The 72089-nt window shown below is 46.3% G+C and overlaps 2 protein-coding genes across 2 annotated transcripts; one reads left to right on the forward strand and one right to left on the reverse strand.

Annotated features, from left to right (window-relative positions):
- Positions 1–6119: 6119 nt before the first annotated feature.
- LRRIQ3 (leucine rich repeats and IQ motif containing 3) lies at positions 6120–29949 on the reverse strand. Its single transcript, XM_075286738.1, has 8 exons — positions 29695–29949; positions 26636–26959; positions 23983–24116; positions 20704–20857; positions 18452–18541; positions 12551–12698; positions 11451–12150; positions 6120–6324 (listed from the first exon to the last, which is right to left on the reverse strand). Exons 1-8 carry the CDS (start codon positions 29947–29949, stop codon positions 6120–6122), a joined length of 2010 nt encoding a protein of 669 aa, XP_075142839.1.
- Positions 29950–54588: 24639 nt separating this feature from the next.
- FPGT (fucose-1-phosphate guanylyltransferase) lies at positions 54589–65569 on the forward strand. The gene is made up of 4 exons (XM_075287238.1): positions 54589–54675; positions 58092–58259; positions 62368–62460; positions 64084–65569. The coding sequence occupies exons 1-4, from the start codon at positions 54603–54605 to the stop codon at positions 65514–65516; spliced, it is 1767 nt and encodes a 588-aa protein (XP_075143339.1). The 5' UTR covers positions 54589–54602; the 3' UTR covers positions 65517–65569.
- Positions 65570–72089: the final 6520 nt, after the last annotated feature.

The raw sequence follows: 72089 nt of genomic DNA on the forward strand, positions 1-72089 counted from the left end.
ACTGTAAGGAAATAAGACACGGTTTTACCATAGATTACAGATGATTGCTGTGATCAACTTATTGAAAGGGATATTGTAGAATGTAAGAATATACACTTAGTATACATCATCGCACCAGAGAGCCAACCTGTTCTCTGCCACAAGATCCACTGCCTCCCCCCTTTGCCATACTCTACTACTGCAGTTCAGTTCCATTCAAATGAGATTAAGCTGCAATACCAAGCACAGCCACATTTTATGTATGGCACTGCGCCTGTGTAAACCATGTAGGGGGCGCATGGCCCCAAATTCTGCTGTTCATTTGGGGTCCCATGGGTCTGATTATACATTGAAGGAGTTGTCCAGTATTTTTGGGGCCTATCTTTGACCATAAATATCTGATCACGGGACAGCTGGCACCCGCACAGATTTTCTGTTCAGGGGTGTGTCCAGTCCCTGTAATATACAGTGCACAGAGCTAGAATCAGATTGATATATATATATATATATATATATATATACAGTATATATATATATATATATATATATATATATATATATATATATATATTAACTAAATAAATAAATAAAAATAAAGTAAAATATATTTCAAAATCCTGGCCATCCCCTGTGAGGAATCGCTCCGGTAGATGCTTGTAGCAGTGTAGGAAACAGGGACACAGACACTGGGTTGTACACAAGTTCAGGCTTTATTCACTTGCAGTGCACTAACTGCCTTTGCAAAGCTACAAACAAACAAAACAAAAGCCTTCTTGGCTGAGAACTAACTAAACATGAGAAAATTTTCCCCTGACTATACAGGAGCCTGGCTACCAGACTCCTGCCTTGGCAACAACAACAGTTGGCACAGTACCTGCTTTGTAGGTTTGGTCTGGACCACCAACTGATGTCCCTGGTGTGGGACTTACCATACACCCTTTAGCTGCCTGCCTGGAATATACCAGTCCACACCACACCCTTCACCCTCTCACACCCCTTTAAGGACATTTTTTAAGGGGATAGTCTACGAGAAACCACAGGAAAGGTAACAAGTGATCACTCAGGGTCTGACCATGGGACCATGAGATCATCCAAATGGGTGTGCAAGCCCTCCCGCCATCTTGCGATCAGTGGGGATCCTCGGGGGCGGACACCCAGCAATGACACATAGGACAAGTGATAAATATTTTTGAAGGCCATCTCCTTTAAGTTCACGAAAAACCTAAGAAAAATATTTATTTTTTCATTTTGCAACGTGTCGTAAAAAGTGAAATTATAAAAAACGTAATTAACATTATTAAACATTAAACAAAGTTCTATAAATGAAGTTACAATTAATCTACAAAGTCTCGTCTCTTTACTGTCGTATTTAATTAACAGAGTTATCCGTATTATATAAAGTGCGGGGTAAATGACTAGAAAAAAAAAAAAATCCCACCGCACGGGAAAATAAAAATAACTACAAACATATTAGCTTTGGAATCAATTATATTGTTACGGATTCAGAGCTGGTGAAAAAAAAAAAGGCGAAACTTCAAAGTATTTGCTTGAAATAATTGCATTCACTTTTACATCTATCTAGGACAAGACTTCCTGGTACGAGCCGCTCCCGAGCAGAAATTATGTAAAAAAGCGGTTTGTAAAAAGAAGCGAAAACAAAAAAATAACAGAAGTGGAAATTCTATGTAACTGATGTTTGGGGGATAATACAAAGTCGTGAATTATGCGACAGTAGGTCGTGGTCATGTGACTCAAACACGGCAAACGTGAAGGGTTGGGGGTATAGGGGGTGCGGAGGTCCTGAAACAACTGCATCGGGGCCCTCCTGGCCACATAAGAGGAATCCAATATAAAAATATAGACAAAATATTTAATTTTCAAATAATATAATTTTTGACACTTTTGTAATTCAGCAAAATCAAGTGATTTTTTTAAATTTTATTTTATTTTACGACTGGTGGTTTTATCTGTAATGTCATTCATTGGCTGAATTGTCAATTTATTAGAAGCCTCTTAAATGTCTACCCTCTTGAAGGTTATAGATATTATCGCAAACTGTGTTTTATTGCTACAATGTATCTATAATGAAAGAAAAATAAAGCAACATTGCAAATGTTGATTGTGTAGTTACGGGTTTATCCACTCCAGTTGCTTCCTTCCAACAAGCTTGAAGTTATCCAAAACTTCCAGACTGTAAAGAGTCTTGATTAGGGTTGAGCCGATCTTGACTTTTCAGGATTGATTTTGAAATCCGATTTCCGATCATTTTTCATTCCAGCCCGATCTCGATTCCAATTCCGATCCCAATGCAAGTCAATGGGAATTTTTTACTAATCGGAGATCGGATTTTAAAAACAATCCTATTCACTATACAGCATGGAATCTAACAACTGAACGCTTTAATTGATAGAATCCACGCTGTGTAGTGATTCACTAAGTAGCCAGAAGATTTTTTTTTAATCCTCTGGCTACTTAGTTCCCCCCCTGGTGTCCACTTACCCGCAGATATGGCTGGTCTGGTGCCCGGTGTTCTGGTTCTTCTTCACCTCGCTGCCCCCTGCCTCCCAGGTTAGAAGAGTGTGGGCGGGTACTGGGAGGGGAGACGTCACGTCCTAAGCCACAAGCCCCGCCTTCTTCCTAGCTCTTTAACACTAACCTGGGAGGCGGGGGCAGCGAGGCGAAGAAGAACAAGAACACTGGGCACCGGACAAGCCATCTCTGCAGGTAAGTAGCTACTAGAGATGTTAGCTAGTCTCCCATTAGAATGAATGGACGCAGCCGGCGCACAGGGGGTTAAGGCTGTGTGCCGGCTGCTTCCATTCATTCCTAAGGAACCGCAGCAGAGCCTTCACACTGAGTATACACTCTACTCAGAGTGAGCCGAACGTATACTCAGTGTGAAGGCTAACATTGTTAGCTTTTCAACACAATGTTTGGCCAGTAGCAAAGCATTGTGGGAAATAATCACCTATCTCGATCCCACGAAGTGGCATGTCCATCACAAATTGGGGTGGTTTGGGTAAAATTAAGCTCCAAGGTGAGTGGTTTGTGGGTGTTCCTGCTGGGAGGGGCTTGAGAATGGGTTAAAATTTCCCATAATTTTGTTGGCAACTATGTAAATAACACATTATAGTTGGGGGCCTGGTACAGATTTTGCATTGGTGCCCAGGAACTTTATTTTACACCCTCTGAAGTAACACATGACAGGAGTGATGGACATCTGCCTCCAATTCCCTTTTTCTGTTTTTCGTCCATGCGGCAGAATGGCGAGGAATCGGCGTAGTCAGAGGCGAATTTCAAGCTGCAGAATCCACAGCAAGATCGAGCAAGATGCTTATTTTTTTCAGCGTCCTGCTCCAATCTCTGCCTCCCATTGAAGACAGTAGAATCAGGACTAATTTTGGAGTGGACTCTGACCAGAGCCTTAGACTGCTCACAGAGATTGTTTGTAGTCTGTAACCATAAAGATACAGGTAGTCCTCAACTTACGACGTTCATCCGTTCCTATGCGGTGTTGCAAACCGGTTTTCGACGTAAGTCGGAAACATAAGTAACTGTACCATATACAGTACAGTACAGTACAGTCTTCCTCGGTTTCGAGTCACTGCACACTAAATCACGTACTGTACAGGGAGAGCTGGCAGCTTGCGTTTACAAGGGAGCTTACTTTTTCTCATAGGAATGCATTGACCAGCGTTGATTGGCCAGTGTACAGCATTCAACCAATCAACGCTGGGGGTCTGTGAGGAGGCGGAGTCTAAGATTGGACTACAATGGAGACTGCTGTGATCCGATCTTAGACTCCGAGCCTCCGGCAGGACCAGCGTTAATTGGCCGAATGCTGTACACTGGCCAATCAACGCTGGTCAATGCATTCCCATGAGAAAAAGTAAGCTCCCTCGTAACAGCAAGCTGCCAGCTCTCCTGACGAGCAAGGTCGATCCTGCTGCAGAAACAGCGTTGATTTGCCCAATGCTATACACTGAATAGCATTCAGCCAATCAACGCTGGTTCTGAATCGAATCTTTACTGCGAATAGTGATAGTATTCGAACGCGTACTCGATTGAATACTACTCACTCATGTCCAGTCGTAACCCGAGACCGTTGTAACCCAAGGACTACCTGTACATACGTTTGCACGGGAACTGTATACACAAAACGGTTGGATCAAGACTGGAAGTAAAGTTGCTTCATGTTCAATTCTAGATGTAATGGTGCAATAGATGGGGGTGCTAAAGCACACAAACCCTTTAAGACCTTCCTACTATTGTACAATTTAAGGGAATGGGACATCCGTCGCTATTGCTAATAGGTGAAATAATAACATGGTGGATCTCACCTGAAAACAAGACTCTAATAACACAATTATAGTAAAGAAAACCCTGGAAAGGCTTGCAATCTTCCTCTCCTCCCCACGCGTTTCACAGATGGTGGTGTATTTATATATAAAATACCCAATAAGAGAACATTGACGATGCCGCATTCACAAGTCGCCCTGTCAATACTCCGGCTTTCTTCATTAATTGGATTGCTTCACTACTGGAGCCGGGAGAACCTGAAATGAGATAATCTGCGGCCCTGTCAGCTGGATCTACAGCCCGCATTAGATGCTGCGACTCTGATTTATTACACAAACAAGCTGATTTGTTCTTGAAACATAGCCATCAGGATCGCAGCAAGAAGAGAAAGAAATCCTTCCATCCACCGCCCCGTGCAAAGCAAACCTGTGCACAATAACTGGATGCCCCTACTTAGACTAAGACCTCATTCACACAGCAGAGCTGTGCATGCAACCTGCACGATGCCACATGGATGACGTGTGTAACAGTTCCATAGAGTATACGCATACCTCCCAACTTTTGAAGAGCCGAAAGAGCGAGAAAATGCGCCGCGGCAAACTTAGCTCCGCCCACTTTTATGTTGACTCCGCCCATTTTCATTCATTTTTTCATGTGCCCCCACACATTATAATCTTCCTACAGTCACCTGTAAATTATATTCCCCCCCCCCTCCATCTCTCCCAGTTTCATATAACCCCTTTATCTGCCCCCAGTTTCATGTCCCCCCTCCATCTCTGTCAGGGGCCACTATGGGATGTAATATTAAGTGCAGGGGCCACTATGGGGCGTAATTGTATGTGCAGGGGCCACTATGGGGCGTAATTGTATGTGCAGGGGCCACTATGGGGTGTAATATTAAGTGCAGGGGCCACTATGGGGCGTAATTGTATGTGCAGGGGCCACTATGGGGCGTAATTGTATGTGCAGGGGCCACTATGGGGTGTAATATTAAGTGCAGGGGCCACTATGGGATGTAATATTAAGTGCAGGGGCCACTATAGGGCGTAATTGTATGTGCAGGGGCCACTATGGGATGTAATATTAAGTGCAGGGGCCACTATAGGGCGTAATTGTATGTGCAGGGGCCACTATGGGGCATAATAAAGCTCACAGGAATGCATGGAGGGACGGTCTGGGTCTTCGGTGTTGGTCTGGGGGAGGGGCCCTTATCAAAAGTTCCCCACAGGACCCCGCCATTCCGATTAACGCCGCTGTCATTAACCTCTGCCTAAATTAAAAGTTTACAACTAATAAACTTTATGTTTGATGTTTCCATTCCTCACCATTTCCAATAACTCTGCTTGCTGTCAGTGACTGAGACCCGTCTTGTTTCAGAGGCAGTAACCCTGTATATAGCTAGTCCTGCCCTCAGATGAATTGTATACAGACTAGACAATGCTCTGTAAGCTAAACCCACAAGCAGCTGCTGCACAATTCTTTGTTAGTTTGCTACAATGTATCAGTCTCAGAATGTCGTCTAGACTGGATACAATTGTATCCATTTCTCAGCAGAGAGGACTTGTTATATACAGGGTCATCGCCTCTAAATGGAAGCAACAATATCCTGTAAATGTACCAAACACCTCCATCCTTTAAGAAAGCGACCTTACAAAGGGGAAAGCGGACAAAGCCAGCACAGACCACTTGTATTTGGCTATTGGAGACCTGGAATTATTTCAATTGGTTTGAATAAAAAAAAAAAAAAATACAAAAAAAAATTCTCTGATTTTATTTAAATGGAGACTAAACATCTCTTCCACGGTGGCCATTGTCATGTCCGATCCCTGCCTACAATTACGTTAAGTGCAGCCATGTTTTAGTTGCGTCCCCTTGGAAACCGGCTGTTTCACGGGCACTTTACACATAGGCTCGGCCGTGACGCGCTGACCCTTCATGGCTGTGACATGAACCCGAGCTTCATGTAACCTGTCATTAGCTTTCTGCAGAACACGAGACCCGAGCGTAACCTTCTCCGAAGAGTTCTCAATCTGGAGCACCAGCTGCCTGTAAATAAAAAAGATGGAAAATAGAAAAAGCTTTGTCTGCGCGACCAATGACTAAAATGACTTTATATTTCTACATGAAGCCCCCGCACCAGGATATAGCTCATGGAATATTCTATATATTCTAGGATTTATTCAATTACATTCACTGTCAGGTCTCTGGAGAGAAGGCAGAGGTATACACAGGGATATATCATCTATCTACAGTCCTATGAAAAAGTTTGGGCACCCCTATTAATCTTAATCATTTTTAGTTCTAAATATTTTGGTGTTTGCAGCCGCCATGTCAGTCTGATATATCTAATAACTGATGGACACAGTAATATTTCAGGATTGAAATGAGGTTTATTGTACTAACAGAAAATGTGCAATATGCATTAAACCAAAATTTGACTGCTGCAAAAGTCTGGGCACCTCAACAGAAAAGTGACCTTAATATTTAGTAGCTCCTCCTTTTGCCTCTAGTCGCTTCCTGTAGCTTTTAATCAGTTCCTGGATCCTGGATGAAGGGATTTTGGACCATTTCTTTCTACAAAACAATTCAAGTTCAGTTAAGTTTGATGGTCACCGAGCATGGACAGCCCGCTCTCAAATGATCTGAAAACAAAGATTGTTCAACATAGTTGTTCAGGGGAAGGATAAAAAAAGTTGTCTCAGAGATTTAACCTGTCAGTTTCCACTGTGAGGAACATAGTAAGGAAATGGAAGACCACAGGGACAGTTCTTGTTAAGCCCAGAAGTGGCAGGCCAAGAAAAATATCAAAAAGGCAGAGAAGAAGAATGGTGAGAATAGTCAAGGACAATCCACAAACCACCTCCAAAGAGCTGCAGCATCATCTTGCTGCAGATGGTGTCACTGTGCATCAGTCAGCAATACAGCGCACTTTGCATAAGGAGAAGCTGTATGGGAGAGTGATGAGAAAGAAGCCGTTTCTGCACGTACGCCACAAACAGAGTCGCCTGAGGTATGAAAAAGCACATTTGGACAAGCCAGCTTCATTTTGGAAGAAGGTCCTGTGGACTGAGGAAACAAAGATTGAGTTGTTTGGTCATGCAAAAAGGCGTTATGCATGGCGTCCAAAAAAATAGCATTCCAAGAAAAACACATGCTACCCACTGTAAAATTTGGTGGAGGTTCCATCATGCTTTGGGGTTGTGTGGCCAATGCCGGCATCGGGAATCTTGTTAAAGTTGAGAGTCGCATGGATTCCACTCAGTATCAGCAGATTCTTGAGAATAATGTTCAAGAATCAGTGATAGAAGTTGAAGTTACGCCGGGGATGGATATTTCAGTAAGACAATTATCCAAATCACCGCTCCAAATCGACTCAGGCATTCATGCAGAGGAACAATTACAATGTTCTGGAATGGCCATCCCAGTCCCCAGACCTGAATATCATTGAACATCTGTGGGATGATTTGAAGCGGGCTGTCCATGCTCGGCCACCATCAAACTGAACTGAACTTGAATTGTTTGTCCAAAATACCTTCATCCAGGATCCAGGAACTGATTAAAAGCTACAGGAAGTGACTAGAGGCTGTTATCTTTGCAAAAGGAGGATCTACTAAATATTAATGTCACTTTTCTGTTGAGGTGCCCATACTTTTGCACCGGTCAAATTTTGGTTTAATGCATATTGCACATTTTCTGTTAGTACAATAAACCTCATTTCAATCCTGAAATATTACTGTGTCCATCAGTTATTAGATATATCAAACTGAAATGGCTGTTATAAACACCAAAATATTTAGAACTAAAAATGATTAAGATTAATAGGGGTGCCCAAACTTTTTCATACGACTCTATCTATCTATCTCCTATCTATCTATCTATTTATCTATCTATCTATCTATCTCATATCTATCTATCTATCTATCTATCTATCTATCTATCTATCTATCTACCTACAGTATGTATCTATCTATCTATCTATCTATCTATCTATCTATCTATCATCCATCTATCTATCTATCTATCTCCTATCTATCTATCTATCTATCTATCTATCTATCTATCTATCTATCATCTATCTATCTATCTATCTCCTATATCTATCTATCTATCTATCTATCTACTATCTATCTATCTATCTATCTATCTATCTATCTATCTATCTATCTATGGTATCTATCTCCTATCTATCTATCTATCTATCTATCTATCTATCTATCTATCTATCTATCTCCTATCTATCTATCGCCTATCTATCTATCTATCTATCTATCTATCTATCTATCTATCTATCGTATCTCATATCTTTCTACCTATCTATCTATATAGTTATCATAAGCTGACTTTGTGTCCGGGTTTCCAGGCAGAGAGGTCGCATACAGACATCAGCAGTTTGCTTTAAAAACAAATTGAAATGAATGGGTTTTAAAACTGACCGCCAGCAACCCGTCCCCTATGCGTTTTCTCCTGGGATTAGGACAGATACATGGCGGGCAGAAAGGGGTGCAAGCGTGAACACCCCCATACTGAACTGGCATACTGGTCTGACTGGTATACAGGACTTGCAAACTATACAGGCTGGTATACTGGATTGGCGTACTGGTCATGCAGGTATACTGGTCTGATTGGTATACTGGACCGGCAGTTATACTAGACTGACTGGTATTAGACAGGAATACTGGTCTGACTGGTATACTGGACCGGTCAGTATACTTGATCAGCATATTCGTCTCGTTGGTATACTGGACTGGAAGCTATACTGGACTGACTGGTATTAGACTATTATACTGGACTAGCTGGTATACTGGACTGGCATACTGGACTGGTTGGTATACTGGACTGGTATACTGGTCTGACTGGTATACTGGACTGGTTGGTATACTGGACTGGCATACTAGTCTGACTGATATACTGGACTGGTTGGTATAATGGACTGGTATACTGGACTGACTGGTATACTGGACTGGAATATTGGTCTGACTGGTATACTGGACTGATATACTGGACTGACTGGTATACTGGACTGGAATATTGGTCTGACTGGTATACTGGACTGTAATACTGGCATGATATGTATACTGGACTGGTTGGTATACTGGACTGGCATACTAGTCTGACTGATATACTGGACTGACTGGTATACTGGACTGGAATATTGGTCTGACTGGTATACTGGACTGGAATATTGGTCTGACTGGTATACTGGACTGGAATACTGGTATGATTGGTATACTGGGCTGGTATACTGGACTGCCTGGTATACTGGACTGGTATACTGGACTGGTTGGTATACTGGACTGGTATACTGGACTGGTTGGTATACTGGACTGGTTGGTATACTGGACTGGTATACTGGACTGGTTGGTATACTGGACTGGTTGGTATACTGGACTGGTTGGTATACTGGTATGATTGGTATACTGGGATGGCTGGTATACTGGACTGGTATACTGGACTGGTTGGTATTCTGGACTGGCATACTAGTCTGACTGATATACTGGACTGGTTGGTATACTGGACTGACTGGTATACTGGACTGGAATATTGGTCTGACTGGTATACTGGACTGTAATACTGGTATGATATGTATACTAGACTGGTTGGTATACTGGACTGGCATACTAGTCTGACTGATATACTGGACTGACTGGTATACTGGACTGGAATATTGGTCTGACTGGTATACTGGACTGGAATACTGGTATGATTGGTATACTGGGCTGGTATACTGGACTGCCTGGTATACTGGACTGGTATACTGGACTGGTTGGTATACTGGACTGGTTGGTATACTGGACTGGTTGGTATACTGGACTGGTTGGTATACTGGTATGATTGGTATACTGGGATGGCTGGTATACTGGGCTGGTATACTGGACTGCCTGGTATACTGGACTGGTATACTGGACTGGTTGGTATACTGGACTGTTTGGTATACTGGACTGGTATACTGGACTGCCTCGTATACTGGACTGGTATACTGGACTGGTTGGTACACTGGTCTGACTGGTATACTGGACTGGTTGGTACACTGGTCTGACTGGTATACTGGACTGGTATACTGGAATGGTTGGTATACTGGACTGGTTGGTATACTGGTATGATTGGTATACTGGAATGGTTGGTATACTGGACTGGTATACTGGAATGGTTGGTATACTGGACTGGTATACTGGACTGGTTAGTATACTGGACTGGCATACTGCCATAAAATTCTAATATGTTTTAAAAAATACAAAATTCTAGAGATTTCAGACTGTGTTTCTCAGGTTTGTCCTTGGAGAACAAAATACACAAGAGAAAGAAGTGAACACTGACAGAGACAAAACAGCGACATTGAGTTCCAAATAATACATGTTTCCATTATTACTACGGCAACTGCGAGTACAATACGTCCGATCACTTACAAGAAATCAATAGAACCAAACAGGATTATAATTGACTTGTCAATGCTACTAACCAGAATAATACACGTAGTCGTACCTCCGGATCCCATGCTGGAGGAAAGTAACATGTCTGTCACCAGAGAACAATACGTGTGGTCCCTCAAGACATCTTACACGGAGTTGTTCAGTGCAGAACCTTTGTATTGTGTTGGCTGTATTATAGGATACAATTGGTCTTCAGTACAAATGTTACTTTGTTTGGCTTCTGCAGTCTACGTGGATTCTCATACATTGCAGGCTGCTCGATGCCGTCCAGTGACAGATCAGTTAGACTGGCTTTCTGATGGCTTCTTCTATGTTATATGATCCTGAATAATAATCTAATGTTAATTGATTTGACCCCAATTAAGCTGACAGATAGGAAGTGATTCAGCACCGGGACGGAGCAGCCTGCAATGTATGAGAATTCAAGAATACATGCTGAAGCCAAACAGAGAAAATTTGGGGGGCTTCTTTTTTAATCGGCAGCTACTTATTGTGTTATTGCAAGAAACAGCTGCCTATAATTTTGACGCGCCAGTCCACGCTCCAGTCCTGGCTGCTCTCCTGTAGGTGGCGCTATACTTACAACACAGCGTAACCACATTCTTCAGCTTCGACTACCTGGAGGAGAGAGCAACCAGGACTTAAACATGGACAGACAAACGTCCATGGTTGTACCGGTGCGATAGATCATCACGCCTTGAGTTGAGCCGCAGGGTGCGAAGCATCTATAAGGCAGGTTCTTACCTGTGTTCCTGGAGACACTTTGTAAATTCCTTCTGTTTCTCATGGTCTTCTTTCAGAGCCTGCACCAGTCTGATCTTCTCCTGCATTTCCTCCTGACTTCGGACCATCCGATCATGTCTCAGCAAAGTCTTGGCGACAGATAGGTGGTGGGTAGTGAACTCTTTGGCCAGTAAGTATTCTGACCTCATTGCCTCCTTTTGCTTACGGAACAGACTGTACCTATGTTTGACCTTGTCAATAAAGTTAGAATTGTCCAAACCGTTTGCCTGTGCTTGTCGCTGTAGAGTCTCGGCATCCTTTGCGTCTTGGTCTACGGCCTCTTTTATTTTTTCTCCTAAGAACTCTCCGATGTTATACTTTGCGTGTTTTCTGTCGGCTTGCATCTTCATCACCAGATTCCGTTTCTTGACTTGACTGTCATATTTCTCTCGCTCTTCATAGGCTTTGTCTACGGCGTACAAGGGTAACATCTTAATTAAATGACTGCCGTCTCCCACACGCTTCCTATAAGGCTGATCCTTTACCAGATTTGCTACTTCTCTCTTCGCCTGTAACGTTGAGTGGATCTCTTGAATGGAGCAGCGGATGTCCTGTGCAGACGTTTCGTTGGATATCGCGACGTCTTTTGATGGGTCGGACTCATGGACGATGACTTTCCTTCCAAAGAGGCCAAGTTCCATATTGCTTTTTTGGTCTGGCTCTTCGAGGTCTAAAAGAATACAAAAATGTTGATAAAATTGAATTTTCGTGCATAGCTGCCCACGAATCTCTTCCTTCTATAGAACTCCGACCGTCCATTTTGGCAAGTCCACACCCACACCCTGGTACCTAAGGGGATCCAAATAAAAAGCCATGGTAGATGTGGACCCAGTTAGCATTGGAGCCCAGAAGTTATAGATTATTCTTTATCATCGTCTATATAATTCCGGCCTTAGAATAGTCTTTAAACCATAAACCGTAAACAAAATTAATAATATGGAAATGATCCCACCAGCTGGCCATAAACGGAACTGCAATTTTATTTTTATGTCTTCACTTTCAAACACCATATGTTGACCTTATAAAACCTGCTTAAGCAGTCAGTAAAACAGAACCGTTGCGACACTGACCTTGGTCTTTATGCTTGGAAGCTGTCACTCTGACGCTGTATGCTCTTTTTTCTCCATATAAACCCTCTGTTATAAGAGGAGGTGGCAGTTGCTGATTTTGGCTCCCCAGATCATAAACGGTTTCTGCTTCGGGCAAAGCCTGCTCATAAAAGTGACACTCGCATTTAATTGTGGGAACATCATGTTAAACAGTCTTATCTGGTACAATACATGTTCAGCTTTATTAATGTCATATTGCTTTAAACCATTGTGACTTACAGTATGTTTAGTTACAAGGACACAAGTCCAATGCCCTGAGCAAGATTAATAACCAGCCACTGGCATTAACATCACAAAAAAGGAAACACCGATGAGACAAAAAAAACTCATAATACAAATCAAAATTCTTCTCGCTTATTATAATCCAGAGCTGCGCTCACTATTCTGCTGGTACAGTCACTGTGTACATACATTACATTACTTATCCTGTATTATACTCCAGAGCTGCGCTCACTATTCTGCTGGTGCAGTCACTGTGTATATACATTACATTACTTATCCTGTATTATACTCCAGAGCTGCGCTCACTATTCTGCTGGTACAGTCACTGTGTATATACATTACATTACTTATCCTGTATTATACTCCAGAGCTGCGCTCACTATTCTGCTGGTGCAGTCACTGTGTATATACATTACATTACTTATCCTGTATTATACTCCAGAGCTGCGCTCACTATTCTGCTGGTGCAGTCACTGTGTACATACATTACATTACTTATCCTGTATTATACTCCAGAGCTGCGCTCACTATTCTGCTGGTGCAGTCACTGTGTACATACATTACATTACTTATCCTGTATTATACTCCAGAGCTGCGCTCACTATTCTGCTGGTGCAGTCACTGTGTACATATATTACATTACTTATCCTGTATTATACTCCAGAGCTGCGCTCACTATTCTGCTGGTGCAGTCACTGTGTATATACATTACATTACTTATCCTGTATTATACTCCAGAGCTGCGCTCACTATTCTGCTGGTACAGTCACTGTGTACATATATTACATTACTTATCCTGTATTATACTCCAGAGCTGCGCTCACTATTCTGCTGGTGCAGTCACTGTGTACATACATTACATTACTTATCCTGTATTATACTCCAGAGCTGCGCTCACTATTCTGCTGGTACAGTCACTGTGTACATACATTACATTATTTATCCTGTATTATACTCCAGAGCTGCGCTCACTATTCTGCTGGTGCAGTCACTGTGTATATACATTACATTACTTATCCTGTATTATACTCCAGAGCTGCGCTCACTATTCTGCTGGTGCAGTCACTGTGTACATACATTACATTACTTATCCTGTATTATACTCCAGAGCTGCGCTCACTATTCTGCTGGTGCAGTCACTGTGTACATATATTACATTACTTATCCTGTATTATACTCCAGAGCTGCGCTCACTATTCTGCTGGTGCAGTCACTGTGTATATACATTACATTACTTATCCTGTATTATACTCCAGAGCTGCGCTCACTATTCTGCTGGTGCAGTCACTGTGTACATATATTACATTACTTATCCTGTATTATACTCCAGAGCTGCGCTCACTATTCTGCTGGTGCAGTCACTGTGTACATACATTACATTACTTATCCTGTATTATACCCCAGAGCTGCACTCACTATTCTGCTGGTACAGTCACTGTGTACATACATTACATTACTTATCCTGTATTATACTCCAGAGCTGCGCTCACTATTCTGCTGGTGCAGTCACTGTGTACATACATTACATTACTTATCCTGTATTATACTCCAGAGCTGGGCTCACTATTCTGCTGGTACAGTCACTGTGTACATATATTACATTACTTATCCTGTATTATACTCCAGAGCTGCGCTCACTATTCTGCTGGTGCAATCACTGTGTACATACATTACCTTGTTTTTGTACTCATTTGAGTTACAGCCAGAGCTTCATTAACAATTCTAGCCTTCGGAGCAGATATATGGGTTTGCTACCTACTTCCATACATAATAGTTTGTCCCGCTATAGACACCACTCTCCACTATAGCATATAATGATGTTGCTATATGTTATATTCTCCCTGCCCCCTGGCATTAGCTGTAGGTGCCCGTTCCCTGTATCTTGCCCATTGATTCCCTTCCCTTGGACAGAGAAATCATCTTAATGTATAGGACATAGATCTGTTTCCATGTCAATATTTAGACAGATGGCGTGCGCCCAAGGAAGGGGGAGCGGTTCCGGGAGATCATTTCCAGATATGCAGAAGACGCCATTAATTCCTGGTTTTTACTGTACAATGCAGAATTTATGACTCCTACTCTCATCATCATTTTATTGTTTATAGATTGAGCGCAGGATCCGCTCGGCAGAGCACAATGAGTAGTTACACTTAAGCTGATAAATCCAAAAAGCTTGAATAGGTTTCGTAGAGCGGGCGCGGCGCGCTCTAAGCCATTCATTGCTGGAGGAATCGTCTACCGGCGGCAGCATAGAAACTCCAGCAAATACATTAGTGGCGAATCAGTATCGGCTAATGGAATACACACAGAATAATGACGGCTAATCCGCCACGCGACAGGCGCTGATGGACGGGAGCGCCGAAATAGCGACAAAATAGGTTTTCTCATGTAAATAAGGTTTAATCATCACAGAATGGAAAATACTGAAACTTTCTAATGTAGTTTGTGTTTCAGTTCTTCACCATTTTCTAGATTTCTGCTTGCTGTCAGTGAATGAGGCAAAAACCTGGGCTCAGCATGGCCAGGGAGGTTTTACATCAGAAAACCCCCTAAGGCTGAGGCCCCACGTTACGGAAACGCAGATTTTTTTGTTTCAAATTTTGTTGCGGTTTATTGAGGCAAAGCCTGGAATGGATTGAGCAGAAGGGAGAAGTATAAGAGCTTATTATATATTTCCCATTCCTTTTGTTGCAATTCTTGGCCTTGGCTTAAAAAAACCGCAACAAAATCTGCAACAAAAAAGCTGCGTTTTCGCAACGTGCATCCTTTGTTGTTGCAGATTTTCTAAAATGTAGATTTTGGTGCGGATTTGCATACACGGATATGTGGATTTTGGTGCGGATTTTCTAAAATGTACATGCAGATATTGGTGCGAATTTTCCTACAGGCAAATATGGATTTTGGAGCAGATTTTCTAACATGTACATGCAAATTTTGGTGCGGATTTGCATACATGTATATGTAGATTTTGGTGCAGATTTTCTAACATGTACATGCGGATTTTGGTGCAGATTTGCATACCTGTAAATGTGGATTTGGTGCAGATTTCCTAACATGTATATGTGAATTTTGGTGCATATTTGCATACATGGATATGTGGATTTTGATGCAAATTTTCTAAAATGTGCATGTAGATTTTTGTGTGTATTTGCATACATGGATATGTGGATATTGGTGCAGATTTTCTAACATGTACATGCAAATTTTGGTGCGGATTTGCATACATGTATATGTAGATTTTGGTGCAGATTTTCTAACATGTACATGCGGATTTTGGTGCAGATTTGCATATCTGTATATGTGGCATTTGGTGCAGATTTCCTAACATGTACATGCGGATTTTGGTGCAGATTTGCATACCTGTATATGTGTATTTTGGTGCAGATTTTCTAACATGTATATATGGACTTTGGTGCAGATTTTCTAACATGTACATGAAAGTTTTGGTGCGGATTTGCATACATGTATATGTGGATTTTGATGCAAATTTTCTAAAATGTGCATGCAGATTTTGGTGTGGATTTGCACACATGGATATGTGGATTTTGGTGCAGATTTTCTAACATGTACATGCAGATTTTGGTGCAGATTTGCATACCTGTTTATGTGGAATTTGGTGCAGATTTCCTAATATGTACATGCGGATTTTGGTGCATATTTGCATACCTGTATATGTGTATTTTGGTGCAGATTTTCTAACATGTATATGTGGATTTTGGTGTGGATTTGCATACCTGTATATGTGTATTTTGGTGCAGATTTTCTAACATGTATATGTGGATTTTGGTGTGGATTTGCATACCTGTATATGTGGATTTTGGTGCAGATTTTCTAGCATGTACATGACGATTTGGGTGCAGATTTCGACATGCAAATTTTGAAGCCATTTTTAAAATAAATAAATAAATAACTAGACACGCTATGGATTTAGAATATCGAATTTAAAAAAATACAAAAAAACATCAGCTATCCTGATGTAGAAATCCCTAAACTATCATTTATAAATTTAGGTGGACACCCAGCAGTGACAGCTCAATTCCCCCACAGCACCCCCACAGGTGAAATGAATCATTACACAATTCTTATTGAAATCAATGGACCGTGCACTGAATATTTAGACATCATGGAGAGACGTCGTACTGAATTTTCAGCAACCTGACAAGACAACTCAATACTGATATTTTTGGCCTTCATTTAAGCACCCGGAGTAAGTCTCAGCCCAAGATGTTTGCTGGAGATATGATAAGAAGGAAAGACAAAGCAAGCGGTGACTGCTGGGAGTGATTCAGGCGCTCGCTCTTGTTAACTCTTGCCTAGGTTTATCTCCGAGGGGAAAGCAATCACCAAACCGAGTAGAGGCTGAATCCCAGGGAGCCGGCGCCGCTACATTCCCACTTATAATGGTAATAATACAAGATTCTCCCAGTCACTGAGTCACTGGAGGGTCTTAAGATTGCAGCTTTTTTTTTTTTTCCTGACATTACAATTTCTTGAAATTCTGGAATCTCTATTCTGTGGGAATCTGACAGAAACTGATAACGTCAATCACCGAGCTGTACGGCGCCGTGCGGATTATTTAGTGTTTATGTTCCTTGCAACACGAATTTGACAGCTTGACAGGTATACAGTATATAAGTCATCCCTTCTGAATACATATAAAGGGAGGCGTGATACGAGACATGACACAAAGGACTTCACTGACATCCCGTTATGGCCTTAATGGGGTTGTCCCTGTCTTAGGTGAGGTCAGCTAATCGCAACGGGTGATGGTGGATTGTACCATCAATGGAGGCCGACTGATACAGGGCTGGTAGACTTGGTAGAGCAGCCGCTATGGGGCCCAACAACGAAGACGTAAGATATGGGGAAATGAGTGATATCTGTAGATGATGGAGGAGGATGTGGAAAACTGAGAGCTAGTTATACATCATTATACCTGTATGTGACATCAATATATACATGCTGTGATGTCACAATAAGATTCCCTGTGTTATACTTTATTAAAGAAAAGTGTCTGTTTCTTCACGTATTTGCACCTTCTACCACAGACCAAATCTGTAAAATAGAAGTCTACGGAGAGGGGAGGGAAAGAAGCGGAGAGCTCCACAAAGCAGAACAGAAATGAACTCTATAGTGGAGGTGGAGTGGAGTGGAAGAAGCAGAAGCTCTACAAAGCGGAACAGAAATGAACCCTATAGTGCTATTGACGTTCTCAAATCTCTGTCTCTCTTTTTTTTCCTCCTCTCCCTCCCCTCTCCATAGACCTCATTGTGGAGTGGAGTGGAGGGGAAGAAGAGGAAGCTCCACAAAGCGGAACAGAAATGAACCCTATAGTGCTATAGACGTTCTCATATCTCTGTCTCTCTTTTTGCCTCCTCTCCCTCCCCTCTCCATAGACCTCATTGTAAACTGACACTGCTGGTGTACCAAAATCACCCAGATTAAGACGGGAGAAATAGTTAAAGACGCAGGCACTTCCTTTTAGTGAATCTATTGCAAAGTTTCTTCCCATCACCCGCACTATGGATTTATGGAAAGTAGATAAATTAAAGTTTACTTAAATTTTAACTTTTAACCTGAATATGGTGTTGGATTTAGCTTTTTGCACGTTTGTCATTGCGAGCGTCTCACCTGCAGAACATCCCGCTGTAGTTTCCGGAGATCCACCATAATATGCCTGACCGGCTGCAGGTCCGGGGTACTGTTTACTCTTCTCACGGGCTGTTAAATGTTAGTAATAGAAAAAAGCCTCGTGAAATAGCGTCCTCATACAACAATGTCACAGCGGGACGGTCCCGTCTCACCAAGGTCACACCGTGCAGTTTATGGATTAAATTATGTTGTATTTAACTTTTGTAGCGCGGATAACCTCCCCGTCCTCATAAAGCAGGCCTGCTGTCACCACATCCGCTTATACCACCTGCACTTAAAGGGAAACTCCACTTTTAAAGCAAAAAAATTCAACTTGTACAAGTTCAGGTCCCGCACCGAGTCCCTGTTCGGAGCCTCTGGTGAAGAGTCTGGCAGGATTCCTGGAGTCCAGGAAAACGATAACAGACACCCCGTATTAAAATTTTAATAAAAATTTAATAAAAGAAATAGACACCTGAATTTTTTCGTTCTTCTGGTTCAGCAGTCCAGAAAAAAAAAGAAACTCAGTTCTGAACATAATGCGCTGAAAAATAGTCAATATATCTGGGTCATTTTTGCAGCAGGTCACTGGATTGCTGCAAATTCCTTTAAGGGATACTCATTGACATTTCTGAAACAAATCTGCCAAATGTGAATTCATCACGTGGAGTTTTTTGGAAAGGAAAAAATCCACTTCAGGAATTAGGAAATTTTTCCTCCAGCACAGTGTATGGACCTTGAAAAAAAACGCTAGCGGTCTTTGCCAATTCCGCGCCCAAATTCGCGACGTGGATTTTCCGCCTCCCATTGACTGCATTGGTTTTTGCAGGCAGAATCCGCCTGAGGCCAGGGCCCCATGGGCCATAAACTCCGCGATTTGGCCGAAAAATCGCAGCATTGTACAGTACTTGCAAAGCGGACTGGATTCATGCGAATCCCATGCCAACTTTGGGGGGAAAAAAAGCGCAGCACGGACACGCTGCGATTTCCATAACTGTTGCGGTTTTGAAAATCGCAGCATGTCAATTATATCTACGGAAACGCTGGCGGCTTTCCCATAGATATTATTGTAACAGAAAGTCCGCGGAGGAAAACTCAGTGAACTTTCTGTTCAAAGCACTGCGGGAAGAACCAGCGATGCGCTCACGCGGTTGTTCCTGCTGTGCTTTAGCGTGGCGGTTCCGACCCGTGGGGCCTTAGCCTGAAGGAAGCTTTTTTTCCGCTAGAGGTAAAAAAAGATTCTGACACAGATTCAGTGCCAAAATCCTCTCCAAAAAACTCTGTGTAAATGGACCCTTAAATGACTCTTGATGCTCTAACGTTTTGGATTTCATGGATTTTAGCACAGATTTTGCATATCGCCAGCAGATCCACAGCCAAAATCCAATTTATAAGCCTCAGATTTCTGTAATTTTTCTGCTGCATATTTGGGGCAAATACGCAAATATTGGCGCTGGTCAGTTTCCATGCTATTCAACAGCATAGGGATGTCATTTCTTAAACACCACTGCAGTGCCCCCCATAGAGGAAATGAAGCATTACACACTGATAATGGTAGGCAATTGTCTATGCAGTGCCCTTGGCAACATGTGATAAACATATACGTCAGGGAGTGTTCTATAGATGACAATGCCACGGCTGGGTACAGAGAGAGCTCTAATCCCAAGAATTTAGAACCTTCTGCAATGTCTCTTGATTATAGTAAAATTGTTATTTTTTTCCACTCCAAGCCAGAAAACAAAAAAAATGCAAATATGTTGTATGGTACCATTAAAAAATACAAGTCATCCTGCAAAAAACAAGCCCCCATACAGCTACGTTGAAGGGACAATTAAAGTTATGGCTTTTTGAAGAAATTTTTTTTTTTTTTTTGTTTTTTCCTTTTTTCCCTTCCGCCTTCCAAAAGCCATAACTTTAATTTTCCTTTTAACCTAGCTGTATGGGGGCTTGTTTTGTGCAGGATGACTTGTATTTTTTACTGGTACCAAACAACATATTTACATTTTTTTTGTTTTCTGGGGTGGAATTTAAAAAAAAAAAACAATTCTACTATAGTCAAGAGTCGTTGCAGAAGGTTCTAAATTCTTGGGATTAGAGCTCTCTCTGTACCCAGCCGTGGCAGTGTCAGTAGCTGAACAGGGGCAACTATATTACCGAAAAATACCCTAATAGGGGGCCTATAGGGTGCAATGCTCTGCGGCATAGTTTTGTGATACATGGATGAGATAGAGATGTCATTTCCATTTTCTTACCTGTTTAATCACGGGGAACCTTCTCCGGTTCAATGGAAGGTCCCAGAAGTTATGTATGACTACGGCTTTAACGTCGGGGCTCGCTCTGTTCTCCCGGCTTCCTCTACGCCGGTAATGTAATTTCATCCTCTTCATCTCCAGCTGAGGAATAAGCCTGCAAATATACACACAACATATTATTTTTAGTATACTTTGCAAATATTCTAAGCCTGGGGTAATATATGAAGGATGAAAAGTCGCATTGTGACCCGGCACATTAATAATGGAGATTTGGTATTGCAGCCATAGTGAAGATTGGATTTTCTGTATCTTATTTTATTTTGTATATGGATACTTCATTTTTCTTTTTTATGTCGCCATCACTTCTCCCTAAGTCCCAGCGCTCTCTTTAGCTTTGAGCTATCTCTCAGCTACCTGCTCGGTCTGAGCTCCCTTCAGTTGCTAACTCTTCACTCAGACAGGTCTATCTCTCGAAGGAAAACCCAGCTGCATTATCCAGATCAGGGGCCGAGCGGACAGAACATCGCGGGCCGGGAATAGCAGCACGATTGCAAGTAAATAAGCCAAAAAAAAAAGGCCAAAAAAAAGGCTTTAGAGATAAGTTAAACAATTTGAAAACTACATTTGAAAAATTGGAATATTATTTTTACCAAAATTTTTGAATATTTTGCAGAGGAACTTTTGACACCTCCGCCAATTCTAGTTCTTTGCATCCTTTAATAGGCGCCGCTCCACTGATTCCTGTGCGTTTGGGATTTTTTTCCTCTAGCCCCCACCATTCCTGAGCAATCAGAACGATAAGTTTTAACACGTCATATGCTAATTAGGCTGTAAAGTGGGTGATGTCAGGCAGGAGAAGACAAAAGGGTGTGATTGTAAGCACTGGTAGACAGGGTCAGAACTCATAGTCACGCCCCTTGCATGCTCCTGTATGATTAGTATATTAGGCACCAAAACTAGCAACATTGATTGCTCAGGATGGGTGGGGGCTAGAGGAAAAAAATTCCGAATGCACAGGAATCAGTGAAGAAACGCCAAATGTAGGGAACTGGATTTGGTGGAGATGGTGAAAGGTTCTCTTTAACTCGTTCCGGCCTACCTATAACTATATATGTCCAGGTGATCCACACTTATACGTCTTTGCAATGTTAAGTAGTTGAACAAAATTGTGCAGGTGCAGGACTGGGGAGGCTCCTATAGAGAAGGCAGAGATGATGCAAAAATAACATAAACATAAAGACCTATGTGTCACCAAAAAAAGATGCAAAATTATTAGAATAACCGCAACGAAAAAAAAAATGTTATAGCCCTTAAAACAACCCAAAAATATGTCCAGTCCTGAACCAGGGAAATGGACAGGTACAGAAAGAAGTTTGTGACCTTGCTAATGTTACTGCTCTATCTTGCAAAATGCCAGGCTCCCTACGCTGCACCCCTCCATATTGTACACAGGACTCCACCACACAGTAGACTGCCCCCTTCACTGGCCCCCATACAGTATATTGTTCCCCAACACAGCGATAGATTAGGTGGCTACTTACTGGATACTTACACCTCACTGGTCTCTGCTTCTGTCCAGGTCCGACTCTATCATCAATCAATCTATCAGGGGTGTAACTACCGGGGTAGCAGCGGTAGCGGCTGCCAAAGGGCCCAGGACATTAGGGGCCCGGCGACAACCACTACCGCTGCGTTTTTTTTTTTCTTAATAGGCCATTACCGGCTGGAGTTACTCCGATGGACCCTATTTACTTACCAATCCTGGTAGGGGCTGTGATCGGTAAGTGACGCCGTGGTTCACACAAACTCTATTATTATACTTGGGGGTCTTTTCAGACCCCTCGAGTATAATGATCAGAGGCCCAGGAGAGATAAGGGAACATAAAAAACACTGTTACTTACCTCCCCGGGCTCCAGGCAGGCTTCGGGCCTACTACTGTGACGTCACATGACCGGGGGGGGGGGGGGTGCGTGCTGTCAGGGGGGCCCATGTCAAAAGTTCGGCACGGGGCCCCGCCATTCCTAGTTACGCCACTGCTATCTATCTGTCTATCTATCTATCTATCTATCTATCTATCTATCTATCTACCTCTCTCCTATCTATCCATCTATCTATTTATCTATCTATCTCCTATCTATCTATCTTCTATCTACCTCTCTCCTATCTATCCATCTATCTATTTATCTATCTATCTCCTATCTATCTATCTATCTATCTATCTATCTATCTATCTATCTATCATCTATCTATCTATCTATCTATCTATCTATCTATCATCTATCTATCTATCTCCTATCTATCTATCTATCTATCTATCTATCTATCTATCATCTATCTATCTATCTATCTGTCTCCTATCTATCTATCTCCTATCTATCTATCTATCTATCTATCTATCTATCTATCTATCTGTCTCCTATCTATCTATCTCCTATCTATCTATCTATCTATCTATCTATCTATCTATCTATCTATCTATCTATCTATCGCTCTCTGAACTGCTGTCTATGCCACCTTGGCCTTGGTTCGCGCTCACAATGGGCCTCAAGGGATTAGGATTAATGACAGTTCGTCCCTCTGTGCTCAAATACTAAATGGTGAGATATCTCCCTTATTTAAAGCCCCCTCTGACTTAGTGGGTGACGCATTGCCTTGTGCCCCCACATGATCAAGGAAACATAAAGTGAATTGGGCCCTTTCTTGTGGCCCTCCCATTACAACATACCCCCTCATGTCCCCGTTTTAGGAAAATTCCTTTAAAACTTGCCGTCACATGATTGGAATAACCTAGACAGGATTAGGAACTTTGTGTTTTACTACAGGACATCAAGGGTACATAAAGCTATAATGCTGGGGCTTCAGAGACCGACTACTGTATCGTTGATGGGCCGGGTGTCCATGTGCCGTAGGTAACCCCAATAACCTTTATTTATAGCCCATAATGTTGCTTTGAGCCTGCTGAACGCCTAGGTTGGTTTTTCTTCTTTTTCCACCACTTATAGTCCACCGTACATGTGAGAATGAATATTTTCTCTGCGCTCATGCCCTCCAGACTTCGCTACTTAAGAGTTTATTTCACCCAAAAGAACAGGGCTAAGGGAGGTACGGGCACTTTATGGCAGCCTATTATTGTTATATAGCAGCATGTTCATGGCACGCCGGGGCCCAAATACTTTATGGGAACATAAACCACTTTCTGAAACACAATTTTTTTATTTATTTTTTTTGCCTGTTTTGCTCAAAACAAACATAAAATGAAGTGAACGTATCGCACGTACCCCATTCTGCGGCGCACTAAATATCCTCGTATCCATTTCTGGACAATTAGCACCGGGGAACAACTTGCCAGAACGCGATTGATTTTTCTAATGATTTCATTCACCGCTTTCATTTCATTCTCCGGGCTGATATCCTGCAACATAACAAGAGCCCAATCAATGGGACACGTGACGCCCTGACAGACGCTGCGCACAGACCATCATCCCAGGCTTAAGCTTAAAATATCGAAGAATCGCCACGGAGAGGGATCTTTCAGGTTCTACGGGGTTTACGTTCCCAGTAAACAAAGCCTTGTCTCATTATTGTGTTACAGCTCCGACCTGTAGTGCGTGCGCGATTATGGAAGGCCAGACAGGATTACTGAAAGGACAACCTCATTTACTGCAGAGGTCTGTGGGGGATCTGCTAACCTTTACACCGAAGACGTAACCCGAGCACTAATGTCTTACTTAAGGGGGTCTCACTCCGATAATAAGGACATTCTGGCTTCTTAATGGGTACACTGGGGAAGGGAGAAGACTAGAGAGAATTTTCAATGGGAAGTGTTCAATATGAACTGGACGACCATCCATTGTGTATGGTAGTTTCCCAAGTGTTCCCCCCAATGGTGGACATTGAGGAAAGAAGGCTCAGACTATTGGATTTCAACTAGGGTTCGGAAAAGATCGGATTCCGATCCTGATCTTTTTTGGCGGGATCGAGGTCTCACGTTAGTTCCCACAATGCTTGGCTACTGACCAAACAATGTTGTTAGCTTTTCCCACAATGATTGGCCAGTCACCAAGCATTGTGGGAACTAACGTGAGACCTCGATCCCGCCAAAAAGGATCGGGATCGGAATCCGATCTTTTCCGATCCCGATCGCTCGACCCTAATTTCAGCATGTCCAAGCCTTTGGCGCTTACATAAGCCACCTCCAGAGGTGTCCGACTCTGCCTTACCACCCTCTCCCCATTGAAAACTCATCTCCGTTTGGCCAAGCACCCTGATTGGGTCTGTGAATTTTTTGGATAACTATATGATCACTTGGGACCCCAACGATGATTAGATTAAGGACCCCAAACCTCCATTCCTCCACAATGCACAACCTTAGGCGTTTGGAAGGATCAGTGCTCAAGCATGCTAGGTGTCAACTCTCCAGAAATGTCCGAGAAGCTGAGACAAAAAGAGGTGACCCCCGAGTCCCAGAAAAGTGTCCAAACCTCCTAAGGGTGGAAGAACGTTCCTGCATTCGCTGGGCTCTTGATCCTATATACGAGACATGGCCAGTTTATGTCGGCACGTCTCAAAAAAAGGGACACATTTTATGACCATGTCACAAAAAGGTGCATAAAAATTTTCATTGCATCTCCCCGAGGCCAACTTCTAAAAGTTGGCAAGTATGGTCAAATCTCTCCTTACTACACAACCGGAGTCTTAATGACTCTCATCCTATTGATCAGTGGGGGGGCCCCGCAGTGTGGCCCCAGTAATCAGATCTATACAGAATGTTGTAGCTTTGCTTAGGTTGAGTTGCATTACCAGACACAGCTTGTCCAATCTAATTAGTCACCGAGCCGTATAAATAATGAAGGAGGCCGCCATGACTTCTTTATTCTGCTGATTATCAGGGGTCCCAGGAGTCGGACCCCCACTGATCAGATATTGATTGCATCAATATTAAAGACCTGGATTACACTTGCATTAATTACAATAGAGCAAGTCGGCTCAGCGATATGGAAACCTCCGAGCTGTGATAAAGTTACTTGGATGTTGGAGATACCTTTCGTCCTTGACTCACCGACTTCATGGAAATGTCTTCTTCAGGAACGGCCTCTCTTCGCATCTTCTTCTGGCGGTGGCTTCAGACTTCTAGGCCTCGGGCCTAAGGCAAAGCCGACTACGCATGCCCACCGACCACAAGAAAATGGCCGCAGTACTTACACAGTACTGTAAGCGGCCATTTTCTTGTGGCCGGCAGGCATGCGCAGTTGGCTGCCTGAGGCCTAGAAGTTTGACGCCAGCGCCAGAAGAAGACCTGTTCCTGAAGAAGATGGAGGTGGCGCTTGAAATTTCTCTTGCAGCATTGGGGATGCCTCCAGTGCTGTTTGAGCGCTGGGGCCCGCCCCCAGTGCTGCGAGAGAACTAATTTGCATACTGACGAAAACCGGGATTTATACCAAACGGCGGCCGGGAGAACACATCTAAAGGTAGGAAATGAATAGCTTTTCTTAAGGCTATTCCTACATGCTAGGGACAAAAAAATTGCATTTTAATGATAGGATCCATTTAAGAATAGGCCATTGAATTTAAAAAATTTTTGGTTAACTCCTTGAATCAATGCACAATATGTGCCGAATTGTTTTAGGCCTAATTTTCATCGACTTTTGACCAATTTTGACATGAAGAGTGTCATTAAAAGTATTTCCGTACAGTTGGAGGGTAGACCATCAAAAAGATTTCTTATGGTGGAACACCAAGCCAAAACTGTTGAAAATGGGTGGACCAACATGATTCCAGGATTCCAAGACACAAACAATATTGAACTTAGTTTATGAGGATTCTTGATGTCATGCTTTACTGTTAAACTGCTGCACATTTTTGTAAATTTGCCTCTTTATGTCTACTGGAACATTCATGTGTGTACCTTAGGACATCACTAAGTTACATTACCTTGCTGGATACAGGTAACATGTTGATATGTAAAGCAGGGTTAAGAGCCTTGAACCTTCCCCCGAGGTTCCAATGTTCAATGACTTCTTCATCGGCAACCACAAAGTTATCCAAGGCTTTTAGGGACCATATACTGTTGACCACGATATGCCTGTAACTCTTCTGTAGGCTCAGTGGTGTGTCATACAGCGTGAGTCGGGTGAGATTTGGGCAGGACGACAGCGATTCGACATTATCCACACTTCCAATCCTGTTATCGTGCAGATAAAGTAGCTTCAAGTACTTCAATTCTCTCCAAAAGTCCGGACCTGGAAGATTCTGGATCTGGAAGATATAAGCACTGTGGACATTACTCGTCAATGCCCACACTGGGTTTTAAGGGGGTAATAAGTGATGCCCTCCAGTGGAGATGTTATAATTCACTCCTTTTCCGCCCTTGAGGACCAGATGAGTTCAAAAAGTAATGGTGGAAGCCGTTGGTAGTTGGTGCAGACTGCTTAGGAGGGATGATACTGGTCAAGGGTCCATACTCGGATACTAAGTAAGGCACTTTCCTGTGTATTCCCTTTGCCTAAAGTTTGCCTGACATTGAACTATAATGCTAGAGCCCCACCCCTGAGGAGCTGATGATTTTAGAAGGTTGTGCTTAAATCAGTTGGTGGTGGTGCAGACTACTGGGAGGGATGGATACTGACCAAAGGTCCATACCAGGATAGCAAGAAGATCTTTATTGTTTTATTATATAAATTACTTCCTGCACTGTATTCTCCTTGCCTTCAAATATAATACCAGAGCCCTGTCCCTTAGGAAAAGGTTATTTCAGAAAAGGGCAGTGGAAGAAGTTGGTGGAGAGTGCAGACTACTTGGAGGGATGATGCTGCTGACCAAGGGTCCATACCAAGATAGTTGGAAGATCCCCTTTTTTTAACTAATTAAAGGGATCCTATCATTGGATACCCTTTTTTCTGACTAACACGTAGGAATAGCCTTAAGAAAATCTATTCTTCTCCTACCTTTAGATGTCTCCTCCTTCTGTCCTGGCTTTCAATCTTCTAGGCCTTGGGCAGAGCCAACTGCGCATTGCGGGCCACGAGAAAATGGCCGCTTACACCAGCTTACTGTGTAACCAGCACAAGAAAATGGCCACTTACACCAGCTTACTGTGTAAGCGGCCATTTTCTTGTGGCCCGAAGCCTAGAAGATTGAAAGCCAGGACAGAAGAACACACAGCAAGAGGGCGTTCCAGAAGAAGATAGAGGCATTGCTGGAGAGTTCTCTCGCAGCATTGGGGACACCTCCAGTGCTAGGAGAGAACTCATTTTCATACCGAAGAAAACTGGGATTTCTACCGAACGGCGGCGCGGAGAAGACATTTAAAGGTAGGAGAAGAATAGCCTTTCCTACGTGTTAGTCAGAAAAAAAAAGGTATCCAATGACAGGATCCCTTTAATCCGATGCCTAAATTTTCCCTGACATTGAAATATACTAGAGCCCCGCCCCTGAGGAGCTGATGATTTTAGAAAATGGTGCTGGGAGCAGTTGGTGTGGTTTAGACTACTGCAAAGGATGCTTCTACTGACCAAAGGTCCAAACCAGGATTAAGAGAGAACCCCCTTTTTATTTTGGTCCAGAAAATATACTTTATTTACTGTACTTCCCTTGCCTAAAGTATCCCTGACATTGAAATATAATGATAGAGTTAATTACATTTAATTTTATACATTTTAAGAAAGATATTTTTGGAAATGTTCATCTTGAAGCCGGAACAAGACAATTTTCCGCAGACTCTCATGAAAATGTATATTTAAATTACTTTATTTTTAACATTCATTTGTTCATGCAACAATGGACAGCGCGGTCACCTGATCGCACTTATGGACCTGATTAAAAGTACTGTCAGCTGGGGAGAAAGTAGAGAGGAGATAAATTATGCTCTTGCAATTAAATTGTTCTTATTGTACTCCAACAGGAAGCTTCCTGGGTTAGTCACTAAAAATAAATGAGACGCTGTGAACTCTTTTCATCATCTGTTCTTTAAGTGAGTTTCAGACCAAAAAGTTACAGGAATGTTGCGACTTCTTTACCCGTGTTAGTTTAATCAGAAGACAGGTAGAAGAAGTTTTTTTATATTAGGGCTGTGCACCTATTAACCCTGCGGATCATACAAGGGTCATTGATTTGGTCCGTCTGACTCATCTAACCCATTACTATAATGAGTCCCCTCCCCGTCGCTGCGACCCCTTCCAGAAGTTCAGCGAAGTTTTTGTAGTTCCGGAGATTTTTGCTCTTTGCTTTATTAGGCAATGTGTCACCAGAAAATGCCCTACATTTATCTTAAAGAAATTTTTGATATAGCTTATCTATATTTCAAAGAAAGGTACAATTTTCACTCTGCCCACTAAGCCTAATAATAGACTGATTTCCAATTCAAGAGGGGTTTTCTTTGCAGAAGTTAAAGGAGTTGTCCAGGCAGAAACGGAAAACCCTTTTAACTTTTAAATCTGCAGGGGCATTGAAATTTTTTTAAAAAAATTCATATTCACCTGTCCCCTTTGGTCTGGTGTTTTCTTCCAGCGTGTTTCGGTTCTTCTGCTGAACGGGTCTCTTCTAGAGATGAGCGAATAGTATTACCTCGATACCTCGCTCCCATAGGAATGCTTGTAAGCGGCCGAACACCAAGGGGTTAAGCACATCAAATATTCACTGCGCTTAACCCCTTGGTGTTCGGCCGCTTACACGCATTCCTATGGGAGCGAGGTGTTCGATCAAATACTACTCACTCATCTCTAGTCTCTTCCAATCAGTGGCTTTGGTGGAACGCTGGAAGAGACCTGAGAGAAGCCTCAGAAGAACCCGGGACGCAGGAGCATCGGGGCAGGTGAGTATACTTTTTTTTTCACTGCCAGCTGATTTAAAAGTTAAAGGGATTGTCCATTTTTGCCGCCTGGACAACTACTTTAACCCATTTACAGATAGGAATGCAATAGAAGAGAACACCTCTATAGATAACACCGCTGACCCATCATAAATATCCTAAAATCGATGTAAAGGGAACCTACCTGATTGCCATGTAAGTCTAACTTCACCATGTGCACGCAGTTTCTCAGCGCTGTGATCTCTGTTATGTAGTTATTGGCCAGGGTGCAAGTCCTCAGCGCGCTGCAGGATTGCAGGACCTCCACTTCCTTCAAGAACGCTTTACTTAAATATAAAATGGCGACTTTCTCCAGCTCCGAAGTCCGACAATTGTCCAGGGAGCGTCCGTGCTCCAGTACCATGCCCTCCGAGGCCGATACCAGATAACTCTCCTCCATCTTGTCAGCAGCCCAGGTCCTGGAAACACCACAAAAAGGATAAACTGATATGGGCAGGGGTCACAGGTCACAGCCAGGGACGATTTTAGGGTCACCTGCACCAAGGGTCACCATTTCCTATGCCGCTTCCAAATATGGGGAAAAAGTTGCAGGCCAGGAATCGTTGTATTCTTGTATTTCATGTCAGGGGATTATTACGTGAGCTAGTTACACTGAGTTAGTATTACCAATTCCTTTCCCGCGGTACTCCAGTACTCGGTTCCAGCAGGCAAAGAGTTAATGCAGAGTCGTGGGTCAAGTCTACCTATCGTATCCGTAAATACAGCCTATGGCGGCAAACCCCTGTAACTGTATACATAACGTAATGGTGTAGGCTGCATGTGGCGATAACAGGTGACAAACTCAGCGCTGCTACATCTGCGCATCCATATTCGAAGATATTCAGATTCTTTGCAACGTAGGGAAACCCCGGCGTCGAGATTTTAGGACGTATAACAAAAAATTGCAATGCATCTAGAAAAATGAGCCCTGCTGTACCGCCATATACGCCCCTGCAAAGCCCCAACTTTTTTTGCAACTTAAATCTAAATCTGCTCCATATAGTATATTATAAATCTATGATAGAATTATAGTATATAATAGTCATCTAACATCACGTGCTGATTAGAGATGAGCGAACACTAAAATGTTCGAGGTTCGAAATTCGATTCGAACAGCCGCTCAATGTTCGTGTGTTCGAACGGGTTTCGAACCCCATTATAGTCTATGGGGAACAGATACTCGTTAAGGGGGAAACCCAAATCCGTGTCTGGAGGGTCACCAAGTCCACTATGACACCCCAGGAAATGATGCCAACACCTCTGGAATGACACTGGGACAGCAGGGGAAGCATGTCTGGGGGCATCTAACACACCAAAGACCCTCTATTACCCCAACATCACAGCCTAACAACTACACACTTTACACACTCAATACCACCTCTCTGACAGTAGGAAAATACCTTGAAACATGTGTATTTGGCACTTGCAGTGAGGAGAGCTTGTCACCAGCAGTGAATTTGGCCCTTGTAGTAAGTTGAGGTTGGCACCAACATTTGTTTTGAAAATCAGGGTGGATTGAGCCTCTAACCAGCAGAGTTTGGGCAAATTCATGGTGGAGGGAGCCTCTAAAAACCCCAGTTTGGACCAATTCATGGTGGAGGGAGCCTCTAACCAGCCCAGTTTGGGCAAATTCATGGTGGAGGGAGCCTCTAAAAAACCCAGTTTGGACCAATTCATGGTGGAGGGAGCCTCTAACCAGCCCAGTTTGGGCAAATTCATGGTGGAGGGAGCCTCTAACCAGCCCAGTTTGGACCAATTAATGGTGGAGGGAGCCTCTAACCAGCCCAGTTTGGACCAATTAATGGTGGAGGGAGCCTCTAACCACCCCAGTTTGGACCAATTCATGGTGGAGGGAGCCTCTAAACAGCCCAGTTTGGGCAAATTCATGGTGGAGGGAGCCTCTAAAAAACCCAGTTTGGACCAATTCATGGTGGAGGGAGCCTCTAACCAGCCCAGTTTGGACCAATTAATGGTGGAGGGAGCCTCTAAACAGCCAAGTTTGGACCAATTCATGGTGGAGGGAGCCTCTAAAAACCCCAGTTTGGACCAATTCATGGTGGAGGGAGCCTCTAACCAGCCCAGTTTGGGCAAATTCATGGTGGAGGGAGCCTCTAAACAGCCCAGTTTGGGCAAATTCATGGTGGAGGGAGCCTCTAACCAGCCCAGTTTGGACCAATTAATGGTGGAGGGAGCCTCTAACCAGCCCAGTTTGGACCAATTAATGGTGGAGGGAGCCTCTAACCACCCCAGTTTGGACCAATTCATGGTGGAGGGAGCCTCTAACCAGCCCAGTTTGGACCAATTCATGGTGGAGGGAGCCTCTAAAAAACCCAGTTTGGACCAATTCATGGTGGAGGGAGCCTCTAAACAGCCCAGTTTGGGCAAATTCATGGTGGAGGGAGCCTCTAAAAACCCCAGTTTGGACCAATTCATGGTGGAGGGAGCCTCTAACCAGCCCAGTTTGGGCAAATTCATGGTGGAGGGAGCCTCTAAAAAACCCAGTTTGGACCAATTCATGGTGGAGGGAGCCTCTAACCAGCCCAGTTTGGGCAAATTCATGGTGGAGGGAGCCTCTAACCAGCCCAGTTTGGACCAATTAATGGTGGAGGGAGCCTCTAACCAGCCCAGTTTGGACCAATTAATGGTGGAGGGAGCCTCTAACCACCCCAGTTTGGACCAATTCATGGTGGAGGGAGCCTCTAAACAGCCCAGTTTGGGCAAATTCATGGTGGAGGGAGCCTCTAAAAAACCCAGTTTGGACCAATTCATGGTGGAGGGAGCCTCTAACCAGCCCAGTTTGGACCAATTAATGGTGGAGGGAGCCTCTAAACAGCCAAGTTTGGACCAATTCATGGTGGAGGGAGCCTCTAAAAACCCCAGTTTGGACCAATTCATGGTGGAGGGAGCCTCTAACCAGCCCAGTTTGGGCAAATTCATGGTGGAGGGAGCCTCTAAACAGCCCAGTTTGGGCAAATTCATGGTGGAGGGAGCCTCTAACCAGCCCAGTTTGGACCAATTAATGGTGGAGGGAGCCTCTAACCAGCCCAGTTTGGACCAATTAATGGTGGAGGGAGCCTCTAACCAGCCCAGTTTGGACCAATTAATGGTGGAGGGAGCCTCTAACCACCCCAGTTTGGACCAATTCATGGTGGAGGGAGCCTCTAACCAGCCCAGTTTGGACCAATTCATGGTGGAGGGAGCCTCTAAAAAACCCAGTTTGGACCAATTCATGGTGGAGGGAGCCTCTAAACAGCCCAGTTTGGGCAAATTCATGGTGGAGGGAGCCTCTAAAAAACCCAGTTTGGACCAATTCATGGTGGAGGGAGCCTCTAACCAGCCCAGTTTGGACCAATTAATGGTGGAGGGAGCCTCTAAACAGCCAAGTTTGGACCAATTCATGGTGGAGGGAGCCTCTAAAAACCCCAGTTTGGACCAATTCATGGTGGAGGGAGCCTCTAACCAGCCCAGTTTGGACCAATTAATGGTGGAGGGAGCCTCTAACCAGCCCAGTTTGGACCAATTAATGGTGGAGGGAGCCTCTAACCACCCCAGTTTGGACCAATTCATGGTGGAGGGAGCCTCTAAACAGCCCAGTTTGGGCAAATTCATGGTGGAGGGAGCCTCTAAAAAACCCAGTTTGGACCAATTCATGGTGGAGGGAGCCTCTAACCAGCCCAGTTTGGACCAATTAATGGTGGAGGGAGCCTCTAAACAGCCAAGTTTGGACCAATTCATGGTGGAGGGAGCCTCTAAAAACCCCAGTTTGGACCAATTCATGGTGGAGGGAGCCTCTAACCAGCCCAGTTTGGACCAATTAATGGTGGAGGGAGCCTCTAACCAGCCCAGTTTGGACCAATTAATGGTGGAGGGAGCCTCTAACCACCCCAGTTTGGACCAATTCATGGTGGAGGGAGCCTCTAAACAGCCCAGTTTGGGCAAATTCATGGTGGATGGAGCCTCTAAAAAACCCAGTTTGGACCAATTCATGGTGGAGGGAGCCTCTAACCAGCCCAGTTTGGACCAATTAATGGTGGAGGGAGCCTCTAAACAGCCAAGTTTGGACCAATTCATGGTGGAGGGAGCCTCTAAAAACCCCAGTTTGGACCAATTCATGGTGGAGGGAGCCTCTAACCAGCCCAGTTTGGGCAAATTCATGGTGGAGGGAGCCTCTAAACAGCCCAGTTTGGGCAAATTCATGGTGGAGGGAGCCTCTAACCAGCCCAGTTTGGACCAATTAATGGTGGAGGGAGCCTCTAACCAGCCCAATTTGGACCAATTCATGGTGGAGGGAGCCTCTAACCAGCCCAGTTTGGACCAATTAATGGTGGAGGGAGCCTCTAACCACCCCAGTTTGGACCAATTCATGGTGGAGGGAGCCTCTAACCAGCCCAGTTTGGACCAATTCATGGTGGAGGGAGCCTCTAAAAAACCCAGTTTGGACCAATTCATGGTGGAGGGAGCCTCTAAACAGCCCAGTTTGGGCAAATTCATGGTGGAGGGAGCCTCTAAAAAACCCAGTTTGGACCAATTCATGGTGGAGGGAGCCTCTAACCAGCCCAGTTTGGACCAATTAATGGTGGAGGGAGCCTCTAAACAGCCAAGTTTGGACCAATTCATGGTGGAGGGAGCCTCTAAAAACCCCAGTTTGGACCAATTCATGGTGGAGGGAGCCTCTAACCAGCCCAGTTTGGACCAATTAATGGTGGAGGGAGCCTCTAACCAGCCCAGTTTGGACCAATTAATGGTGGAGGGAGCCTCTAACCACCCCAGTTTGGACCAATTCATGGTGGAGGGAGCCTCTAAACAGCCAAGTTTGGACCAATTCATGGTGAAGGGAGCCTCTAAAAACCCGTTTGGACCAATTCATGGTGGAGGGAGCCTCTAACCAGCCCAGTTTGGGCAAATTCATGGTGGAGGGAGCCTCTAAACAGCCAAGTTTGGGCAAATTCATGGTGGAGGGAGCCTCTAACCAGCCCAGTTTGGACCAATTAATGGTGGAGGGAGCCTCTAACCAGCCCAGTTTGGACCAATTAATGGTGGAGGGAGCCTCTAACCACCCCAGTTTGGACCAATTCATGGTGGAGGGAGCCTCTAAACAGCCAAGTTTGGACCAATTCATGGTGGAGGGAGCCTCTAAAAACCCCAGTTTGGACCAATTCATGGTGGAGGGAGCCTCTAACCAGCCCAGTTTGGACCAATTAATGGTGGAGGGAGCCTCTAAACAGCCAAGTTTTGGGAAATTCATGGTGGAGGGAGCCTCTAACCAGCCCAGTTTGGGCAAATTCATGGTGGAGGGAGCCTCTAAAAAACCCAGTTTGGACCAATTCATGGTGGAGGGAGCCTCTAACCAGCCCAGTTTGGACCAATTAATGGTGGAGGGAGCCTCTAACCAGCCCAGTTTGGACCAATTAATGGTGGAGGGAGCCTCTAACCACCCCAGTTTGGACCAATTCATGGTGGAGGGAGCCTCTAAACAGCCAAGTTTGGACCAATTCATGGTGGAGGGAGCCTCTAAAAACCCCAGTTTGGACCAATTCATGGTGGAGGGAGCCTCTAACCAGCCCAGTTTGGGCAAATTCATGGTGGAGGGAGCCTCTAAACAGCCCAGTTTGGGCAAATTCATGGTGGAGGGAGCCTCTAAAAAACCCAGTTTGGACCAATTCATGGTGGAGGGAGCCTCTAACCAGCCCAGTTTGGACCAATTAATGGTGGAGGGAGCCTCTAAACAGCCAAGTTTGGACCAATTCATGGTGGAGGGAGCCTCTAAAAACCCCAGTTTGGACCAATTCATGGTGGAGGGAGCCTCTAACCAGCCCAGTTTGGGCAAATTCATGGTGGAGGGAGCCTCTAACCAGCCCAGTTTGGACCAATTAATGGTGGAGGGAGCCTCTAACCAGCCCAGTTTGGACCAATTAATGGTGGAGGGAGCCTCTAACCAGCCCAGTTTGGACCAATTAATGGTGGAGGGAGCCTCTAACCACCCCAGTTTGGATCAATTCATGGTGGAGGGAGCCTCTAACCAGCCCAGTTTGGACCAATTCATGGTGGAGGGAGCCTCTAAAAAACCCAGTTTGGACCAATTCATGGTGGAGGGAGCCTCTAAACAGCCCAGTTTGGGCAAATTCATGGTGGAGGGAGCCTCTAAACAGCCCAGTTTGGGCAAATTCATGGTGGAGGGAGCCTCTAACCAGCCCAGTTTGGACCAATTAATGGTGGAGGGAGCCTCTAACCAGCCCAGTTTGGACCAATTCATGGTGGAGGGAGCCTCTAAAAACCCCAGTTTGGACCAATTCATGGTGGAGGGAGCCTCTAACCAGCCCAGTTTGGACCAATTAATGGTGGAGGGAGCCTCTAACCAGCCCAGTTTGGACCAATTAATGGTGGAGGGAGCCTCTAACCACCCCAGTTTGGACCAATTCATGGTGGAGGGAGCCTCTAAACAGCCCAGTTTGGGCAAATTCATGGTGGAGGGAGCCTCTAAAAAACCCAGTTTGGACCAATTCATGGTGGAGGGAGCCTCTAACCAGCCCAGTTTGGACCAATTAATGGTGGAGGGAGCCTCTAAACAGCCAAGTTTGGACCAATTCATGGTGGAGGGAGCCTCTAAAAACCCCAGTTTGGACCAATTCATGGTGGAGGGAGCCTCTAACCAGCCCAGTTTGGACCAATTAATGGTGGAGGGAGCCTCTAACCAGCCCAGTTTGGACCAATTAATGGTGGAGGGAGCCTCTAACCACCCCAGTTTGGACCAATTCATGGTGGAGGGAGCCTCTAAACAGCCAAGTTTGGGCAAATTCATGGTGGAGGGAGCCTCTAAAAAACCCAGTTTGGACCAATTCATGGTGGAGGGAGCCTCTAACCAGCCCAGTTTGGACCAATTAATGGTGGAGGGAGCCTCTAAACAGCCAAGTTTGGACCAATTCATGGTGGAGGGAGCCTCTAAAAACCCCAGTTTGGACCAATTCATGGTGGAGGGAGCCTCTAACCAGCCCAGTTTGGACCAATTAATGGTGGAGGGAGCCTCTAACCAGCCCAGTTTGGACCAATTAATGGTGGAGGGAGCCTCTAACCACCCCAGTTTGGACCAATTCATGGTGGAGGGAGCCTCTAAACAGCCCAGTTTGGGCAAATTCATGGTGGATGGAGCCTCTAAAAAACCCAGTTTGGACCAATTCATGGTGGAGGGAGCCTCTAACCAGCCCAGTTTGGACCAATTAATGGTGGAGGGAGCCTCTAAACAGCCAAGTTTGGACCAATTCATGGTGGAGGGAGCCTCTAAAAACCCCAGTTTGGACCAATTCATGGTGGAGGGAGCCTCTAACCAGCCCAGTTTGGGCAAATTCATGGTGGAGGGAGCCTCTAAACAGCCCAGTTTGGGCAAATTCATGGTGGAGGGAGCCTCTAACCAGCCCAGTTTGGACCAATTAATGGTGGAGGGAGCCTCTAACCAGCCCAGTTTGGACCAATTCATGGTGGAGGGAGCCTCTAACCAGCCCAGTTTGGACCAATTAATGGTGGAGGGAGCCTCTAACCACCCCAGTTTGGACCAATTCATGGTGGAGGGAGCCTCTAACCAGCCCAGTTTGGACCAATTCATGGTGGAGGGAGCCTCTAAAAAACCCAGTTTGGACCAATTCATGGTGGAGGGAGCCTCTAAACAGCCCAGTTTGGGCAAATTCATGGTGGAGGGAGCCTCTAAAAAACCCAGTTTGGACCAATTCATGGTGGAGGGAGCCTCTAACCAGCCCAGTTTGGACCAATTAATGGTGGAGGGAGCCTCTAAACAGCCAAGTTTGGACCAATTCATGGTGGAGGGAGCCTCTAAAAACCCCAGTTTGGACCAATTCATGGTGGAGGGAGCCTCTAACCAGCCCAGTTTGGACCAATTAATGGTGGAGGGAGCCTCTAACCAGCCCAGTTTGGACCAATTAATGGTGGAGGGAGCCTCTAACCACCCCAGTTTGGACCAATTCATGGTGGAGGGAGCCTCTAAACAGCCAAGTTTGGACCAATTCATGGTGAAGGGAGCCTCTAAAAACCCGTTTGGACCAATTCATGGTGGAGGGAGCCTCTAACCAGCCCAGTTTGGGCAAATTCATGGTGGAGGGAGCCTCTAAACAGCCAAGTTTGGGCAAATTCATGGTGGAGGGAGCCTCTAACCAGCCCAGTTTGGACCAATTAATGGTGGAGGGAGCCTCTAACCAGCCCAGTTTGGACCAATTAATGGTGGAGGGAGCCTCTAACCACCCCAGTTTGGACCAATTCATGGTGGAGGGAGCCTCTAAACAGCCAAGTTTGGACCAATTCATGGTGGAGGGAGCCTCTAAAAAACCCAGTTTGGACCAATTCATGGTGGAGGGAGCCTCTAACCAGCCCAGTTTGGACCAATTAATGGTGGAGGGAGCCTCTAAACAGCCAAGTTTTGGGAAATTCATGGTGGAGGGAGCCTCTAACCAGCCCAGTTTGGACCAATTCATGGTGGAGGGAGCCTCTAAACAGCCCAGTTTGGGCAAATTCATGGTGGAGGGAGCCTCTAAAAAACCCAGTTTGGACCAATTCATGGTGGAGGGAGCCTCTAACCAGCCCAGTTTGGACCAATTAATGGTGGAGGGAGCCTCTAACCAGCCCAGTTTGGACCAATTAATGGTGGAGGGAGCCTCTAACCACCCCAGTTTGGACCAATTCATGGTGGAGGGAGCCTCTAAACAGCCAAGTTTGGACCAATTCATGGTGGAGGGAGCCTCTAAAAACCCCAGTTTGGACCAATTCATGGTGGAGGGAGCCTCTAACCAGCCCAGTTTGGGCAAATTCATGGTGGAGGGAGCCTCTAAACAGCCCAGTTTGGGCAAATTCATGGTGGAGGGAGCCTCTAAAAAACCCAGTTTGGACCAATTCATGGTGGAGGGAGCCTCTAACCAGCCCAGTTTGGACCAATTAATGGTGGAGGAAGCCTCTAAACAGCCAAGTTTGGACCAATTCATGGTGGAGGGAGCCTCTAAAAACCCCAGTTTGGACCAATTCATGGTGGAGGGAGCCTCTAACCAGCCCAGTTTGGGCAAATTCATGGTGGAGGGAGCCTCTAAACAGCCCAGTTTGGGCAAATTCATGGTGGAGGGAGCCTCTAACCAGCCCAGTTTGGACCAATTAATGGTGGAGGGAGCCTCTAACCAGCCCAGTTTGGACCAATTAATGGTGGAGGGAGCCTCTAACCAGCCCAGTTTGGACCAATTAATGGTGGAGGGAGCCTCTAACCACCCCAGTTTGGATCAATTCATGGTGGAGGGAGCCTCTAACCAGCCCAGTTTGGACCAATTCATGGTGGAGGGAGCCTCTAAAAAACCCAGTTTGGACCAATTCATGGTGGAGGGAGCCTCTAAACAGCCCAGTTTGGGCAAATTCATGGTGGAGGGAGCCTCTAAACAGCCCAGTTTGGGCAAATTCATGGTGGAGGGAGCCTCTAACCAGCCCAGTTTGGACCAATTAATGGTGGAGGGAGCCTCTAACCAGCCCAGTTTGGACCAATTCATGGTGGAGGGAGCCTCTAAAAACCCCAGTTTGGACCAATTCATGGTGGAGGGAGCCTCTAACCAGCCCAGTTTGGACCAATTAATGGTGGAGGGAGCCTCTAACCAGCCCAGTTTGGACCAATTAATGGTGGAGGGAGCCTCTAACCACCCCAGTTTGGACCAATTCATGGTGGAGGGAGCCTCTAAACAGCCCAGTTTGGGCAAATTCATGGTGGAGGGAGCCTCTAAAAAACCCAGTTTGGACCAATTCATGGTGGAGGGAGCCTCTAACCAGCCCAGTTTGGACCAATTAATGGTGGAGGGAGCCTCTAAACAGCCAAGTTTGGACCAATTCATGGTGGAGGGAGCCTCTAAAAACCCCAGTTTGGACCAATTCATGGTGGAGGGAGCCTCTAACCAGCCCAGTTTGGACCAATTAATGGTGGAGGGAGCCTCTAACCAGCCCAGTTTGGACCAATTAATGGTGGAGGGAGCCTCTAACCACCCCAGTTTGGACCAATTCATGGTGGAGGGAGCCTCTAAACAGCCCAGTTTGGGCAAATTCATGGTGGATGGAGCCTCTAAAAAACCCAGTTTGGACCAATTCATGGTGGAGGGAGCCTCTAACCAGCCCAGTTTGGACCAATTAATGGTGGAGGGAGCCTCTAAACAGCCAAGTTTGGACCAATTCATGGTGGAGGGAGCCTCTAAAAACCCCAGTTTGGACCAATTCATGGTGGAGGGAGCCTCTAACCAGCCCAGTTTGGGCAAATTCATGGTGGAGGGAGCCTCTAAACAGCCCAGTTTGGGCAAATTCATGGTGGAGGGAGCCTCTAACCAGCCCAGTTTGGACCAATTAATGGTGGAGGGAGCCTCTAACCAGCCCAGTTTGGACCAATTCATGGTGGAGGGAGCCTCTAACCAGCCCAGTTTGGACCAATTAATGGTGGAGGGAGCCTCTAACCACCCCAGTTTGGACCAATTCATGGTGGAGGGAGCCTCTAACCAGCCCAGTTTGGACCAATTCATGGTGGAGGGAGCCTCTAAAAAACCCAGTTTGGACCAATTCATGGTGGAGGGAGCCTCTAAACAGCCCAGTTTGGGCAAATTCATGGTGGAGGGAGCCTCTAAAAAACCCAGTTTGGACCAATTCATGGTGGAGGGAGCCTCTAACCAGCCCAGTTTGGACCAATTAATGGTGGAGGGAGCCTCTAAACAGCCAAGTTTGGACCAATTCATGGTGGAGGGAGCCTCTAAAAACCCCAGTTTGGACCAATTCATGGTGGAGGGAGCCTCTAACCAGCCCAGTTTGGACCAATTAATGGTGGAGGGAGCCTCTAACCAGCCCAGTTTGGACCAATTAATGGTGGAGGGAGCCTCTAACCACCCCAGTTTGGACCAATTCATGGTGGAGGGAGCCTCTAAACAGCCAAGTTTGGACCAATTCATGGTGAAGGGAGCCTCTAAAAACCCGTTTGGACCAATTCATGGTGGAGGGAGCCTCTAACCAGCCCAGTTTGGGCAAATTCATGGTGGAGGGAGCCTCTAAACAGCCAAGTTTGGGCAAATTCATGGTGGAGGGAGCCTCTAACCAGCCCAGTTTGGACCAATTAATGGTGGAGGGAGCCTCTAACCAGCCCAGTTTGGACCAATTAATGGTGGAGGGAGCCTCTAACCACCCCAGTTTGGACCAATTCATGGTGGAGGGAGCCTCTAAACAGCCAAGTTTGGACCAATTCATGGTGGAGGGAGCCTCTAAAAACCCCAGTTTGGACCAATTCATGGTGGAGGGAGCCTCTAACCAGCCCAGTTTGGACCAATTAATGGTGGAGGGAGCCTCTAAACAGCCAAGTTTTGGGAAATTCATGGTGGAGGGAGCCTCTAACCAGCCCAGTTTGGACCAATTCATGGTGGAGGGAGCCTCTAAACAGCCCAGTTTGGGCAAATTCATGGTGGAGGGAGCCTCTAAAAAACCCAGTTTGGACCAATTCATGGTGGAGGGAGCCTCTAACCAGCCCAGTTTGGACCAATTAATGGTGGAGGGAGCCTCTAACCAGCCCAGTTTGGACCAATTAATGGTGGAGGGAGCCTCTAACCACCCCAGTTTGGACCAATTCATGGTGGAGGGAGCCTCTAAACAGCCAAGTTTGGACCAATTCATGGTGGAGGGAGCCTCTAAAAACCCCAGTTTGGACCAATTCATGGTGGAGGGAGCCTCTAACCAGCCCAGTTTGGGCAAATTCATGGTGGAGGGAGCCTCTAAACAGCCCAGTTTGGGCAAATTCATGGTGGAGGGAGCCTCTAAAAAACCCAGTTTGGACCAATTCATGGTGGAGGGAGCCTCTAACCAGCCCAGTTTGGACCAATTAATGGTGGAGGGAGCCTCTAAACAGCCAAGTTTGGACCAATTCATGGTGGAGGGAGCCTCTAAAAACCCCAGTTTGGACCAATTCATGGTGGAGGGAGCCTCTAACCAGCCCAGTTTGGGCAAATTCATGGTGGAGGGAGCCTCTAAACAGCCCAGTTTGGGCAAATTCATGGTGGAGGGAGCCTCTAACCAGCCCAGTTTGGACCAATTAATGGTGGAGGGAGCCTCTAACCAGCCCAGTTTGGACCAATTAATGGTGGAGGGAGCCTCTAACCAGCCCAGTTTGGACCAATTAATGGTGGAGGGAGCCTCTAACCACCCCAGTTTGGATCAATTCATGGTGGAGGGAGCCTCTAACCAGCCCAGTTTGGACCAATTCATGGTGGAGGGAGCCTCTAAAAAACCCAGTTTGGACCAATTCATGGTGGAGGGAGCCTCTAAACAGCCCAGTTTGGGCAAATTCATGGTGGAGGGAGCCTCTAAACAGCCCAGTTTGGGCAAATTCATGGTGGAGGGAGCCTCTAACCAGCCCAGTTTGGACCAATTAATGGTGGAGGGAGCCTCTAACCAGCCCAGTTTGGACCAATTCATGGTGGAGGGAGCCTCTAAACAGCCCAGTTTTGGCAAATTCATGGTGGAAGGAGCCTCTAACCAGCAGAGTTGTGGGAAAGCAGGGTGGAGGGAGCCTCTAACCAGCAGAGTTGGTGGAAATCAGGGTGGAGGGAGCCTCTAACCAGCAGAGTTGGGGGAAATCATGTTGGAGGGAGCCTAGTATTAGCAGAATTGTGCAACGCTTATGGTGGATGAGTATGAGGATGCGGAGGAATTGGAGAGGTTGAGTACAGACATGGAGTTTCATGTTGGGGTGCTTTACACAGGTGGGCACAAAAATGAAGGCTCTATCCAGTGGTGGTTCATTTTTATCAAAGTGAGCCGGTCGGCACTCTCAGCTGACAGACGGGTGCGCTTGTCAGTGATGATGCCACCGGCTGCACTGAACACCCTCTCAGATAGGACGCTGGCGGCAGGACAGGACAGCACCTCCAAGGCATATAGGGCAAGTTCAAGCCACAGGTCCAACTTCGACACCCAATACGTGTAGGGCGCAGAGGGGTCGGAGAGGACAGGGCTGTGGTCGGAAAGGTATTCCCGCAACATGCGCCTATACTTCTCACGCCTGGTGACACTAGGACCCTCCGTGGCGGCACTTTGGCGAGGGGGTGCCATCAAGGTGTCCCAGACCTTAGACAGTGTGCCCCTCGTTTGTGTGGACCGGTGAGAACTTGGTTGCCTACTGGAGGAACTGCCCTCCCTGCCGCCAACGTCACATGCTGGAAACATCTCCATCATATTCTGCACCAATTGCCTGTGGCAAGCATTGATGCGATTGGCCCTCCCCTCTACCGGAATAAAAGACGAGATGTTGTTTTTATACCGGGGGTCAAGGATAGCAAAGATCCAGTACTGGTTGTCCTCCATGATTTTGACAATACGCTTGTCGGTTGTAAAGCACCCCAACATGAACTCAACCATGTCTGCCACAGTGTTAGTTGGCATGACTCCTCTGGCCCCACCGGAAAGTTCAATCTCCATTTCCTCCTCATCCTCCATGTCTACCCATCCGCGCTGCAACAATGGGACGATTCGAAGTTGCCCGGAAGCCTCCTGTATCACCATCACATCATCGGACAACTCTTCTTCCTCCTCCTCCTCCTCCTCCTCCTCCATTAAACGCAGTGAAGCGGACAGATGTGTGGACCTACTCTCCAGCTGTGACGGATCGGATGCTATCCCTAACTCCTCTGTGTGATCTGAGTTATCCCTGATGTCAATCAGGGATTCTCTCAGAACACACAAGAGCGGGATTGTAAGGCTCACCATCGCATCCTCAGAGCTCACCCTCCTTGTGGACTCCTCAAAGACCCGTAGGATGTCACAAAGGTCTCTCATCCATGGCCACTCATGGATGTGAAACTGAGGCAGCTGACTTTGTGGCACCCTAGGGTTTTGTAGCTGGTATTCCATCAAAGGTCTCTGCTGCTCAACCACTCTATTCAACATCTGAAACGTTGAGTTCCAGCGTGTGGGGACGTCGCACAAAAGCCGGTGTTGTGGCACATGCAGGCGTTGCTGGAGAGATTTTAAGCTAGCAGCGGCTACTGTCGACTTGCGAAAGTGGGCGCACATGCGCCGCACTTTCACCAGTAGCTCTGGAACATTGGGGTAGCTCTTTAGGAAACGTTGCACCACTAGGTTGAAGACGTGGGCCAGGCATGGAACATGTTGGAGTCCGGCAAGCTCCAGAGCTGCTACCAGGTTCCGGCCGTTATCACAAACGACCATGCCTGGGCCCAGGTGCAGCGGCTCAAACCATATTGCCGTCTCATCGAGGAGGGCATCCCTCACCTCGGAGGCAGTGTGCTGTCTGTCCCCCAAGCTGATCAGCTTCAGCACAGCCTGCTGACGTCTACCAACGCCAGTGCTGCAACGTTTCCAACTCGTAGCTGGGGTCAATCTAACAGCGGAGGAGGAGGCGGTGGCGGAGGAGGAGGCGGTGGCGGAGGAGGAGGCGGTAGAGGAGGAGGAGGAGGGGGGTGTTCTTCTCGTGTCCCTGCCAGGAATGTTAGGCGGGGAGACGAGGTACACCGGGCCAGTTTGGGAAGCAGTCCCAGCCTCAACTACATTCACCCAGTGTGCCGTCAGTGAAATGTAGCGTCCCTGTCCGCATGCACTTGTCCACGCGTCGGTGGTCAAGTGGACCTTTGTGCAAAGCGCGGAACTAAGGGCCCGCCTGATGTTGAGTGACACGTGCTGGTGCAAGGCGGGGACGGCACACCGGGAGAAGTAGTGACGGCTAGGGACGGCATAGCGAGGTGCCGCAGTTGCCATCAGGTCCAGGAAGGCGGGAGTTTCAACAAGCCGGAACGCCAACATCTCCTGGGCCAGCAGTTTAGCGATGTTGGCGTTCAAGGCTTGCGCGTGTGGGTGGTTAGCAGTGTATTTCTGCCGCCGCTCCAATGTCTGAGAGATGGTGGGTTGTTGTAAAGAAACGCCTGATGGTGCCTTTGATGGTGCAGGAGAAGGAGATAAGACAGGACCAGGGGAGGATGAGGTAGAAGTCAACAAAGTGGCGGAGGCAGATGAAGTGGTGTCCTGGCTCGTCCTCTGGAGTGCATCGCCAGCACAGTCAGCAGTGGCAGTGGCAGAGGCAGAGGCAGTGGCAGAGGCAGTGGCAGTGGCGTGAACGGCAGGCGGCCTTTGTCCTGCCGTTGCTGCCTGCCACTGATTCCAGTGCTTGGATTCCAAATGACGGCGCATTGAAGTGGTGGACAGGTTGCTCTTCTCAGAGCCCCTAATCAATTTCGAGAGGCAAATTGTGCAGACAACACTATATCTGTCCTCGGCGCATTCCTTGAAAAAACTCCACACCTTCGAGAAACGTGCCCTCGAGGTGGGAGTTTTTCGGGGCTGGGTACGAACTGGAACATCTTGGGAGATTCCGGGTGTGGCCTGGCTTCGCCTAAGCTGCTGACCTCTGCCTCTGCCTCTAGCTACCCTTTTTGGTGCTGCACCTGCCTCAACATCCACACTACTTTCCCCGCTTGACATCCCCCCTGTCCAGGTCGGGTCAGTGTCCTCATCATCCACCACTTCCTCTTCCAACTCCTGTCTCATCTCCTCCTCCCGCACAATGCGCCGGTCAACTGGATGCCCTGACGGCAACTGCGTCACATCATCGTCGATGAGGGTGGGTTGCTGGTCATCCACCACCAAATCGAACGGAGATGGAGGAGACTCTAGTGTTTGAGCATCTGGACACAGATGCTCCTCTGTTAGGTTCGTGGAATCGTGACGTGGAGAGGCAGGTTGAGGGACAATGAAAGGAGCGGAGAACAGCTCTGGGGAGCAGGGACAGTTTGGGTTATTGTTCTGTAAAGCTTCGGAATTTTGGGAGGAAGGAAGACAAGACTGTTGGGTAATAGGAGGAGAGGAGGCAGAGTCTGACTGGCTGCTGGACAATGTGCTGTAAGCGTTCTCTGACAGCCATTGCAAGACCTGTTCCTGGTTCTCGGGCCTACTAAGGTTTGTACCCTGCAGTTTAGTTAATGTGGCAAGCAACCCTGGCACTGTGGAGTGGCGCAATGCTTGCTGCCCCACAGGAGTAGGCACGGGACGCCCTGTGGCTTCACTGCTACCTTGCTCCCCAGAACCATTCCCCCGACCTCGCCCACGGCCTCGTCCACGTCCCTTTCCGGGAGCCTTGCGCATTTTGAATTCCTAGTTAGAAATTGGCACTGTATACCAGTAGTAAAAATTGTGGGTGCACGTAACCCCAATATATTCTTTGAATTCCCAGTCAGACACTGGCACTATATGGCAGTAGCAAGAAATGAGGGTATTTGTATTCCCAATATACTCTTTAAATTCCCAGTCAGACAATGGCACTGTATACCAGTAGTAAAAATTGTGGGTGCACGTAACCCCAATATATTCTTTGAATTCCCAGTCAGAAACTGGCACTATATGGCAGTAGCAAGAAATGAGGGTATTTGTATTCCCAATATACTCTTTGAATTCCCAGTCAGACAATGGCACTGTATACCAGTAGTAAAAATTGTGGGTGCACGTAACCCCAATATATTCTTTGAATTACCAGTCAGAAACTGGCACTATATGGCAGTAGCAAGAAATGAGGGTATTTATAACCCCAATATATTCTTTGAATTCCCAGTCAGACAATGGCACTGTATACCAGTAGTAAAAATTGTGGGTGCACGTAACCCCAATATATTCTTTGAATTCCCAGTCAGAAACTGGCACTATATGGCAGTAGCAAGAAATGAGGGTATTTATAACCCCAATATATTCTTTGAATTCCCAGTCAGACAATGGCACTGTATACCAGTAGTAAAAATTGTGGGTGCACGTAACCCCAATATATTCTTTGAATTCCCAGTCAGAAACTGGCACTATATGGCAGTAGCAAGAAATGAGGGTATTTATAACCCCAATATATTCTTTGAATTCCCAGTCAGAAACTGGCACTATATGGCAGTAGCAAGAAATGAGGGTATTTGTATTCCCAATATACTCTTTGAATTCCCAGTCAGACAATGGCACTGTATACCAGTAGTAAAAATTGTGGGTGCACGTAACCCCAATATATTCTTTGAATTACCAGTCAGAAACTGGCACTATATGGCAGTAGCAAGAAATGAGGGTATTTATAACCCCAATATATTCTTTGAATTCCCAGTCAGACAATGGCACTGTATACCAGTAGTAAAAATTGTGGGTGCACGTAACCCCAATATATTCTTTGAATTCCCAGTCAGAAACTGGCACTATATGGCAGTAGCAAGAAATGAGGGTATTTGTATTCCCAATATACTCTTTGAATTCCCAGTCAGACAATGGCACTGTATACCAGTAGTAAAAATTGTGGGTGCACGTAACCCCAATATATTCTTTGAATTACCAGTCAGAAACTGGCACTATATGGCAGTAGCAAGAAATGAGGGTATTTATAACCCCAATATATTCTTTGAATTCCCAGTCAGACAATGGCACTGTATACCAGTAGTAAAAATTGTGGGTGCACGTAACCCCAATATATTCTTTGAATTCCCAGTCAGACACTGGCACTATATGGCAGTAGCAAGAAATGAGGGTATTTATAACCCCAATATATTCTTTGAATTCCCAGTCAGACAATGGCACTGTATACCAGTAGTAAAAATTGTGGGTGTATATAGCCCCAATTCTATTGCTAGGGGACTTGCAGGGTATTTCTGGGGTGAAGGTGGGGGGGCACACCGTTGGAACGGGTATCGGGGTATATATCGGGTATACGGGAATACACTGACAGTGTATTCCATTCAGGATCCTGGGAAAGCTGGGTTGCGGCGATTGAGCCCGTCAGTGCCACGTTACACTGACAAGCTTCTCCCTGGAATTTAGCTCTTATAAGAGCTGTTGGTTGTCTTCTCCTTCCTATCCTAGCCTGTCCCTGCCTACCCAGAATCTAAGCCCTAGCTAGCTGGACGGAAACCTCCGTCCTCGGTGAATTGCAAGCTCAGAATGACGCGAAGCTGGGCGGCGCTGTTCTTTTAAATTAGAGGTCACATGTATTCGGCAGCCAATGGGTTTTGCCTACTTTTTTCAACGTCACCGGTGTCGTAGTTCCTGTCCCACCTACCCTGCGCTGTTATTGGAGCAAAAAAGGCGCCAGGGAAGGTGGGAGGGGAATCGAGTAATGGCGCACTTTACCACGCGGTGTTCGATTCGATTCGAACATGCCGAACAGCCTAATATCCGATCGAACATGAGTTCGATAGAACACTGTTCGCTCATCTCTAGTGCTGATATCAGGACATACCAGCGGGAGGGAAAGGGTTAATTAGTCATGCAGAGCGCCCTGTATCTCAGCCCGGGCACCGCGCCAGCAGGGAAATCTGCGTACAGCGCCCATTCCAGTACAGTATATACATGATATCTCTGGCTATTCCCAAGTGAGAGCCTCGGCTACAATTACCTGAGCCCGGCCGCCTGTATCACACTGGGAAGTTCACATACACGATGCGTGTTAGACTCTGTTGCCATGGAAACCACAACACGCCTTAAAGGGCCGGAGCCACCAGGGCTGACGCGCCTCTCCATGGACAGGCTGCAGACTCGGGACACGAATGGTTAACAGATGAGGCGCTATACGAGTCGCAGGCTTTCTTTTGTATAGCTCATTCATTTATCCCTGCGAGAAAAACACCGCGAAGGTTACGTGATTTAGAATCTTGCGAAAGTAGATTTTTATTTTTTGTCAATAAAGTAGAATAGATCAATCTAAATTAGTAATATTATTAACCCTTATGGGATCTATAATGGTCTTTGAAGGGGTTGTACATTCTTTATCCATTGAACCCCCCTAAGACTTGAGGCCTCACGTACGTGACCATCACAGCGACATCAGGGGCCCCATTCACTAGTATTAGTGCTTGCTGCAGAGGTGATCTTTATTGGCACGACGGATGTCGTAGCCAAAATTGCCATGTCACCCCAGAATAAATGTCAATTAGGTAACGACTTGTGACGATTTTCAGTAGCAAGCTTTGCGTGTGACTGTAACTCGCATGGACGTGAAGTTGGCACAGTATATTTGAGGCTGGCACATTGTTAAATAGACGTATTAGAGACTGGCACAGTGTAATATAGGGACACGTGAGACTGGCACTGTGTAATATAGGGACATGTGAGACTGGCACAGTGTAATATAGGGACATGTGAGACTGGCACTGTGTAATATAGGGACATAAGAGACTGGCACTGTGTAATATAGGGACATGTGAGACTGGCACAGTGTAATATAGGGACACGTGAGACTGGCACTGTGTAATATAGGGACATGTGAGACTGGCACAGTGTAATATAGGGACACGTGAGACTGGCACTGTGTAATATAGGGACACGTGAGACTGGCACAGCGTAATATAGGGACATGTGAGACTGGCACAGTGTAATATAGGGACATGTGAGACTGGCACAGTGTAATATAGGGACATGTGAGACTGGCACAGTGTAATATAGGGACATGTGAGACTGGCACTGTGTAATATAGGGACACGTGAGACTGACACTGTGTAATATAGGGACATGTGAGACTGGCACAGTGTAATATAGGGACATAAGAGACTGGCACTGTGTAATATAGGGACATGTGAGACTGGCACAGTGTAATATAGGGACATGTGAGACTGGCACAGTGTAATATAGGGACATGTGAGACTGGCACAGTGTAATATAGGGACATGTGAGACTGGCACTGTGTAATATAGGGACATGTGAGACTGGCACAGTGTAATATAGGGACATGTGAGACTGGCACAGTGTAATATAGGGACATGTGAGACTGGCACAGTGTAATATAGGGACATAAGAGACTGGCACAGTGTAATATAGGGACATGTGAGACTGGCACAGTGTAATATAGGGACACGTGAGACTGGCACAGTGTAATATAGGGACATGTGAGACTGGCACAGCGTAATATAGGGACATGTGAGACTGGCACTGTGTAATATAGGGACACGTGAGACTGGCACAGTGTAATATAGGGACACGTGAGACTGGCACAGTGTAATATAGGGACATGTGAGACTGGCACAGTGTAATATAGGGACATGTGAGACTGGCACTGTGTAATATAGGGACATGTGAGACTGGCACAGTGTAATATAGGGACATGTGAGACTGGCACTGTGTAATATAGGGACATGTGAGACTGGCACTGTGTAATATAGGGACACGTGAGACTGGCACTGTGTAATATAGGGACACGTGAGACTGGCACAGTGTAATATAGGGACATGTGAGACTGGCACAGCGTAATATAGGGACATAAGAGACTGGCACAGTGTAATATAGGGACATGTGAGACTGGCACAGCGTAATATAGGGACATGTGAGACTGGCACAGTGTAATATAGGGACACGTGAGACTGGCACTGTGTAATATAGGGACACGTGAGACTGGCACTGTGTAATATAGGGACACGTGAGACTGGCACAGTGTAATATAGGGACATAAGAGACTGGCACAGTGTAATATAGGGACATGTGAGACTGGCACAGTGTAATATAGGGACACGTGAGACTGGCACAGTGTAATATAGGGACATGTGAGACTGGCACAGCGTAATATAGGGACATGTGAGACTGGCACTGTGTAATATAGGGACATGTGAGACTGGCACAGTGTAATATAGGGACACGTGAGACTGGCACAGTGTAATATAGGGACATGTGAGACTGGCACAGTGTAATATAGGGACATGTGAGACTGGCACTGTGTAATATAGGGACATGTGAGACTGGCACAGTGTAATATAGGGACATGTGAGACTGGCACTGTGTAATATAGGGACATGTGAGACTGGCACTGTGTAATATAGGGACACGTGAGACTGGCACTGTGTAATATAGGGACACGTGAGACTGGCACAGTGTAATATAGGGACATGTGAGACTGGCACAGCGTAATATAGGGACATAAGAGACTGGCACAGTGTAATATAGGGACATGTGAGACTGGCACAGCGTAATATAGGGACATGTGAGACTGGCACAGTGTAATATAGGGACACGTGAGACTGGCACAGTGTAATATAGGGACATGTGAGACTGGCACAGTGTAATATAGGGACACGTGAGACTGACACAGTGTAATATAGGGACATGTGAGACTGGTACAGCGTAATATAGGGACATGTGAGACTGGCACAGTGTAATATAGGGACATGTGAGACTGGCACAGTGTAATATAGGGACATGTGAGACTGGCACAGTGTAATATAGGGACATGTGAGACTGGCACTGTGTAATATAGGGACATGTGAGACTGGCACAGTGTAATATAGGGACACGTGAGACTGGCACAGTGTAATATAGGGACACGTGAGACTGGCACTGTGTAATATAGGGACATGTGAGACTGGCACAGTGTAATATAGGGACACGTGAGACTGGCACTGTGTAATATAGGGACACGTGAGACTGGCACAGTGTAATATAGGGACACGTGAGACTGGCACAGTGTAATATAGGGACACGTGAGACTGGCACAGTGTAATATAGGGACACGTGAGACTGGCACAGTGTAATATAGGGACACGTGAGACTGGCACTGTGTAATATAGGGACACGTGAGACTGGCACAGTGTAATATAGGGACACGTGAGACTGGCACTGTGTAATATAGGGACACGTGAGACTGGCACAGCGTAATATAGGGACACGTGAGACTGGCACAGTGTAATATAGGGACATGTGAGACTGGCACAGCGTAATATAGGGACACGTGAGACTGGCACAGTGTAATATAGGGACACGTGAGACTGGCACTGTGTAATATAGGGACATGTGAGACTGGCACAGTGTAATATAGGGACACGTGAGACTGGCACTGTGTAATATAGGGACACGTGAGACTGGCACAGTGTAATATAGGGACATGTGAGACTGGCACTGTGTAATATAGGGACATGTGAGACTGGCACAGTGTAATATAGGGACATAAGAGACTGGCACAGTGTAATATAGGGACACGTGAGACTGGCACAGTGTAATATAGGGACATGTGAGACTGGCACTGTGTAATATAGGGACATGTGAGACTGGCACTGTGTAATATAGGGACATGTGAGACTGGCACTGTGTAATATAGGGACATGTGAGACTGGCACAGTGTAATATAGGGACATGTGAGACTGGCACAGTGTAATATAGGGACATGTGAGACTGGCACAGTGTAATATAGGGACATGTGAGACTGGCACTGTGTAATATAGGGACACGTGAGACTGGCACAGTGTAATATAGGGACATGTGAGACTGGCACAGTGTAATATAGGGACATGTGAGACTGGCACTGTGTAATATAGGGACACGTGAGACTGGCACAGTGTAATATAGGGACATGTGAGACTGGCACAGCGTAATATAGGGACATGTGAGACTGGCACTGTGTAATATAGGGACACGTGAGACTGGCACAGTGTAATATAGGGACACGTGAGACTGGCACAGTGTAATATAGGGACATGTGAGACTGGCACAGTGTAATATAGGGACATGTGAGACTGGCACTGTGTAATATAGGGACATGTGAGACTGGCACAGTGTAATATAGGGACATGTGAGACTGGCACTGTGTAATATAGGGACATGTGAGACTGGCACTGTGTAATATAGGGACACGTGAGACTGGCACTGTGTAATATAGGGACACGTGAGACTGGCACAGTGTAATATAGGGACATGTGAGACTGGCACAGCGTAATATAGGGACATAAGAGACTGGCACAGTGTAATATAGGGACATGTGAGACTGGCACAGCGTAATATAGGGACATGTGAGACTGGCACAGTGTAATATAGGGACACGTGAGACTGGCACAGCGTAATATAGGGACATGTGAGACTGGCACAGTGTAATATAGGGACATGTGAGACTGGCACTGTGTAATATAGGGACACGTGAGACTGGCACAGTGTAATATAGGGACATAAGAGACTGGCACAGTGTAATATAGGGACATGTGAGACTGGCACAGTGTAATATAGGGACACGTGAGACTGGCACAGTGTAATATAGGGACATGTGAGACTGGCACAGCGTAATATAGGGACATGTGAGACTGGCACTGTGTAATATAGGGACATGTGAGACTGGCACAGTGTAATATAGGGACACGTGAGACTGGCACAGTGTAATATAGGGACATGTGAGACTGGCACAGTGTAATATAGGGACATGTGAGACTGGCACTGTGTAATATAGGGACATGTGAGACTGGCACAGTGTAATATAGGGACATGTGAGACTGGCACTGTGTAATATAGGGACATGTGAGACTGGCACTGTGTAATATAGGGACACGTGAGACTGGCACTGTGTAATATAGGGACACGTGAGACTGGCACAGTGTAATATAGGGACATGTGAGACTGGCACAGCGTAATATAGGGACATAAGAGACTGGCACAGTGTAATATAGGGACATGTGAGACTGGCACAGCGTAATATAGGGACATGTGAGACTGGCACAGTGTAATATAGGGACACGTGAGACTGGCACAGTGTAATATAGGGACATGTGAGACTGGCACAGTGTAATATAGGGACACGTGAGACTGACACAGTGTAATATAGGGACATGTGAGACTGGTACAGCGTAATATAGGGACATGTGAGACTGGCACAGTGTAATATAGGGACATGTGAGACTGGCACAGTGTAATATAGGGACATGTGAGACTGGCACAGTGTAATATAGGGACATGTGAGACTGGCACTGTGTAATATAGGGACATGTGAGACTGGCACAGTGTAATATAGGGACACGTGAGACTGGCACAGTGTAATATAGGGACACGTGAGACTGGCACTGTGTAATATAGGGACATGTGAGACTGGCACAGTGTAATATAGGGACACGTGAGACTGGCACTGTGTAATATAGGGACACGTGAGACTGGCACAGTGTAATATAGGGACACGTGAGACTGGCACAGTGTAATATAGGGACACGTGAGACTGGCACAGTGTAATATAGGGACACGTGAGACTGGCACAGTGTAATATAGGGACACGTGAGACTGGCACTGTGTAATATAGGGACACGTGAGACTGGCACAGTGTAATATAGGGACACGTGAGACTGGCACTGTGTAATATAGGGACACGTGAGACTGGCACAGCGTAATATAGGGACACGTGAGACTGGCACAGTGTAATATAGGGACATGTGAGACTGGCACAGCGTAATATAGGGACACGTGAGACTGGCACAGTGTAATATAGGGACACGTGAGACTGGCACTGTGTAATATAGGGACATGTGAGACTGGCACAGTGTAATATAGGGACACGTGAGACTGGCACTGTGTAATATAGGGACACGTGAGACTGGCACAGTGTAATATAGGGACATGTGAGACTGGCACTGTGTAATATAGGGACATGTGAGACTGGCACAGTGTAATATAGGGACATAAGAGACTGGCACAGTGTAATATAGGGACACGTGAGACTGGCACAGTGTAATATAGGGACATGTGAGACTGGCACTGTGTAATATAGGGACATGTGAGACTGGCACTGTGTAATATAGGGACATGTGAGACTGGCACTGTGTAATATAGGGACATGTGAGACTGGCACAGTGTAATATAGGGACATGTGAGACTGGCACAGTGTAATATAGGGACATGTGAGACTGGCACAGTGTAATATAGGGACATGTGAGACTGGCACTGTGTAATATAGGGACACGTGAGACTGGCACAGTGTAATATAGGGACATAAGAGACTGGCACAGTGTAATATAGGGACATCTGAGGCTGTTACTATATACAGACTACAGCTATTATAATATATACGTATAGCTATTTTTAATGCCATATGTATCCGCCTCCACCTGTATCCTCCATTATATATACACACACAGGTCACCGCCTCCCCCAGCCCTCACTTCACATAACTTGAGCTCCGCCCATTGCGTGACGTCACACGTTCAGCGCGCCACAGCCCTCAACCTTAACAAAGATGGCCGCTGTGAGATAGACGTGTCAGCCGACGTCAGAGGTCAGAGGTGACGCCGAAGCTCCTGTCTCTGCGCTACCAGGATGTGTGACCCGGGGTCTGACAGTCTGCAGGGGGAGACCCGCCGTAGACTGGCCCAGTACAGCGCCCTCAGAGGTACAGACATGGCGCCCCCTGTAGTACAGACATGTGCGGTGACAATGCTGGCGGTAGTAGTCTCTTATTGTGTATATGATGTCACTGGTGGTTGGGTATATCTTATAATACGGTGGCTGGGTGCTTGTCATGTGACTCTGCCAGCAGCCAATCAGAGCGCAGCTCTATTTCCTCACACACAGTGATAACATTAAATGTGCTTTCTGATTGATTGCTATGGGCAAGAAGAAGGCGACTGTCTAAAAAAAATCAACAGTAATGAATGGAGTTGCTTTGTGACCCCTAGTGTACCCGAACACGACTTCTAGATAACATGGCAATCTTCGGTTGCAGCAAGAGTCACTGTGTACCCTATCCCAAGTATAGATCAGCAATGGTCTGACACCCAGGACCGCCGCTGATCAGCTCTTTTGAAGAGGCTGCGGCATTTGGCTCCTCACTATGTACCAAGAACAGCACCGTTTATTGCCTAGTGGCTGTGCTTGGTATTGCAACTCGGTCCATTCACTCGAATGATGTCCTGTGATGCAGAAGCGGACTCGGGGAGTGCCGCTGCCATCTCAAACAGCTGATCCTTGGGGATCCCGGATGATGGACCCCCACCGATCTTAAATTGATGTCCTATCCTAAGGCACGGAAGGCCACTTTAAGACGGTGCAGCGGTCTGTGGTACTGTAAGGGTTCATTCTAGTTCACTGGTGTGTGCCTGGGCGATAACATCCAGCGCCTGCCACGTCCTCAATTATAGAAAGCCATCAGTAATTAATCTGATTTGCATATATTTAGATATCCGGTGGCGTCCGCTTCCATTATTAGTAACGATTCCGATTTTGAGGATTTCGTGACGAGCAGCGGCAGATCCCTCCTTACCATTAACCTAGTCCTAAGTTTTAATGAATCTGCTTCCTTGCACTTTCTGTAGTCGTGGCGCCTCCTGCTGGTCCCCCGGGAGCCGGGTTACTGTGTCAGAATCCATCCTGTCATCAAACGGAGCGGTGGCATGCAAATGAGAAGCGAGCGGGCGCCGTGTACGGTGTGACAGGGATCAAACAGGAGGAAGCTGACAGCTGAGCAGTCACCATTCTGCACTCGCAGATTCCTTCCAGAAATGTCTAGGGTATCTGGTTTGGGGAAAGCTGGATGATTGTTTGCATTATGATTGCCACCCAACTTTTCTTGAGTGCCAAGCAGATGGGTGACGGCTCTAGCAGGATGATTTTGGAGAAGATTCCTCTCCTCGGGATAGGTCATCAGTATGTGATCTGTGGGGGTCTTATACTTGGACCCCACACAGATCAGCTGTTCTAGAAGCTTTCGGGGAACACATGCAGGACCGCAGTTTAAGTAATCGGATCGGCCCTGTAGCCCCGTCCACTACATAGCGGTGTTTCCTGACTATGATAGATTAGTTTGGGGTCAGAGAACCCCTTTAACTTGGATCCTTAATACAGTCTTGTGCAAGAAGCCTTAAGATGACTGGGAAGATTTCTCTGGTAACAGAAGATGCCTCAAGGACTTGGACTCCTGGTAACTCTCCCTCATAGATAATAATAGGTGAAATGGGGCGGTCAGGACTAATCGGGGTTCACGCTGTATTAATGACATACCATATAAGCAGCAGATTGGCGGATATTACACCTCTTGTCACAGACATAACCGCCGCCGTCGCACTGCTCATATTGTGTCGTGAAAATGCGCACCACACCAGCTGCTCCATCTGTAAAGCCTGGGTGTATATCATAGTATAATATAACCCTGCTGCAGGGCTCCGTACAGCTCAAGGTTAACATTGATGGGCTAATGAAAAAATCACGCCGATCAGCCATAGTAAGAATGTCCGTACATGAGCCGCGCCGCGTCACCGGGAGTCACATATGACTGTACCATGAATATCTCTGGAACAACTTTTGATTTTCTGGCGGTATTTGTGACTTGAATACATTTTGGAATACACGTATGTCACACATTTTGTCTCCTTTCTGTGAAATCCGGTCTCTCTCTATTCTTTCCCTTCTCTCTGTGAGAGTGTATGGTCTGTGGTGTAATGCAGGAAAGCTCAGGCATGGCGGGAGTCACCTCAAGCAGATATATCTCGGGTACTTTAAAGGGATCCTATCATTAAAACTAATTTTTTTCTGCCTATTACATAGGAATAGTCTTAAGAAAGACTATTCTTCTCCTACCTTTAGATGTCTTCTCCGCGCCGCCGTTCGGTATATAATACAGTTTTCGTCGGTATGCAAATGAGTTCTCTCACAACATCGGGGGGCGGTCCCCAGTGCTCAAATAACACTGGGGGCATCTCCAATGCTGCGAGAGAACTCTCCAGCGCCACCTCCATCTTCTTCAGGAACAGGTCTTCTTCCGGCGGTGGCTTCAAACTTCTAGGCCTTGGGCAAAGGCGACTGCACATGCCTGCCGGCCACAAGAAAATGGCCACTTACACAGTATTGTAAGCGGCCATTTTTTTGTGGCTGGCAGGCATGCGCAGTCGGCTGCCCGAGGCCTAGAAGTTTGAAGCCAGCGCCGGAAGAAGACCCGTTCCTGAAGAAGTTGGAGGCAGCGCTGGTGAGTTCTCTTGCAGCATTGGGGTCCGCCCCCAGTGCTGTTTGAGTGCTGGAGACTGCCCCAGTGCTGCGAGAGAACTCATTTGCATACAGACGAAAGCCGGGATTTCTACCGAACGGCGGCGCGGAGAAGACATCTAAAGGTAGGAGAAGAATATTCTTTCTTAAGGCTATTCCTACGTGCTAGGGACATAAAATTGAGTTTTAATGATAGGATCCCTTTAAAATGTACAAAAGTCATTGTGGCATCATAAGAAAGAGAAGATTCTCAGCTTTTATATTGCGCCAAGTTCTTTTTTCTGAGGCATTCGCTGCTTCTGTGTACAGTGTACGGGCGCTTGTGCGACGCAGGGAAGCTGAGGCGATGGGTCGCTTCATACAGTGATATCTCGGGCTAGGTTCACACCTACTCCTATTCTGATCCCCGTAATGCGGAAAAAAAAGTACTGCAAGCTTTTAAATCGAAGCGGATTGAGTTTCTGTTTTTCGTGTCCCCAAGCAGACCTGAAGAACAGAAACCTGAACGCAGGTGTGTACCTAGCGTCAGACATTATAAAACCTAGAACAGGGCTCCTGGTGTCCTATACATGGAGGCCTCACCTCTCAACGTACGGGACATAGAGGATCTGCTGCTAAGGTCCTGCCATGATTTGGGGCGAGTACACGATTTCCATGCCGTCGCCTCTTGTTTCACCCTGGTCGCAGTACATGGCGCCTTGATACATGTCATGGATTGGGCTCATCCGGGGACAACTTCCCTCTGGGTATAGTCAGTATTTTAGTTTATTAAGTTCAGTCTTATGGTCTGTCTTCTGATTCTCTTTCTTGCTCCCCTTCCCCCCCGTACAGGTAAAGAAGCGCAGGCCGGGGAATTCTGGGATGTGGTTGTCATTACAGCGGCCGACAAACAACAGGAGCTGGCTTATCAGCAGCAGATAGCCGATAAACTGGCGAGGAGAGAACTTCCTCTCGGAGTTCGTTATCACGTTTTCTCTGATCCACCGGGACCAAAAATAGGTGAGCTCTTCAGCTATTTTTATAATTGGTAGTCTTAAGCCCGGAGCAGCGCTTCCATCTGTGGCTTTGTGTCTGCCGCTGTGCACACGGGTTGCCAATTAGCGTCTGATCTGAGCCTATAAATATCCCGACGTTCCTGAGCCTTATTGTTAGTTAGAGAAACAAACCGGCGTCCCCTCTAATCTTCTCTCTACAACACTTGACTTCCCAAATAACTGCTGCGCGCCCCCACCGGGTACTGTCACTTAATGAACTGTCACCAAATCTCCGACTGTATGAACACGTCAGGTGTTGTGTATACGCCAGGCTGGAGCAGCGGCGCCGCCTGTCTCTGTGTTATGTACGTCTGCATGTATACACAGGGGTTGTCCGAGACTTCTATATGGAGGTGAGACACCCTGCACACTTGCCGACCAGCTTGGTTGGGTGAGTGCTGCGGCCTCTTTACTGAATACTCAGCACAGCGCCGTGTCTTGTATAGTGGCTGAGCCTGGTATTGCAGCTCAGCCCCATTCACTTGAATGAGAGCAAGCTGCTGCTGTACCACGTGATCGATAAATGTGATGTCATCAGCACAGGGAAGAGGACACAGACTGAGCTGTATGGCGGGGGGTCCTTGGTGTCCGACCCCTGCCAAACATATTATTGACCTGTGCTCAGGGTAATTCTTCAGTATGTAAGTCCTGGAAAACCCTTTTATCTGCCGTTCACATATTCTGGAAATACCACAAATGTGCCCACCACTCTGGGGGGCACTTGCTGGGATTGGCGCAACCTTGGGGAATATTTGCTGGGATTGGCACCACCTTGAGGGACACTTGCTGGGATCAGCACCAATCTGGGGCCCTTGTTAGGATTGACGCCACCCTCGGGGGCACTTACAGAGATTGGCACCACCCTGGAGAGCACTTGCTGGGATTGGCACCACTCTGGGGGGGGCACTCGCTGGGATTGGCACCACCTTGGGGAACATTTGCTGGGATTGGCACCTCCTTGAGGGACACTTGCTGGGATCGGCACCAATCTGAGGCTCTTGTTAGGATTGACGCCACCCTCGGGGGCACTTACAGAGATTGGCACCACCCTGGAGAACACTTGCTGGGATTGGCACCACTCTGGGGGGCACTTGATGGGATTGACACTACTCTGGGGGACACTTTATGGGATTGGCACCACCTTGGGGGACACTTGATGGGATTAGCACCACCCTGGAGAGCACTTGCTGGGATTGGCATCACTCTGGAGGACACTTGCTGGGATAGGCACCAATCTGGGGCCCTTGTTAGGATTGACACCACCCTCGGGGGAACTTACAGAGATTGGCACCACCCTGGAGAGCACTTGCTGGGATTGGCACCACTCTGAGGGGCACCTCCTGGGATTGACACCACTCTGGGGGGCACTTGCAGGGATTGGCACCACTCTGGGGGGCACTTGCTGGGATTGGCACCACTCTGAGGGGCACCTCCTGGGATTGACACCACTCTGAGGGGCACCTCCTGGGATTGACACCACTCTGGGGGGCACTTGCTGGGATTGGCACCACTCTGGGGGGCACTTGCTGGGTTTGGCACCACTCTGGGGGGCACTTGCTGGGATTGGCACTACTCTGGGGGGCACCTGCTGGACTTGACACCACTTTTTAGGGAGGCATTTTACAGAAGGACACAGAAAAATATCCACAATTTAGTTCTACGCCTCTGTTCATATCTGTGTTGGGGCCGCACCAGAAGCCAGGACGCTGCGCCACATAGACGCCACTGGCACCCGGCCAACCCCATTGACTAATGATGGAAACAAACAACGCCATTAAGGTTTCCACCGCCTTAACAGAAAGTATAGCAATGCACGCTCGCTGTTTTTTCCCCTGTCAAATTTGGCAGAATTTGTGACATGCAATCCAAATGTGAACACAGCCTAAGGGCAGAGCTCCTCTGGGGAGATAGCCCAAAATAAAATGCTATTGCAGGATGTGACTTTCTTAGCTGCAGTTCCCCAGGTCTTGTTTTGTGACATTTTGGATTGTAAACCAGTTCGGTGGTAACAAGGGCCGGATTAGCAGAACTTCTGGATTATCAGGTGCGGATATATATTGATCTATATCACAGCAGTGACCATGGAGGTGCCCGGGCTGTACGGTCAGGTCATTTCCAGATAATCCCGCATGAGCCCGGTCATAGTTTGTGGGATTTCCAGACTGCCAGCACGGGGGGAGCAGCAGGGGATCTGCTCAGAGATGTCGGCGTCGGTCATTGAGCCATCCGGTCCTATAGATCCAAGCAAACTTACTGAGGTCATTAGCAAAATGCTGATATTCACCCAGGAGAACAAACATTTAGTTTTTAATATTAATTTTTATATTGATATATTTTAATTAAAAAATCCTCTAGTTTTACCATTAGAACAATAAAGGGGACCTCAGCTGTAGTCGGGCTCTGGCGGCCATGCAGACGGACATCAGTCAGTGTTGGGTCGTGTAGTCCAGCATGACATGTCATTGCCAACGTGACGAAGGTCTGCAGGAACCGAGGCGAATTTGGCCTCTTCTTTTTTAGGACATACATATTTTACACAGACAGCCTGGGGCCTAAATACGCCCCCGGGGCTGCCTGTGATATCGCCTGTTAGGGCCTAGAGATACATTTAGCATAGAGTTGTATCCAGGCATAATGTGTTGGCAGAGACAAATGTCTGTACACAATAGTAAAAGATGACAACTTTGGAACCAAAAAATTGGTTCATCCTTAAAGGGAGTTTGTCACCAGACCCAGCATATCACCCCAGCCCTGCAGATAGATAGGTTAGTGTCACCAGACCCAGCATATCACCCCAGCCCTGCAGATAGATAGGTTACTGTCACCAGACCCAGTATATCACCCCAGCCCTGCAGATAGATAGGTTAGTGTCACCAGACCCAGCATATCACCCCAGCCCTGCAGATAGATAGGTTAGTGTCACCAGACCCAGCATATCACCCCATCCCTGCAGATAGATAGGTTACTGTCACCAGAACCAGCATATCACCCCAGCCCTGCAGATAGATAGGTTACTGTCACCAGAACCAGCATATCACCCCAGCCCTGCAGATAGATAGGTTAGTGTCACCAGACCCAGCATATCACCCCAGTCCTGCAGATAGATAGGTTACTGTCACCAGACCCAGCATATCACCCCAGCCCTGCAGATAGATAGGTTACTGTCACCAGAACCAGCATATCACCCCAGTCCTGCAGATAGATAGGTTAGTGTCACCAGACCCAGCATATCACCCCAGCCCTGCAGATAGATAGGTTACTGTCACCAGAACCAGCATATCACCCCAGCCCTGCAGATAGATAGGTTACTGTCACCAGACCCAGCATATCACCCCAGCCCTGCAGATAGATAGGTTAGTGTCACCAGAACCAGCATATCACCCCAGCCCTGCAGATAGATAGGTTACTGTCACCAGACCCAGCATATCACCCCAGCCCTGCAGATAGATAGGTTACTGTCACCAGATCCAGCATATCACCCCAGCCCTGCAGATAGATAGGTTAGTGTCACCAGACCCAGCATATCACCCCAGCCCTGCAGATAGATAGGTTACTGTCACCAGACCCAGTATATCACCCCAGCCCTGCAGATAGATAGGTTAGTGTCACCAGACCCAGCATATCACCCCAGCCCTGCAGATAGATAGGTTAGTGTCACTTGAATCAGACAGTGTCTTCCTGAGCCTGACTGCCGTTGATTTCAGTTCTGACACATGGTACCTCCCGAGAGTTCAGAGCTTTTTAATAATTCTGGATCATCTACTGCCAGCAGAGGAATGGATTAAGACCGGCTAGCAAAACATCTTAATAATGTCTTAATAAATTTCCTGCAATGTCTGGTCCTAGCTGTACCCCACTGATCACGAGTATAAGGGTCCTATGGATAGTAATGGCGGCTACTACTCCATTCACATCTGTGGACCCACCAGAAATATGATAATAGCCAAGCGGACCCCGCTGATGAGAAACTGACCACTTCTTATGTCTGTATCACTGACGAATGTAAATGGGTTTTCATCTTCTTTAGAAATCTTCTAATCCAGAATTTTTGCATGTTATTTTTGTAAATAAAGGTAATGGCGGCTCGACGCTGTACGCCCTGCACCGCCTGAAGCAACTGTATCCTGCTGCATTGGATTCCTATACGGTGCTCCTGATCCATGCCGGTATGTTGCTACATTTATCAATGGCGGCATTTCTTTGATCATTTTCTCATTATTCTCGGTATAATTAGCCGTCCCGGGATACGTGTTATTTCTTTGGTCAATAGATAATCTCCAGTCATCTTGTTTTAACTAATTAAACATAATCGATGCGCTTAGATTGAGCGGGGCCCGTAATGATTTTCAATTAGCCGAACATCCTTCCCCGTGTCAAGAAGAGATTGTCTAATGGTCTCTGTTGGGGTCAATGTCTGCTAAATGCTTCATACTTAGCCGATACCCCTGCCGATGGCTTGGAGTTATTGCACATAACCCGGCGGCAGAAAACCAAATAAAGACCATACATGAAGTAGGACGAAGGTTGAACGAATGAGTGCCTGGTGAAGGAAGGTTTCGCAGATACACTCATATACATTTTACTCCATATTGGCCTTCATGATAAATTCACATGGCCGAAATGGAAGAGGAACTCAATGTGAATTTCCTTTCCATTTTGCACCCTTCCAGCTTCCTACAGGGAAAGCCAAGGTAGAGCTTTGACTTTCTGCCGCAGTTTTCGGTAAGCCATAAAATCTGCGGGAAGATGAAGCAGGATGATTATTTTTTCAGGATGGAATTTGGCGCTGATTTTGAGGTGGAATCAGAGTTCTCTCCTATTCAAGTAGTAGACGCAGAATCATAGTACCCCAACGGCGCATCTCCGGGTCTATTCCTTCAGTAGGGGTAGGGCTGCTTCTAGCCCCATCCAGTAAATCAGCCTTTGGTGTTGATCGGTGTGGGGTCAGATTTCCACCGACGATAAAAATTTTTTTAAAAAAAACCTAAAATGTGGAAAAACCCCTTTAAAGGGATCCTATCATTAAAACTCATTTTTTTTTCTGCTTAACACATAGGAATAGCCTTAAGAAAGGCTATTCTTCTCCTACCTTTAGGTGTCTCCTCCGCGCCACCGTTCGGTATATAATCCGGTTTTCGTCTGTATGTGAATGAGTTCTCTCACAGCACTAGGGGCGGTCCCCAGCGCTCAAACATCACTGGGACGTCCCCAATGCTGTGAGACAACTCTCCAGCGCCGCCTCCATCTTCTTCAGGAACTGGTCTTCTTCCAGCAGTGGCTTCAAACTTCTAGACCTCGGCCAGAGCCGACTGCGCATGCCTGCCAGCCACAAGAAAATGTGTAAGCAGCCATTATCTTGTGGCCGGCGGGCATGCACAGTTTGCTTTGTCCTAGGCCTGAGGTCTAGTAGTTTAAAGCCACCACCATTGGAATAAGACGCAAAGAAGACCCATTCCTGAAGAAGATGGTGGCGGCGCTGGAGAGTTCTTTCACAGCACTGGAGACACCCCCAGTGCTGTTTGAGTGCTGGGGACCACCCCCAGTGCTGCGAGAGAACTCATTTGCATACCGACAAAAACCAGAACGGCGATGCAGAGGAGACACCTAAAGGTAGGAGAAGAATAGCCTTTCTTAAAGCTATTCCTACGTGTTAAGGACAAAAAAATGGAGTTTTAATGATAGGATCCCTTTAATAATTGGGCAACACTCTGCTTCTGTGGATATAAGTACTTACTATAGCCGACTATATACAGTATATCTATTAATTATCATTTTTCTTCTTAATATAGGCGGCTACAGTCAACGACTGCCAAATGCAAGCGCTCTGGGCAAGATTTTTACCGCTTTACCCTTCGGTGACCCCGTTTATCAAATGCTTGACCTAAAACTGGCCATTTACATAGACTTACCCTCCAATATGAATCCCGGCGTATTGGTAACATGTGCCGATGACATAGAACTGTACAGCACTGGCGGTCCGGCAGTCACATTCACTAGATCCGGCATCACCGCTCTAGCTCACCCATCAACGCTGGAAATAGGAACGACACACGGGGTATTTGTGCTTGAAAATTCTGAGTCTGAATACACAGATCTACAATATAGAAAGTGTAGATTTTACCTTCACAAGCCCAGCATTGACAAAATGCGTGAAACGGGGGCCGTAACCTACAACCCAAAGAGTCTTGATCTTTCGAGAACCCGGTCGGATGTCTCCACCTCCGAGGTGGTTTATACCGATAGTCTGTTTTACATGGATCACAGTACGGTGAAGGTTCTGCTCGGGTTCTTTGAAGAACTAGGGGTTGTTAACTGTGAAATAGACGCTTACGGGGATTTTTTGCAAGCCCTGGGACCCAACGCAACGTTAGACTACACAGAGAACACGGCCAACGTCTCCAAAGTGGAATCCCAGCTGACGGAAGTGAGAAGAAGAATCTACTTTCTCCTTAGAGGAACAGAATTCTCTGTCATAGTCTTAAATAACTCCAAATTCTATCACGTCGGGACCTTGCAGGAATACTTATATCATTTCACTTCTGATACTTCCCTCCAGGCAGAACTTGGATTACAGTCGAAAGTTTTTAGCATCGTTCCGGATCAAGATGAAAATTTTAGTCAAAAGGCCTGTGTCATTCAAAGCCTATTAGATGCAAAATGCAAAGTTTCACCTCACACAGTCATTGAATATTCCAAGCTGGGCCCTGATGTGTCCGTGGGGGAATTCTGTGTTATCAGCAGCTCATGCATAAGTATTAGATGTGTCATCCCCGACAAATCTTTCGTGAGTTCATTAAGTCTGATGATTGATGGCCAAGTAATATATGCAACCATCTTGTTTGGGATTGAGGATAACTTAAAGAAGAACGTGGGTTCCTTGTCGGATCTGATCTCGCTTCAGATATTCGGAGCAAGTCTCGTTCAGCGTCTGGAGCTCTGGGGCATCCAAGTTTCCGACGAGCTTTTCTCCGGCGACCGAAAGTCTTTGAGTTTATGGAACGCCCGTATTTTCCCGTGTTATGCAACGATGCAAGAATCTGTTTGGGCCTCGGCGGAGATGCTGAAGGCTATGAGCAGCAAGTCGGCGGTAGATCTCGGAGACGTCAGGAGGGTCTCCATCGAGGAGATGTTGTCGTACAAAAACGTTAACGAAATGTTGAGATTCAGACAAGTTCTTTATGATGAAATCCAGGGTCAGAGGCAAATGGGAGCATCTCATTGATAGGAAGCCATATCTGTGATGTCAATGGGCTTGGTTAGGGTTGGTGGAGGCGTAGCTTGAAGCTCCTGGGCCCAAGTGCAAAATCCATAATGGGGCCCCTACCTAGCTTGTGTCATTTGAAATGGTTTTATGAGACAGAGGGACCGATGGTTCTTTACACCTCTTATACCTATGCCCCTGGTATGCTACACTTTTTGGGTTCTTTCCCATGTTCTTTCTAGATATCTACAGTACTGCTTCCATTCCACAATACATCATATTCCATCTGGGACATTTAAGGGGTTGCTTAAAGGGATTCTATCATTAAAACTCATTTTTTTTCTCGTACACACGTCGGAATAGCCTTAAGAAAGGCTATTTGTCTCCTACCTTCAGAAGTCGTCTCCGGCCCGCCATTCGGTTAAAAACCCAGTTTTTGTCAGTATGCAAATGAGTTCTCTCGCAACACTGGGGGCGGACCTCACCTGCCTGTGGCCCGATGGCAGAGCCGACTGCGCAGGCGTCGAAGTGTGACCCCAGCCGGAAGAAGATGAGTGAAGAGATGGGCAGCATGGTGGCTCAGTGGTTAGCACTGCAGCCTTGCATCGCTGGAGTCCTAGGTTCAAATCCTGCAACATCTGCAAGGAGTTTGTTTGTTCTCCTCTTGTTTGCGTGAGTTTCCTCCGGGTACTCCAGTTTCCTCCCACACACCAAAAGACATCCAGATAGGGAATGTAGATTGTGAGCCCTATATGGGACAGTGACCGACAATATCTGTAAAGCGCTGCGGAATATGATGGCGGTATATAAGTAAGCATAATAAAATAGGTGGTTGCTGAAGAAGATGGAAGCGTTGCTGGAGAGAGTTTTCTCGCAGCATTGGGGACGCCCCCCAGTGCTGTTTGAGCGCTGAGGCCCGCCCCCAGTTCTGCGAGAGAACTCCTTTGCATACCGATGGGTTTTTAACGAACGGCGGGCCGGAGACGACTTCTGAAGGTAGGAGACGAATAGCCTTTCTTACGGCTATTCCGACGTGTGAACGAGAAAAAAATGAGTTATAATGGTAGAATCCCTTTAAAATTAGAAAACATGGATGCTGTCCTTTAGAAACAGCGCCACCTCTGTCCACAGAATGCATTTGGTATCTGCTCTTTTGGCCAAGTTGCTGCATCAGATTAGAAGGTACACAGGTCGCACAGTGACCCATGTCCGTGATCGCATTGCCTACCTGCGCTTAGGACATGTGACCCACCTGCCCCCCCAGCTCTGCCCCTCCTAATCCGGTGTAAAACTAGTTCCCGCCATTGAATGAAAACATTGGAAAAACCTCAAGACTGGATCATTTACCCCCATTGACAAAGAATACTGTTTGCATAGTCCTGTCTAAAGCGCGCTCACACAATAGTCTGCGCGTAGCCTTGAGTGGATTTCTGCTGAACAACAGAGCCCAACGTGCGTCTTCCAAGAGCAGACGTGCTTGTAAATATCGCGTGTTCTGGGAAGGAGCCCTAGACATGAGCCGCAGGTGAAGGATTTCATGATAATACTCACTAATTACTATTGTGTCTCGGAATAAGAAACCTAGAAGGGCATTTCCGGCTGCGATAATGAATGAGATTACTTTCTTAATGTGACTGTAGCGCTAATTAACCCTCCGCGGGATGGGAGTGTTTATCGCCTAACCTGGAAAATAACAAAAAAATCATTGTACGGCGGAATCCACCGTCACGGTTATTTACATAGACGTTGTCAGGTCGAGGGGAAACAACCTGCGGCTTATTAGCTGATGTCGAACTACAAGTGCCTTCATGCCCAGACAACCATTCGCCCAACGATTTAAGATTTACATAAATTGTATTTACCTGCTGCATTCTGTGGTTTAAAACTGGCGCTACAGGGTTAATTTGGCCTTGGCAGCCATCACTTGATCAAAGATCTTTGTATCGTAGCATTGTAAGTGAATGGGTTCACATTGCCATTCCAAGGTTCCTACAACCGTGATACTTTGCAAAAAGAACGATCCTCACTCAAGTTATATTGGGTAACGCAGCAATCTTTGTTTGAATTACGGGTGTCGAAGCCAAAATCGTAACATCTGTAAGTGGGCAGCCCAGACCACTGGTAACCATGAGGGAGTGGGCCAGGTTACTGATAGCTGAGAAGGAAGTCCAGACTGCTGACAGCTGTAAAAGAGAGTGATCCAGATCACTCACAGCTGGGAAGGGGCGGTCCAGACTATAGAGAGCTTTGGAGTGGGCGGTCCAGACTACTGACAGCTGTGAAGGGGCGGCGGTCCAGGATACTGACAGCAGGGAAGGGGAGGTCCAGACTACAGACAGCTGTGAAGGCGAGGTCCAGACTACAGACAGCTGTGAAGGCGAGGTCCAGACTACTGACAGCTGTGAAGGGGCAGTCCAGACTACAGACAGCTGTGAAGGGGCAGTCCAGACTACAGACAGCTGTGAAGGCGAGGTCCAGACTACTGACAGCTGTGAAGGGGCGGCGGTCCAGGATACTGACAGCAGGGAAGGCGAGGTCCAGACTACAGACAGCTGTGAAGGCGAGGTCCAGACTACAGACAGCTGTGAAGGCGAGGTCCAGACTACTGACAGCTGTGAAGGGGCAGTCCAGACGGCTTACAGCTGTGAAGGGGCGGTCCAGACTACTGACAGCTGGGAAGTGGGCGGTCCAGACTACAGACAGCTTTGGAGTGGGTGGTCCAGACTACTGACAGCTGGGAAGGGGCGGCGGTCCAGACTACAGACAGCTGTGAAGGCGAGGTCCAGACTACTGACACCTGTGAAGGGGCGGTCCAGACTACTGACACCTGTGAAGGGGCGGTCCAGACTACTGACAGCTGTGAAGGGGCGGTCCAGACTACTGACAGCTGTGAAGGGGCGGTCCAGACTACTGACAGCTGGGAAGTGGGCGGTCCAGACTACAGACAGCTTTGGAGTGGGTGGTCCAGACTACTGACAGCTGGGAAGTGGGCGGTCCAGACTACAGACAGCTTTGAAGTGGGTGGTCCAGACTACTGACAGCTGTGAAGGGGCGGCGGTCCAGACGGCTGACAGCTGTGAAGGGGCGGCGGTCCAGACGGCTGACAGCTGTGAAGGGGCGGTCCAGACTACTGACACCTGTGAAGGGGCGGTCCAGACTACTGACAGCTGTGAAGGGGCGGTCCAGACTACTGACAGCTGGGAAGTGGGCGGTCCAGACTACAGACAGCTTTGGAGTGGGCGGTCCAGACTACTGACAGCTGTGAAGGGGCGGCGGTCCAGACGGCTGACAGCTGTGAAGGGGCAGTCCAGACTAGTGACAACTGTGAAGGGGCGGTCCAGTCTACTGACATCTGTGAAGGGGCTGTCCAGTCTACTGACAGCTGTGAAGGGGCGGTCCAGACTACTGACAGCTGTGAAGGGGCGGTCCAGACTACTGACAGCTGTGAAGGAGCGGTCCAGACTACACAGCCATGTTTTTCTCAACTCTCTCCTGATAAACGCTAATGAAGGTATATAGTATATCTGTATTTTCGGGTCTTCCATATGTTTATTTAGCCATTTGTAAAAGAAATCTCCACTATAAGATATTTGATTTTTTTTTTTTAATTTCTGTATCATTTGTTTGATGAGATTATTAACTCAACAGCAGGATATTCCATCACATTAAATGTATTTCATGGTGCTGGGTTACTTAAGCTGTTTTTATATGTTCAGCTCCAGTGTGCCTGCGACAATAAATCAACCTCAGGATCACTGTCCGTGTCCGCTGCTGTCTCTGCACATAATTATAATCTAATCAATAAAGACACGGGGATTATAGGGGACGCCTCAGCACCTCGTATACACTTACTTCTTTAGCATATCCTCATGTGCCCTGGGGGGGGGTTGGACATGCAAATAGATGCACAATAACCAGGACTGTGTTGGTGGCGGACCGCACACAGAATATACATGTATTAACTTCACTTGGGATTTGGTGCACTAGTTAAAGGGTTTGGCCAGAGACTAAAGAAGTCCTATACTGGAGATCTATTCACAAGTAGGGTTGAGCGATCGGGATTGGGAAAGATTGGATCACGATCAGCGATCGAGCAAATTTCACGATCGGGATCGGCTGGAAAATGATCGAAAATTTGATTTTGAAATCTCAAGATCGGCTCAACCCTACTGTATATATAATATACAATTAGAGTTGAGCGATCGGGATTGGGAAAGATTGGATCACGATCATCGATCGAGCAAATTTCACGATCGGGATTGGCTGGAAAATGATCGAAAACCTGATTCTGAAATCTCAAGATCGACTCAACCCTACCATATATATAATATACAATTAGGGTTGAGCGATCGAGCAAGATTGGATCCCAATCGGCTATTGAGCAAATTTCAGGATCGGCTGGAAAATGATCGGAAATCGGATTTTAAAATCGATCCTGAAATCTCAAGATCGGCTCAACCCTACTAGTGATGGGTGAACCATGTGAGGTTTAGTATGGTCTCTTCAGAAAGTGTCATGAGGTCGACACCCCTATGTGACCACAGAGGCCCAAATTAAGGACTCTGGCTCGATCCAGGGCTGCTGACATCACAGAGGAGGCCTGATGATGTCATGGACGCCTGAGAAGAAGACTGAATGGTGTGGCTGAGCCCAGGAGAAGTGAGGTAGGGGAGTATACTTTTTTTTTTTTTCTGAGACTCTGGTTATAGTACTCTGGATTCTGATGAATAATGGGTGTCAAATCCAAAAAATCTTGGGTTTGGCTGAACCTGAAATTTTTGTACAATTTGTATAAAGCTTGGTTTGTTACCAATTGGTTCAATCATCTCTAGTCACATCTCCTCCCCATGTCTCGAAAACTCTCCCATAGACCTCAATGAGTCGGCTCCAGACTATGGCTCCCTATGGCCATGAACATGCCATAAAGCATATCACTAAATGCTGTTAACAGAGCAGAGAAGAAGCTCAGGCAAGATGGCCGCGCCCATAATCATGGACAGAAAATTCAATTAAAAAGATCTACAATCAAAATGTCCGGTTTTAACAATTAAAAAAAAAAAAAAAGGCGACACATTTCTTTAAGAAAACCCGAAACGCGCTTGTCTGTCTCAGGCTTTGAAGCGTGCGGATTTCATGGGCCCCAGGATTCTTCACTCCACATTTTCGGCACCTGGATAAGGTCTATAAATATGCAGACTGGAGCATTTGCTTGAGAGCCGAGATCTTAAGAAAGTGTAAGTATTGTAGAAATTAATCTCGCTCCTCGGAGCGATTGTGCCGGGCTGAACTTACTTCTGTAATGGATTTTGCAGAGAAAAAAAAGTTGTAATTGGTGTAGAATTGTCTGCGCTGTCATGTCAGTCTAATATGGTGTGATGGATTACCAGGAGAATGGCAGCCAGGCTTTCATTAGAAAGGTGTTTGTGCAGATTAGTGGTCTGTGGAAGTGCGGCGCTGATAATTCTAATAGCCAGACGCCAGGTAATTAATTTTTTTTTTAATCAACTTAATGGCAGGAGAGTAAAGGGAAGGGCCAAGACGTTTCAGTCCTTCTCGCATCCATACGGTCACTGGATTGATTTCTCGCGTGCGGTATTTAATGGGGGTAAAATCAACCGGAAAATTAAACCTCAATAAATAAGGATGTGGCTTTTACTGGAAAATAAAAAAGATTCCATTTTTTTTTCTTTTTTTTGTGAAATGAGTTTACCAAAAAAAAATAATTTCCAGGATTTTCATTTCAAGAATTTTAATTTTTCTAAGTGGAAAGACAGATTGTGTTCATGTCGTTTTATTGGCCCACTCCAGGCTGACCCTGTAATATGGCATTATTACAAGTGAAATTGTTGGATGCCCTTTGAAATCTGAGGCGGGTGGTACAATATTACCATCGAAGAGTCTTTCAAAAATCGCAGAATTGGCTGGAAGGGGACTTGTCACATATATTACACCAAATTCCAAGCCACGGGGTGCCTATGGGCTGCCAGAGGGGCTTACCCCCTGTCAATCACTTAAGATGTTGTGGTTGAATTGACTGCAGCATCTAATAGGCTGACATCAGAAGTTTCTCTGATCCAGGCACTTACATGGAGAACCCGGTTGTCAATCCCCAACAGACTCTGCTTCACCTGTTGACTTGATATATATAGTTCTTCCAATTCCAAGTTATAGAGTGCCTATGGGTTGTCAGAGGGGCTGTGGTAGAATTGACTGCAGCATCTAATAGGTTTAATGGCTGACATCAGAAGTTTCTCGAATCCAGGTAATTACAGGAGAAAGCCGGTTGTCAATCCCCAACAGACTCTGCTCCAGCTGTTGACTTGATATATATAGTTCTTCCAATTCCACGTTATAGGGTGCCCATGTGTTGACAGGGAGACTGTGGTGGAATTGACTGCGGCATCTAATAGGTTTAATGGCTGACATCAGAAGTTTTTCTGATCCAGACAATTACCGGGTGAACCTGGTTGTCGAACCCCAACAAACTTTGCTCCAGCTGTTAATGTGATACAATATAGTTCTTTCCAATTCTAAGTTCTAGGGTGCCTATTGGTTGTCAGAGGGGCTGTGGTGGAATTGACTGCGGCATCTAAT

This window comes from Leptodactylus fuscus, chromosome 9 (genome assembly GCF_031893055.1).
Source record: "Leptodactylus fuscus isolate aLepFus1 chromosome 9, aLepFus1.hap2, whole genome shotgun sequence".
NCBI lineage: Eukaryota > Metazoa > Chordata > Amphibia > Anura > Leptodactylidae > Leptodactylus > Leptodactylus fuscus.

Coding starts and splice junctions, on each gene's coding strand:
- LRRIQ3 (XM_075286738.1), bottom strand. CDS start 29,949: ATGGAGGAGAGTTATCTGGTATCGGCCTCGGAGGGCATGGTACTGGAG. Junction 24,117..26,635: donor TGTTACCTGTATCCAGCAAG/GTAATGTAACTT, acceptor GTTATGTTGCAG/GATATCAGCCCGGAGAATGA. Junction 12,699..18,451: donor TACAGCGGGATGTTCTGCAG/GTGAGACGCTCG, acceptor TTTTATGAGCAG/GCTTTGCCCGAAGCAGAAAC.
- FPGT (XM_075287238.1), top strand. CDS start 54,603: ATGTGTGACCCGGGGTCTGACAGTCTGCAGGGGGAGACCCGCCGTAGA. Junction 54,676..58,091: donor CCAGTACAGCGCCCTCAGAG/GTACAGACATGG, acceptor CCCCCCGTACAG/GTAAAGAAGCGCAGGCCGGG. Junction 62,461..64,083: donor GGTGCTCCTGATCCATGCCG/GTATGTTGCTAC, acceptor TTCTTAATATAG/GCGGCTACAGTCAACGACTG.